The 72,089-nt window shown below is 41.9% G+C and overlaps 3 protein-coding genes and 1 gene segment (V, D, J or C); 1 reads left to right on the top strand and 3 right to left on the bottom strand.

Annotated features, from left to right (window-relative positions):
• Positions 1-19,063: 19,063 nt before the first annotated feature.
• On the bottom strand, positions 19,064-25,420 carry LOC103180171. The segment is given in 6 exon segments: positions 19,064-19,373; positions 20,756-20,817; positions 21,239-21,343; positions 23,969-24,268; positions 24,919-25,248; positions 25,363-25,420. Coding segments are annotated over 6 exon segments (1,083 nt in total).
• A 3,534-nt stretch (positions 25,421-28,954) lies between these two features.
• LOC103180169 (butyrophilin-like protein 2) lies at positions 28,955-37,924 on the bottom strand. Its single transcript, XM_042334300.1, has 7 exons — positions 37,916-37,924; positions 37,662-37,732; positions 37,102-37,167; positions 33,942-33,991; positions 33,104-33,433; positions 31,182-31,469; positions 28,955-30,290 (listed from the first exon to the last, which is right to left on the bottom strand). The coding sequence occupies exons 4-7, from the start codon at positions 33,988-33,990 to the stop codon at positions 30,247-30,249; spliced, it is 711 nt and encodes a 236-aa protein (XP_042190234.1). The 5' UTR covers position 33,991; positions 37,102-37,167; positions 37,662-37,732; positions 37,916-37,924; the 3' UTR covers positions 28,955-30,246.
• A 4,853-nt stretch (positions 37,925-42,777) lies between these two features.
• Positions 42,778-49,220, top strand: LOC121848858. The gene is made up of 6 exons (XM_042334041.1): positions 42,778-42,886; positions 43,341-43,441; positions 44,461-44,566; positions 46,513-46,740; positions 47,395-47,442; positions 49,044-49,220. Exons 1-6 carry the CDS (start codon positions 42,778-42,780, stop codon positions 49,208-49,210), a joined length of 759 nt encoding a protein of 252 aa, XP_042189975.1. The 3' UTR covers positions 49,211-49,220.
• An 8,099-nt stretch (positions 49,221-57,319) lies between these two features.
• On the bottom strand, positions 57,320-67,444 carry trim45 (tripartite motif containing 45). The gene is made up of 6 exons (XM_007895858.2): positions 66,943-67,444; positions 64,213-64,949; positions 60,737-60,866; positions 59,615-59,729; positions 58,449-58,575; positions 57,320-57,900 (listed from the first exon to the last, which is right to left on the bottom strand). The coding sequence occupies exons 1-6, from the start codon at positions 67,419-67,421 to the stop codon at positions 57,752-57,754; spliced, it is 1,737 nt and encodes a 578-aa protein (XP_007894049.1). The 5' UTR covers positions 67,422-67,444; the 3' UTR covers positions 57,320-57,751.
• Positions 67,445-72,089: the final 4,645 nt, after the last annotated feature.

Genomic DNA, 72,089 nt, shown 5'->3' with positions numbered 1-72,089 from the left:
ACTTACTATTAGGTAAACAGAGGCGAGTGGAGTAAGGAAACTTGCCCAACATTTCGCTTGCTTGAGAATCAAACCCAGAGGAAGAAACCCTTTCCTGTCAGAAAATTTCTCTCAGTGTAGTGCTGTTAAAGACATCTGGGGATAAAAGCTTTTCAAGTGTCACCCTGGCTCGGTTGGTAATACTCTTGCCTCGGAGTTAGTAGGTTATGGGTACAGGCCCCATGTCAGGACTTTGAACTTATAGTCTGCGCTGACACTCCAATACAATGGTGGGGGTGTGCTGCAGTGTTGGGAGGTGCCATCCTTCCAATGAGATGTTAACCTAAGGTCCTGTCTGCTTGTTCAGGTGGACCTGGAGATCTCATAGAACTTCAAAAAAGGGAAAGACTTGTTATCCCAATATGCAAATTGGCTGTCTCATTTGCCTCCAACACACATTATAATAATAATATTAATAATAATCCTTGCATTTGATATAGCACCTTATCACGTCTTCTAGACATCTCAAAGCCCTTCGCAGAATATACTGTAAAATGAATTGACTATATTTTATGGTTGAAACACGACAGCCAATTGCGCACAGCAGTGTCCCACAAACAGTCGTGAATTGAAGTGATCAATTTATTATTGTTTTTTTTCTTGAGGGATTATTATCAGGTGTGTGGAGTAAGGAAACCTGCCCAAGGTTTCGCCCTGCCGGGAGTCGAACCCAGGTCTCTCACTTGCGAGGCGAGTGCTCCAACAACTGAGCTACAGGACTCCACAATTTGCTTTCAGTTTGTGCTGCTCAATACCATAAATTATCATTACATTTTACAATAAATCACTTTGAAATATTGTCTTAATATGAAAATGCTATATCAAATGCAAGGATTATTGGTATTATTATTATTAACTTCAATCCTGCTAGAAATAGCAGCAAATTTCAGACTGCAAAATTGAAAGAGAAGCGTCCCATGATTTACCAGTGAAGCTTGTTCTGAGAATGGATTTGTACATAATAAATGCTTCATGGAGGCAAAGGTTCCACGATACCCTGCAGCAATTTTAAAGCTCAGTTTGCTCTCCTCTAGTGCCATTCAATAATATTGATTTGAATAGTTTTAAAGAGCGGTGAAATATTTGAAGGTATGCTGTTCAGGCAAAAAAAACTCTCTGCAAACAAATTAAACCAGAACAGAAGTGCAGTGAACCACAGGAAGCATTCCTTATAAGCTTCAAAGATAGCAGTGAGGGCTAATGGTATAGCTGAGAGGATTCAGAAAATGCTGAAATGTTGAAAGCAGCCTACTCCCTGATTTTAATGGCTCATTATTACAAAGGAAATTGGATGTTAAAATTACTATAGAGAATTAGATGTAAACCGTTAGATGTTGATACGACTATTAACTAGGAGGGACTTAAAAAGAATTTACGCTTTATGCAAATCCTCACATTGTGCTGCCTACATTTCTCAGTCGGGCACTTAAAAACAGAGCCACATTTAACTTTCCTTTTGAAACATTTTGTGCTCCTCAGTAAGAGGGATGTTTTAATAGGATCGAAAGATTACTCCTGCTGTTTGGTGAATTGGTAAGAAGCGGGGTGGTGGGTTGTAAGATTGTCACTGGAAGAGTTAAAAAGGAGGTTAAAAGGATCTTTTTCATGAGGTGTGTTATTAGAGTGTTATTATTATTATGGAAAGTATTGTCAGAAGTAGCTATTATAGTAAGGGCCATGAAGACTTTTAAAAGGAAGTTGGTTAAGTATTTAAAAAAGATACGGGTGCAGGGAAAGAGCAGGAAATTGGGATTAGATCAGTCTGCATTTAATACGCTTCTTACTCCAAGTTTCCCACAGCACATTGAATCACCACCTTCCTGCTATATGGGATAGTCTAAGTACCCACATTTAATACTCAGGCACTCTTGTTCCTAGCTTGCCACAGCACATTGATGCAGCATCACCCTACTGTATTTGGCTGTCTTAAGAGCCTACATTTAATACACTGGTCCTGTCATTCCTAGATACCCACAGCACATTTGATGCACCACCATCCTGCCATATCAAGCTGTTAAACAGTCTGCATTCAATACACTGCCTTGTTCTCCTAAAGCACATTATGCTTTTATATACAGAGGGGGAAATGTGGACATTTTTCCACTTACTGAGTTTCAGTCATTGTTAATGGGTTGAAGAAATCGGTGGCAACATTAAGACGCCAGATTCATTATGCACGGTTCGCAGCTGATTGAAATACATGGAAAGTTAACACCCTTTCTCCGTGGCCAAGTTTATGCCAGAATAAATTCAACACCGACTGCACTCTTAGATGAACTTGGCAGCATAAGCCTTGCTGAATTGAACATCATGAAGTTATACTGGCACAGAAATACTACTCTTTCAGGGAGATGATTTCTTGCCAGGCTGGGGTCAAATGCACTGCAGTTTAAACTCAAGCCAGACATGCAATCTGATCTTTGCATCTAACCATCAATTAGCCCTCGTTGATCCTATAAGAAAAACACATTAAAAATTCATGCTTGTTACAACTTCCATCAGAAATCATCAGAATCTGAACGTTTAGGCTTGTGACATTTCGTCACTCATCCCTTTCAGAAGTGTGAAGTGTTTAAATACTTAGTTAAAAATTTTATGTCAAAAGGGAGGTAGAAAGATAGATGTATAGGAATAAGGGTATTAAGGGGTGTGATCTAATAAAGTATCAGAGAAAACTCGATATCCTCCTTGAGGAGGAGGTAAGTGGGGTCCCCTTGCAGCTGAACTGGCTTCCAGGTGACATTCCTGGCAATGAAATGCTGGAATCAAGCCAGCCCTCTGTTGCTGAGTTCCTGAGCCAGGCAAGTCCGCAGTATTCCAGGGCACTGCTGATGACAGCACAGCTCAGCGTGGCTCATCGGCAGGACCTGGAAGGGCAGACCAGTCACTGGGGGCAAGGAGTCATTCCACAAAGCTCCTGTTAACCTTGCAAGCTAAAGCCCTAAGGGGTAGGGTTGTCCTAGCTGGATAAGCAGGAAAGTTTGCCAGACAGCAATGTCAGTGAGCAAGCTATGTGGTTTTAGCTGGTTAGACTCCAGCAGTACCCCTACGCACACTTTGAGGTCCCCAAGCCTTGGCTCTTGCCAAACTGCGCCTAATACTGTCCATGTGTTGGTGGGATGCATTGAAATCTCAGCTTGGTTTGGAAACTCTTAAGCATGGTGATGGGTTTCCACATGTGTCAGACACCCAGCGGACCAAAAAAACAAACCACAAAAAACAAACCCCAAAAATCTCACCTCCTTTTCCCAAAACCAAATGCATTGAACAGTTGCGTGGCTTGACATCACTGTTCAAATGAACACTAACAAAGATCCACACAGGAGGTCCAATCAGGTCTATTTTTAAAACCATTTAAAACAAATATTTCAAAAAGAATCCATTATCAAGGAAGGAACGCTGGAGGAAAGTAGCTATCAGTAGCAGTACTTAGCAGCAAAAGCAATAAAGAAGCAATTGTTTTTTTTTTAAAAAATCCACTTTCCTCTTTTCCTTTTGCCTTAGGCACTGACAGCTGTTCTAGATGTTCTGCGGGTAGCTTGCAGGCATTATCATCCCAATATCTCACTTATATGGGCATTTGTCAAGTGTGAGCGCAGATGGTGAATGTCACCATAGTGTTTGACACTATTATTATGCATCAATACATTGCATTTGAATTTTATTTATATATTTGTTGAAAAGGTTGATTCACCCTCCCTCACACAAACTCCATGTTGTTGACCTCAGTGTTTGTCATTTGATGCTCTCCATCTGTGGCTGCTCGCTGACTATCAGAGCGACTGTCATCTTACGATTGAATGCAATCTTTATTGAGCGGTTATGATAAAGTATCCAGCTTATACCTGAGCAGTGCCCTGTACTCTCTTTATTCTTCCTGCTTCTCGGGAATTGTGATTTATGCCAAGTAAGATGTGGCAACAAAATGCTCTTTTCCAATATAGAAATAAATTGCCCTCCTGCTCTGTCTGGAGTTAGTTCGCTATTCAAAACAGGAGCAGCGACAGATCCAGGAAATGAAGCAGCTGCAAAACATCTACCCAATACAAGCCTGTTGTTAACAGGACAAAGAACAATGGGGTATATCAACAGGATTTGTAGAGAATATTCTTTTAACCCTGTGTCCTAAAGAGTATTAGGCTCTCTTAGACACCATCCCGCATCAAGGAAACTATACAAATGCAAAGTATTGCTGTTGTTGTACTAGAAACAACAGAGATTTGGATAAATCGTATATTTCACCCACAAAATATACAGTCAATTCACTTTGCAGTGTGTTCTGTGAACCATTTTGAGATGTCTCAACGACATGGTAAGGCGTTATATCAAATACAACGATTATTATTATCATTATTAAGTACATGTTGTCTGAAATTCCACAACTTCATACAATACTGGGATTTATAAATTCACTCACAAAGCAACAGTTTGCTTAAAAACAAAACTTTATCCCCCAAAAATCTGAATCCTGCTCGTCTGTTTCAGGTGCTAACACAAGGTAGTTAACCTGTTTAAGGACTTTTTTTTCCAATCTTTTAAATATAATTTTTTTGTATTCCTATTTAAATGTCGTCTCGACTTTGATTTTTCTAATTGCATACATAATAGATGTCTCTAGAGCGATAGGGTTGGTTAGAAGCTAAAAGCACAGCAGATAAACACCATTTGTCTTCATTCAGTTTGCGGTAATGTGGGTTGATGCTGAGAAACTTGTAAAACCACACAACACAATCCAATGCAAATCCTACCCTCTAGTGGTGATTTGTTTTCTGGTCCTCAGAAAATAATCCGCACATAATGATAATAATAATAATCCTTGCCTTTGATATAGCACCTTATCACATCTTTGAGACATCTCAAAGAGCTTCACAGAATATACTGTAAGGTGAATTGACTGTCTATTTTGTGGGAGAAACGCAGCAGTCAATTGAACACAAACAGTCGTGGATTGAGTGAACAAATTATTTATTTCTAACCCTTAAATATTTTCCATCACTTCAAGGAACGTATGGACACAAAATCATGACATATTCCTAAGGTAATGGCAAATATCAAGTGACGACAAACAACAAAATAGTTCTTAGCAAGATAAGTGTTCTTGGCAAGATCTCCCTTATCAGCAATGCGCTGCCAAGTTGTGCACAATTGTTCACTAATTATAGCTGAGATTGCTACACATAATTAGGCTCCATAATATGAACAGTGGTTTTAAATTCCATCAGGATTCCAAGGTGTATTGAGATAAGTAGGTGTTTCACTCCAGTGAAAAATATCTTGAAAAGCCATAAGTAGAAACAAATAATGGTCAAATAAATCCCTCATTTACAAAATATGACAGAAAAAGTTATAATTCATTCTTCACTTTACAAAATAAATGAAACAATAAGTGCTCATCCACTTGTTAAACTAAATAACTCATTCACTACAAAAAAATCGTCAAGCTTTTTTCAATATTAAGAAAAATATAAGGTTTCAACAAACTGTCCCTTTGAGGTCTCTCTTATCAAAGGCTATTACACTCTCTACTTAGCTGTAAAACATCTGATTGTGGTGGAAGGCACTTGTTACACCAGGCAATAAATCCTGCAGGTCTCTCACCTCGTCTGGGACACTTGTGTTTCTCAGAGCAGTAGTATCAGAAACAAATACAGTTACCGCCTTTCCCAGAAATGCCTTTTCACTCTCTGCTGTTTCAGCACTGTTTCAATTCACTGTCACCTACAGGAAATGCCATTAGATCACTGTTGTTGAGATCCAGAAAATTTTACCCGCGTTATAAATGAGGGTAGTTACGAGTCATTCTGTGGACGTCATTTCAAGTGCAAGGAAAAATAGGCCCCAAATTCTACCTATCTTAGCACTTAGTCTATCTGATACCATTTAGTGTTAAAATTTACAATTGCACAGAATTGAAAAAAATTCTTAAATTCAATCTTAATTTCAAGCGAGCCTGTTAGTTATCATTAGACACTAGGTAGACTGGGGTGGTGGAAAAACGCACTGAAAGAGAGAGTACAATTCACGAGAGACTCAAAGACATACTGTATATACAAGAAGCAGTGAGGCTTGGAGATTATTGAAAGGAGCAGGGTAAAAGAAGACAGATTGCGATCAGAAAGATAGCAAGTTGACAGTTTGCTGCAGGGAGACAAGTAAGTTGTTGCTGTGACTGATCATTGGTGTATTTTGAAGAGTGCGTTGAGACAGGCAGTTTGTTACACAACAGTCAGTGTGTCAGTCTGGCTCAGTGATAGCATTCTCACTTCTGAGTCAGAAGGTTGTGGGTTGAAGCCTCAAGTAGGGATATGAACTAACATTGTCTCAGCTGACTCTCCAGTGCAACACTAGGGTAGGTGTTGCATTGTCAGAGGTGCTGTCCTTCGGATGGGATGTTAAACCGAGGTGCTGTCTGTCTGTTCAGGTGAATGTTAAAGATCCCATGGCATCATTTGAAAAGAGAAGGGAGCTTTGCCTGATGTCCCGGCCAACAATCCTCCAAATAAAATTGGTCACTCACACCATGGCTGTTTGTGGGACATTATTGTCCTGTAGCTCAGTGGTTAGAGCACTCGCTTTGCAGGAAGGGGGAGCGAGGAAGGGGGAGCGAGAGACCCAAGTTCAATTCCAGACAGGGCGAAACCTTGGGCAAGTTTCCTTACTCCACACGCCTAATAATAATCCCTCCAAAAAAACAAAACAATAATAAAATTGGTCATTTTCAATCTACGACTGTTTGTGGGACATTGCTGTGCGCAATTGGCTGCCACGTTCGCCCACAAATATACAGTCAATTCACTTTACAGTGTGTTCTGTGAAGTGCTTTGGGACGTCCTCCCGACGTGAAAAGTGCTATATCAAATGCAAGGATTATTATTATTATTATTATTACTGGGCACATTTGGGTACAATTTGTCGAGTTCGCCTACAAATACACAATCACTCCACTTCACAAGAAATCCTGTGAAAAGCTCTGGGATATCTTCCTGATGTGAAAGGCGGTATACTAAATGCAAGGACATAATAAGTAATATTATTATTATTAATGATGCAAGAAGTTGATAAAAGAGATGCACAGAAGAGGAGGAGAGATTGGAAACTCAAATCCACATTATAAAAGTGAAGTACAACCTCCCCTGAATAATAGGTGCCCAGCAGCACTGCTGTTGTCCACCAGTCGAGCACTGAAGCAACTCAATCAGGTATTAAAAAAAATATTTGAAAAGGCTGCAGCAGTGGAAGAATCCATTAATCCACTGAAAGAAAACTCAGCAATTTCAATTATAGCGAGCTGGAATGGAAGGTCTATTTTAAGTACCAGAATTAGAAAGGTAGGTCAGTCAATAATGTTCTGGCACAATAATATAAGCAGCTGCTAAGGCAAGGATTATTGAATACTAAGGAGATCGTGCTACTATATATGAGAGGGGAATTAGTGTTTTACCACATGTTGGTTACCTTTGGGAACATGAGGTGTACAGCAGGAGTCTCACAGGCAGGAAGGGGGAGCAGCCACATTGTTCAAGAAAGATGTTCAGTCTGCTCTGCCAAGCGAGCTCAGTGAAATCTGCAAAGATATTTAGTAAAGCCTTTGGGTGATATTTCCCAGAATTATGTCTGCTCTATAGCAAATACATGGAAAACATGTACCATCTGTGGTAAATAATAATATTCCCTGGAAAGATTACAATCGCATTCATTTATCAAATAAAGGCAATTTTAAGACCCATCAGATTCCTACTCAGTTCAGTAATCAGGCTTCGTAATCACTTTGTGATTGCCAGGGACCGAGTCAGGGGAGCGAAAGCAATACACCACCCTCCCTATGACAGGCATTGAGGATCACTGACATGTCAGCTCTCTGACACAGACTGAACCTCTCACCTGACTGATCACTCAGTGATATGGACTGGACCTCTCACCTCTCTGATCTCTCAGTGACAAGAGATGATGTGGTATTTTCTCAACATTCTTTGGCTAACATTGAATTACATAGACTGTTACAGCACAGAAATAGGCCATTCAGACCAATTAGTCTGTACCAGTATTTGTACTCCATATGAGACTCCACCCCTCCTAATCCCCCCTCCCATACCTCTCTATTACCTTCCCACTTATTTTTTTAAAATTGCACTTTTTAAGCTTAATGAATCTGAATGGTTTACTAAATTAATAAATACTTCAGTCATTTCATAGCGAGAAAATGTAAAATATCAGTATTCTGATGAAATAGTATCAGCAATTTTATCATTGGAAACACATTAATGTACATATTGAGTGCAATTTCACAGAATCTAGAGAGACATGGTTAATGAAGCCTCAGGGAAAATCTTCACCAAATTGGCTCATTAATCAAATAATTACCTTACTTACCTCTCTGCGAGCAAAAGAGCAACTTTTATTACAAAGTCAATTGCATTAGCCAGTTTTTTAGCAATTAAAATATACTAATTATTCATGAGAGAATTTGCCAATAGACCCAGTTCATTAAGCATGTTATCATTTCAATAATTGCTTATTTAGCATCTCTGTAAACACAAAATTATGCAAAAACAGATAAGAATAAAGGAACATAAGAATTAGGTGCAGGAGTAGGCCATTCGGCCCCTCGAGCCTGCCCTGCCATTCAATAAGATCATGGCTGATCTATTCTAACTCCACCTACCACCTTATCCCCATATCTCTTAATCTCTTTATCCACAAGAAATCTATCAATCTCAGTCTTGAATATGTTCACGGACTGAGCATCTACAGCCCTTTGGGGTAGAGAATTTCATAAATTCACTACCCTCTGAGTGAAGTAGTTTTTCCTCAACTCAGTGCGAAAGGGCTTACCCCGAATTTTAAGACTGTGACCCCTGGTTATAGTTTCTCCAACCAGGGGAAAAAGTCTCCCACTATCTATTCTGTTATGCCCCTTAATAATCTTATAGGTTTCTATAAGATCACCTCTCATTCTTCTATATCCTAGAGAATATAGGCCTAATTTGCTCAACCTATCCTCATTACTCATCACCCTTATCCCAGGTACCAACCTAGTGAATCTACGTTGTACCCACTCCAAGGGGAGTACATCCTTTCTTAAATAAGTAGACCAAAACTGCACACAATACTCTAGGTACTCACCAGGGCCCCATACAGTTGCAGCAAGACTTCTCTACTCTTATATTCTAACCCTTTTGTAACAAATGCCAACATACCGTTAGCCTTCCTAATTGCTTGCTGTACCTGCAATACTAACTTTTTGTGACTGGTGTACAAGGACACCCAAGTCCCTCTGAACGCTAACACTATCGAGTCTCTTCCCTTCTAAAACATAATCTGCTCTACTGTTTTTGCCACCTAGGTGGATGACTTCACACTTCCCTAAATTATACTTCATCTGCCACCTATTTGCCCACTCCCTAGCCTATCTATATCTCATTGCATTTTTTTAATGTCATCTTCGGTGTTTACTCTCCCTCCTAGTTTAGTGTCATCCGTGAATTTGGATATATTAAGTTCGATGTCCTCATCGAGATCGTTGATGTAGATTGTAGATAGTTGAGGCCCAAGCACTGATCCTTGTGGCACTCCACCAGTCACATCCCGCCAATCTGAGAAGGACCAGTTTATCCCTACTCTTTGTTTTCTTCCCGTTAGCTATTGTTCAATCCATGCTGTTGCCTACGAAGCGCTTTGAAGTGAAAAATAAAGGAAGAACAATACATTCAACATTGAGCAGAGGTGTGAAAGCATCATAGGCCCCAGACTTCCCATAGTTTTGTCCTTATGTCTTACGCTTAAGACCATTGTCTTAAAATTTTAATTTGTACAGAATTTTAGAAGACACTTAATTTCAGTCTTGATCTGGAAGCTGGCTATCCACATTTTTCAAAAAAGATTTGAGGAGATTTGTTCCTGTGCACTTTACAGCTATTGCCTATGAAGTGCTTTGAAATGCTTCTTTAAGATTCTGTCTTTAAGATCTAAAGGAACTAGATAATGTAGATCCATGACAGGCTGTTTCAACATGTCCAGATTAGTAGAACCAGAGGACACGGCCTGCGATTGAAGGGGGGTAAATTTAGAACAAATCTACACAAACACTGTTTCAGTGAGCAAATAGTGAACCTGTGGAACAGGCTCCCCAGGGAGACGGTTAAAGCAGGAAGTGTTGATTCTTTCAAACACAGATTAGATAGTTTTCTTTTAGGAAATAACATTATTGGATATAGTACATAGGTAGTACATATGTGCATGTGACTGCTAGGAAGGTGGGAGGCAAACTAGATGGACCTTGGTATTTGTTCCGTCTAGCATTTTTTATGTTCTTATGTTTCAACAGGGCTGATTAACCTTTTGTGGGCCTGGTGCCAAAGAGATTTGTGGGCCCCCATTTTCATTTCTATTTATAAGTAATGAGCCAAGTGGCAGACAGGATTGTGAGCTAAAACGAGGGGCGACGATTTTCGGGGCACTCGGCAGTCAATCGCAGGGGCACTTGTGAAATTTCCCGCAGCTAAACATGGGCCTGGCCCCCCGGGGCCATTAGCACCATTGTGAATCCTCCACTGTGCTTCAGTGTTATAGACTAGTCCAGGTTTTATTATAATGAGCCATTATTGAAATGTAAAACATTTCTGTTTTAAACAATTCGCCAGCAAAAATAGACAGTCACACCACTTTCTAGTATATCCTATGAAGTGTTTTGAGATGTCTCTACACCAGAACTGTGATAAGGCACTGTATCAACTGTAATGATTATTATTATTATTATAAATTTGGTGGAAAAATACAGGTGGGTAAGAGAAACTACAGTTACCTTGTAAAACAATAGCGGCATTAAGTGTGGGATAAAGAGAAAGCCTCCAAAATGACATCTAAAGTAGTGGAGTAAAAATTGTGCACATCATCTTTGGTAATGGTCAACCACTATTGGGATTTCGCCATCAGAATCATGCATAACTAAAAGTGCTACACGCAATGCTAAACAGAATTTTTACCCCAATAGCTGTAAGAGAAGTGATAGTTTGTAAAGGGATCATCCCAAAAAACGTGTGCACAACCCATGTGCGGTGAAGGAATGTACTGTAAACAACGGAATGATTTTTTGGTTTTGGGAGGAAGGGAAAAATTGTAACAGAAGATCTTGTGTTTGTTTCGGATTTCTGTTGTACTAAATATTATGTTTATAAATATATTTTAAAAAAACTAGAGCATTTGCCATTATCATATTGGTCATAACTATAAACATAGTAAATCACCACAGTAGGATATCAAACCAGCCAAGCAGGAATTCAGCAACTAGAAATAGTACAACATTCAGTTTGTTCAAGAAGATTCACTGGGTAATAAAGGCCACTTCCTCTGTAGTAGTACAGTCAGAGGATTGTGGGTTCAAGACACACATCAAGACACACAACACAAAGTTAGGTACGGTGGTTAACAGTGAGAAGGATAGCAGCCAACTGCAGGAAGACATAGACAGAATGGTAAAATGGGCAGACATATGGCAGATGAATTTCAATGTGGAGAAATGCGAAGTAATGCATTTTGGTAGAAAGAATGAGGGAAGGCAATACAGGCTGATAATACAATCTTAAGGGGGGTAAAAGAACAGAGAGACCTGGGGGTGCAGGTAAATGAATCCTTGAAGGATGCAGGACAGGTATATAAAGCTGTAATAAGAGCATATGGGATACTAGGCTTTATAAATAGGGGCATAGAGTACGAGAGTCAGGAGGTTATGATTAACCTATATAAAACACTGGTTAGGCCTCAGTTAGAATACTGCGCCCAGTTCTGGGCACCACACTATGTTAAGGCATTGGAAAGGTGCAGAGGAGATCTACGAGGATGGTACCAGGAATGAGGGACGATTATGAGGAAGGCTAGAGAGGCTGGGATTATTCTCATTGGAGCAGAGAAGGTTACAAGGAGACCTAATAGAGGTCTTCAAAATCATGAGGGGATTTGATAGGTTAGAAAGGGAAAAACTGTTTCCACTGGTGGGTGTGTCGGTGACTCGAGGTCACAGATTCAAAATAGTATCTAAAGGAAGCAGAGGGGAGGTGAGAAGAAATGTTTTCACTCAGCGAGTTGTTTGAATCTGGAACGCATTGCCTGAAAGGGTGGTCGAGGCCGATTCGATAACTACTTTTAAAAACGCGGTGGACGGGTATTTGAGGAGGACGGGTTTGCAGGGTTATGGGGAAAGGGCTGGGGAGTGGGATTGACATTACATTGCTCTTTTCAAAGAGCCGGCACAAACTCGATGGGCCGAATGGCCTCTTTTTGTGCTGAACAATTCTATGACATTGTGTTGACATTGAAGGCTATGCGGACACTCAGCGCAATGCTGGGGAAGCATTGCAGTGTCGTTCTTCGGATGAGTCGTTTAACGGATAAGCCGGCTCTGCCTCATAACATAACACAACACAACACAACATAACATAACATGTAGGAGCAGGAGTAGGCCATTTGGCCCTTCGAGCCTGCCCCACCATTCAATCATGGTTGATCTTCTAATCTAACTTCAGCTAATAACCTAACCCTGCCTTATCCCCATATCCCTTAATCCCTTTTGCCTCCTGTTCGTCCCTTGCCCCTTCCGCACAACCATCGGCAGCCGTGCTTTCAGCCACTACACCCCCATTTCCCCCATCAGGGTTTATGCATACAGTCGTCTACAAACTTAAGATGGTGCAGAATTGTGGAAAATTCTTAAATACAGTCTTAATCTGGAAGCCGGTTTATAAAGGACCGGCTTCTAAATTGAGACCAATTTTGCACAAATCCACAAAATAGTCTGACAGGCTAAGGACAGGTCACATTTCACACCTTTAAAGCTCTAATACTTTACTGTTAGAAAATACCATCACGACATCTGGAATGTTCAGGAGTCAACAGATACATTATTGAATTATACAGTGAAATCAAATAATATCCAATTAAATTAAGAACCCAATAATTAATTTAAATTCATGGAACCTAATAAATCTTATATTTGGGCTTGAATTAATGTTAATTGATATTTAACAGTACGCAGAAATTTTATTGTAACGATATTCCTTTCATTGAAATCCCATTGCTCAAATGGGGCATTTGATTAATAATAATAATAATAAGAGTAATAATCCTTGCATTTGATAAAGTGCCTTATCACGTCTTTGCGTCTTCTCAAAGCGCTTCACAGAATACACTGTAAAGTGAGGAATTGACTCTTATTTTGTGGGTGAAACAGTTGTCACAGTACCACACAAATCTACTGAACATATTGACCATCTTTCAGAAATTTGCAATAGCGCAATGTGAAAACAAAATCTTTCATGTGTCACACTGGTGCTGTTCAAAGATTACTTTGTGAAGGACTCGATGACAACTTACAATCATATTGGGTAGTTTCGGAAATGCAACATTGGTGTCTAGTGGTGAACAACTGGCACTACAAGAAGAATCATTGCTATTTTGCTCACTGCGACTGAGAAGTGGTACAAATTTGGAGAGGTTTAATATTAGGGAGCAAATATATAGCTAACATGAAATATTATAAATCTATATTAAAAAACTGAAAAGGAACAATCAGATCGATAATCCATCACTTGCTCCTGGATTCAGCCTGTAGCTCAGTGGTTAGAGCACTCGCTTTGCAAGTGAGAGACCTGAGTTCAATTCCAGGCAGAGGGCGAAACCTTGGGCAAGTTTCCTTACTCCACACACCTAATAATAATCCCTCCAAAAAACCAAAAACAATAATAAATTGGTCATTTTCAATCTACGACTGTTTGTGGGACATTGCTGTGCGCAATTGGCTGCCGCGTTCGCCCACAAATATACAGTCAATTCACTTTACAGTGTGTTCTGTGAAGCGCTTTGGGACGTCCTCCTGACGTGAAAAGCGCTATATCAAATGCAAGGATTATTATTATTATTATTATTCACCCTCAAGCTCACATCCCATGCTCGATCATATTGTGTTGTAGTGTTCCTCGAACAATGCAACATCCTCCCAGCAACGCACTAGTGCCAACCTAGACCATGGGCCAGCATGACTATTTTACACAGTGTAATAAGGCTGCAGGTTAGCCAGCCCTGGCCTAGATTATGAGCTCAAACTCCCAACGTGGAGCTGGAATCCCACAACCTTTTGACTCAGAGGCAAGAGAGACGACGATTGCGCCAGACTGATAGAGACCTAAAATAGGCAGACTTCCACCTCTGCTGTCAGATGAGTCACAACCTGCATAAACTGCCCTGCCCGCTCACTGTTACAGTTTCGCTTTCCTATATCCAAAATAAGCAGACGAGATTGGCCCTGCTTTTGATGCAATGCTGAAATAATCACCACAAGGTCCTGCTTCTAGAGGTGATTACTACCAGCTCACGTAGGGGTCTTCAACCAACACCAGAAACAAGAATATGATGATAGGGTCCCTCCTGCTGTCTTTGAATGCACGGGGTATTGTGCAGCCGGCCACAACATTGGTTTCAGTCTGTCGACTTGTTAAGCCACTGTGAATACATGCGTTCAAAGTGAAATAACGTACATACCTCAGTGGTTGTTTTTTTTGACTTTTTCAGAACATTTGCGAACTTTCCATCCCTCCTAAAATAGAAAAAAAATTGGGCTTCTTGTATCTTATCAGCTTGGCTTAGATGTAGCTCTCACCTCTGAGTTAGAAGGTCAAGAGTTTGTGTCACGTCAGGACATGAATTCACATTGTTTAAGCTGACAATTCAACATGGTGTTGGGGTTGTGTTGCATTGTCAGAGGTGCCATCCTTCAGATGAGACATTAACTTACATACCCATCTGCCTGTTCCAATGGATGTTAAAGATCCCATGGCACTTTTTGAAAAGAAAGTGGAGTTCCTCCTGGGTATCCTGGCCAACAATCCCCCGAATAAAGTTGATCACTCATTTCATGGCTGTTTGTGAGACATTGCTATGCACAATTGTGCTGCCATGTTTGCCTACAGATACAGTGACTCCCTTTCACAGTAACTCCTGTGAAGCACTTTGAGATGTCCTTCCGATATGATAAGGTGCTATACAAATGCACTGATTATTATTATTATTATTGTATTAATATTTTTACATTGAAACATTTCAAAGTGCCTCACAGTAATTACTGTCAAGTGTAGTGACTGGTTTAAGGTATAAGTAGCAGTCAGCGAGGTCCCACAAGCAACGTGAAGTAGGATAAAGGAACAGTAGTAAGAATAAACGAAGCCAAATTGACCCTGGATAGTAGGAATCTAAGAGGAACAAGGGGATCTAGAAATTCAGATTCACAGGACTTGGTGCGACTCACTCAGTCACTCCACTTTACATATTTCTTGTGAAGCGCTTTGAGACATCTGGACAACATGATAAGGCTCTATATCAAATGCAAAAATATTATTATTATATTATTATCGTAACTCTGTAAAGAAATGTCTTCTGGTTTCATTTCTCACTGGCCTAGCTCCAATTTTAAGGCTTTGTGCCCATGTCTTGGATCCTTCAAAGAAAAGAAAGTGACATATTTTATTAAGCTTGTAAAAACCCTGAATTAATGTAAAAACCTAGATCAGACTACCATTGGCATTCGCAGATCTAAGAAATATAATCCAAGTTTCCTCAGACAACTTGAATTATAGCTAACCCACTTCATCCCAGGTATTGCTCTGGTGAATCAATGCTAGATGCCCTCAAAGATTATATTGTATGCTTTTGAAAAAAGTTTGGCCTACGGATTTTACTTCTATAGCCAACTATTGCTCTCTCCACCAGCTTGTTGCATTACATTAGTTAGATCAACACATATCAACGCAACCTTAAACACATATTTTTTGTGGTGAGCCTTAGCACTGCCTATCTCGGTTTTTATTCAGATTGCTATTATTAGCTTCATACAGCCTCACTGCTATGTGGTATTGCCATCGGTGAGACACAGTTACACATTTAGTAAGGTCAGTCTCACTTCTTGATAAACCATAGAGTGGTGTTGGTCACGCTAACTCTGCTTCAACACTCATTGTGTGGAGTCCTGTGGCATAATAGTTAGAACACCTGCCTCGCAAGCGAGACGACCTGGATTTGATTCCCAGGCAGGGCGAACCGTTAGGTAAATTTCTTTACTTTACACGCCTCTGTTCAACTAGCAGTAAGTAGGAACCCGGTTGTTGGTCGATTGGCAGATTGCTTTTCCGGGGGTAGTAATCGCTTAAAAAAAACTAATTTGGTGGCTCAATCCACGACTGTTTGTGGGACACTACTATCCCAGTATTGGCTGCTGCATTTCGCCCACAAAATACGCAGTCAATTCACTTTACAGCCTATTCTGTGAAGCGATTTGAGACATTTCGAAGACGTGATGAGGCACTATATCGAATGCAAGGATTATTTTTATTATTATTATACATCTCAAAGCAATTCAGAGTTTTCTGTAAAGTGAAGTGACTGTAGTTGTAGGTGAAAGCAGCAGCCAATTTCTGCATAGCAATATCCTTCAAACAGCCTTGAAGTGAATAGACAATTTTATCTGGGGAATTGTTGGCCAGGACACCAGGAGAGACTCCCTTCTCTTTCCCAATAATGCCATGGGATTGTTAATGTCCCACCTCAACATGCAGACAGGACCTTGGTTTTGTCTATTCTGAAGGGCAATGTCTCATTCTCCAGCATTGACCTGGAATGTGAGCTCAAACTCTTAACGTGAGGCTCGAATCCTCTGACTCCGAAGAGTGCTAGTGTACTAATTGAGCTGGGTTTTATTCTGTAGATGTCAATCTACATCTAATAATAATAATAATAATAATCCTTGCATTTGATATAGCGCTTTTCACGTCGGGAGGACATCCCAAAGCGCTGCACAGAACACACTGTAAAGTGAATTGACTGCATATTTGTGGGCGAACGCGGCAGCCAATTGCGCACAGCAATGTCCCACAAACAGTCGTAGATTGAAAATGACCAATTTATTATTGTTTTTGTTTTTTGGAGGGATTATTGCAGCTGCAAATGGAAAATGTCACAGCTGCAAAGAAAAAACTTTTTTTTCTAAAAGCAAGTTTCACACTCTGAACAAATGTTGTGTTTTGTGAGTGAACTTGGCAGCCAATTTGCACACAGCAATGCCCCACAAGCAGCCCGGAAACTAATTAACTTTTTTTAAATCTTTTTATCCTTGAAAAATAATGTTTCAGAGTAGTGTTACAGGTATGTGAGAAGTTAATTGGGATAGAAAACATTACTTTCAGATACACTGAGACACCAGGACAATTCTCGGCGACAATAATTTAAAAAACGTAGAATGTACTTTGAAATATGGCAATTCTGGGCTGATTATTTTTAACTCACTCTCCTTCATCTTATATATCTTTATATCAACCGTCACCAACTGATAGTTTCCACTGAGTCATTACTCCCCCAGTCTTCCACTCTCATTTGTACATAGGTCATAAGCTCTTAACACCTAACCAGGTGCGTAAATCCACAGCATAGATCGGATAATATTTCATCATTAAGTTACACAAAGTTGCAAGCCTTACCCAAATACGCCACATGCTTTACTAATGCAGGAAATGGAAAATGTCACACTTATGAATTCAGTAATGCTTTCCTGAAGCTGGGCGTTTAAATGCATTATTTGGACATAGCAAAGATGCTTTGTTTTATTTTTAGCATATCCTATACGGTACCTGAAAGAAACTGATGTCACGGAAGTTCCAACACTGATATTATTCATAGGCACATCATGCACAGCAATGCTCCACAAACTACAATGCTTTCTATTACAAAGTAAGTCAAAAAACACAAACAGGAAAATTGAACAAACTTTATTAAATCACTAAACCAGCAAACAGCGTCATTTCAACTCATTTTCAGAAGCAATAAATGAAGCATAATTTACATAAGTCTAAAGAATGACTTGATGCCCGCAAAATACTTTGAACTGTCACTACAAAGGAATGTTAAAAAGTACTTTATACAGAAATACTGATTGTAAAATGGTAAAATCAGACAATATTTAAGGCATTAATAAGCTTCAAATATGTATTGTTTTAAGCCTTTCACTGTTATTTTACATCAGTGTAAATGGCCACTAGCACTGATTAGACCTAAAGCCATGGGGCTCTGGCTGCCTGATTGGAATAAAACAATTTCTGAGTCATAGAACTATAAGAAAGTTGCAGCACAGAAGGACATTCGGCCCATCCTGGTTGTGCTGGCTCCTTTCAGTCCTATTTACCTGCCTTTTTTTCTAATAACTCCTGTATTTGTTTCTTTTTTTAGGTATTTATCTAGTTCCTTCGTGAAAGCTAATATGGATTCTGCCTCAACCACTGTGCTTGGCTGGACATTCCATATCCTAACTCTGTACTCTGCATGAAAATATTATTCTCCCCCTCTCTCTATTTGCTCATTTGCTAATTATCTTAAAGCCAGGGAAAAACAGAAATCCTCCCTTCTGTAGAGCACCTCTGACAAACATATATTCATCATAAAACATCATAACTGATTACACCAGTATTATACTTTTACTTGCCTCGAGGGAGAATGAAAATATATGTGACCCAAGTCTGAAAGGAATAGACTACTTTTCTGAGAAGGATGCACTGACACCTAGTGCCTATTTACAACAATGCACAAAAGAACACAATTGTTTCTTGGTCAACCGGGCGTGTGACTCATGCGGAAACCCATCACCATGCTTAAGAGTATCCAAACCAAACTGAGATTTCCATGCATCTAACTACACATGAAAATCCCAGAGATAGATTGTTGGAAATGAATCCAGACTCTCTCCCTAGAAGGATGCAGCCTGCTTATCTAATTCCGGAAAGTATTCGGCTCAGGTTGCCAACAGTCAAGGCTTGGGGACCCTAGAGTGTGCGTTGGGGGTGCTGCTGGAGTCTAACCAGCTAAAACTACATAGCTTGCTATTGATATTGCTGTCCGGCAAGCTTTCCTGCTGTTACTCCAGCTAGGACCACCCTACCCATTAGGGCTTTGGCTTTGCAGGGTTAACAGGAGCTGAGTGGAATGACTCCCTGCCCCCAGTGACGAGTTTGCTCATCCAGGTCCTGGTGATGAAACAGCATATTAAACATGTTTTACTTGAGCACGGCAAATGTGGTTGCATTGCATTCATCAGTTTGTCTTCTGTATGTTGTGGGCTGTACCGTAACTGTGGCATAATAAACCGAATCTTCATAGAATTGTTTATTTTTATCTTTGACCTTCAAGGCAGCGTATTCTGTCGTGTGGTCAGGATCTGGCATTTGCAGTTGTTTATTGTTTCTTTTCACAGGATCTTTGAAGATAATAGAGGCATAATTCTGTGCATCCTCACTGCGAAACGTATTTTCCTGTAACATAGACTGGAGTTTTACATTCACGTCAGAGTTCTTGGGAAAAACCTTCCTTATTTCCTTTGAGTTGATCTAGCATCAGTGCTGAATTGTACTCCAGAAGTGTGTGATCGAGTACTGCTGGAATTTAACTCGCTAAAACTGCACAACTTGCCATTCAGAGCACTATCTGGTAAAGTTCCCACTACTTGCCCAGCTAGCGTAGAAAAAAATTCTACCCCTCCAAGTACTGCCAATGAGTCAGGCTTCCTGTTTTTTCATCAGCCAGTGTCCTTACATCCACTGTTATTAGAAGTGAAAACAAGTCATTTTATTTAAATTAATGAGCAAGTTCTAAGTTTTGAAAGTGCTTGTTTTCATGCGATGGTGTTAAAAATTATCTTTAACTTCACAGATCTCTGGTACAACTGGCTATTTTAAAGTATAGATATATATATGATACAGCTAGACATATAGAAAATAATAATAAAAATAATCCTTGCATTTGATCTTATCATGTCCTCGAGACGTTTCAAAGCGCTTCACAGAATATACTGTAAAGTGACTGAATATTTTGTGGACAAAACGCGGCAGTGACCAAGTTGTTGTTATTATTTTTGAAGGGATTATTACCTCCGGAAAAGCGATCCAACAATCGATTAACAACTATGTTCCTACTTGCTGCAAGTTGAATAGACGCATGTGGAGTAATGAAACTTGCCCAAAGTTTTGCCCTGCCTAGGAATCAAACCCAGACAGGTGCTCTAATCCCTAAATAAGTTGGATTCACAAGCAATATTTAACAACATTTTAAAAATAAACTAACACCTGATTTTGGAGTATTGTGCACATGGGTTCACCCACAAAATACACAGTCAATCCACTTTACAGTATTTCCTGTAAAGCGCTTTGAGACACCTCATCGACATGATCAGATGTTATATTTACTGCAAGAATTATTATTATTATTGTTGCTCTGAGAAGCTACAAACATACAGTGAATATAGACCCAAGTGGAATTTGTCCCAATAATAGAAGTAGACTGCAAACCCAAATTACATTTTTTTTACTGGACCGTGTTGTTCAGACAGAAGTCCCACCGTGAAATATCAAACCTGAAGAGAAACTTTGCAATGGTGCTGATGTGCGGCCTCAACCTCCAGACTCTGAGGCGAGAGTGCTACCAATTGAGCTCGGCTGACACACCGAGGTAAATCAATTGCATTTTCTTTCTGAGTTGAAACGAGTTGTTCTAATCTTGTACGGCTGCACCACTCGTCAAACCACATTTAGAATATTGCGTAGAATTTAATCTATACACGGTAGATATCAATTAACTTCATAAAATAGAACCAAATTCTAACAGGAACATTTCAAAAAATATCAAAAAATATACTTACTTCATGACCTGATTCATTTCCTCTTTGGCCTATTTTTCTATCATCTTTGCAGATTGATACATCTGTACAAATATTTCAGACAACACGTCGTGGTTTATTCAACAAGATGCAGTAATAACAAGGATAATTGTGGAAATTATACATCTATTGTGTATTTATATTTGCATTCACTGTGTTATCATAGTTACATATTAAAATTATGTTACTTGTCAAGCTGTTTTGTTAAGCTTGTAACTAAGTTACTTGTTAGGCTATTTGTATTTTGGCAACATTGAGACATTTGCATATCACGACATTTTTATTTTTGCAGCTATGTTAAACTACCTTACATATCCGTGTTACATTGTTATATACAGTATATGGAAAATTAAGTTCATATTGTTCACATTTTTCCTGTTAAAATGGTTTCTCCATAACTTCTGAGATGTTCAGTTAAATATTAAATCACATTGGATTGTAATTCAACAACTTGTAATTGATTACCTTCATTCTTCCCTTTAGCCCGCTGATTCCTTATGATCCAGACACAAAATGGCAAGATGACAATGATGATGAGACTCAACAGGCTGAAGTGATACTTAGAAAAACCTTGACATTACAATTGAAAAATGAATGATAAACCATATGGATGGATTGCAAGCAATGTACCACAAGTGCTAACGTTTTAAATGAAGTTACATTCAATTCTTTTCACGCAATATTACTCACACGATATAATAATAATAATAATCCTTGCATTTGATATAGCACTTTTTGCACGTCTTCTAGACGTCTCAAAGCACTTCAAAGAACATACTGTAAAGTGAATTGACTGTATATTTGTGAGCGAAATGCAGCATGCAGATATAGATGACATGCATTATTTGTGTAACATTATGGAATAATAAATACAATATTAATATAATAATAATCCTTGCATTTGAGATAGCGCCTGATTACATCTTCAAGACGTCTCAAAGCACTTCACAGAATATACTGTAAAGTGAATCGATTGTATATTTTGTGAGCAAAACACAGCAGCCAATTGCACACAGCAGTGTCCCACAAACAGTCGTGGATTCAGTGATCAAATTAATATTTTTTTGAAGGGATTATTACCCCGGAAAAGCAATCCACCAATCGACTAACAACTGGGCTCCTACTTACTGCTAGGTAAACAGAGGTGTGTGGAGTAAGGAAACTTGCCCAACATTTTGCCCTGACGGGGAATCGAACCCAAGTCCTCTCGCTTGCGAAGCGAGTGCTCTAATCACTAAGCTACAGGACTCCACAATTTTATCACTTTAACATTGTCACTTCTGAATTTTTACAGTGGAATATTTTTATTGTATCTCCTTCCAGTTTTATCCTCGTTTCTTGTGAAGGCACTGAAACACACTAACCACAAACAGTTAATATAACTGCATCACATTAATGTCAACTATTAGTTATTGTAAACTTACATTCTTACTGTGCCACTCCATCCAGCAACTTGTTACAAGCAGTCCAACACAACTCTAAATACCAAATATTATAGGTTAAGGCTCTTGGCACCTTTGCTAATCTAAGTTAGAGTGTTTCTATCTCTCTCCTCTTCATCTCGCTTCTCATCTAGAGAGTTCACTATACACTGACGAGAAAGCATAACTTGAAAATTGTGGAACTTAAGACTTAAATGTGCAATTGTGCCCCTTTGGGTGTCAACCCCAAGGTCCCAGTGACCTACTAATAAATCCCCAAAACCATAGGCACTAATGTCGATGATGTACAGAACACACTGTTAAGACGGTGTTGTCATGTCTATTGATGCAGCAGGACTGACTAACAATAAAATAATAATCCTTGCATTTGATATAGCGCTTTTCACGTCGGGAGGACGTCCCAAAGCGCTTCACAGAACGCACTGTAAAGTGAATTGACTGTATATTTGTGGGCGAACGCGGCGGCCAATTGCGCGCAGCAATGTCCCGCAAACAGTCGCGGATTGAAAATGACCAATTTAATTATTGTTTTGGGTTTTTGGAGGGATTATTATTAGGCTCTGTGTGGAGTAAGGAAACTTGCCCAAGGTTTCGCCCTCTGCCTGGAATTAAACCCAGGTCTCTCGCTTGCAAAGTCGAGTGCTCTCACCACTGAGCTCCAGGACACGATTGCAAAAGGCACATCCACTGCTCCTTTTTAAAGCGTCAATGAGACCTCTCTACGGGAACACATCGAAAAAGGCGAATATTGGGAAATGAAGTTGCAAAGCACGTTCACAACTTACACTAAATACATCACAGCAAACGCACGCTGCGATCTCTCGCCTTCGGTGTCTTTTTTTCTCTCTCTCTCTCTCTCTCTCTCTCTCTCTCTGCTGCTGACGACTGAGCCGACGATAAGCTCTTCGCCTTCCCCACACGGTCGAGGCTTATTTTACTCAACGAAAAGCGCAAAACCCTTAGATCGCGATCAGAGGAAAGCAATGCACTTTGTCGTTGAGACTTCACCTCCAAATCCATCGCTTCCAGAGACGAAACCCCCCACTTCACTGTTGAAATTGCTGTCATTTGGGCTCTGAGAATGACAAGAAGGACTTTCCCAGTCCCTGCAGAGAGAGAGGCTGTTGGGGGGCTATGAGTTGGTTTTACTGTGCGTCGTGTGCAACACTGAGAATTATTATCATCACCGGTTCTGATATCACGAGGGGATGGATGAGAGGCTGAAATCCGCAGCAATTTCGTGTGGACACGTTCCTCGGGAAAATTTCTCGCACCGAGAGAGAGAGAGAGAGAGAGAAAGAGAGAGAGAAAGAGAGAGAGAGAGAGAGAGAGGACCCCCCCGTTTTGCAACGTCGCCCGTTGTTGGGGGGGGACTTGGTTGCAATTTGCTGGAAAAGAGGTTATTGACGGTGAGTTGCAAACGTGTGATAACCGGTGATGCAAAGAGTATCTGTATCAGGAGGACGACAACAACAACAACAACAACAACAACAACAACAACAACAAAACAGCTCCACTGCAAAACCGTGAACATAAAGTCGGGGGTTTGATTTTAATTTTGATTTTGATTTTAATTTTAATTTTAATTTTAATTTTAATTTTAATTTTAATTTTAATTTTAATTTTAATTTTAATTTTGATTTTGATTTTGATTTTTATTTTGATTTTGATTTTTATTTTTATGTGACTATCGTTTCCAGTCGCACCCGATAGAACGCGATCCCTTTTTGACGCAAAGCGAAACGTGACTCACCCGCAGTGAAGCTGATCCTCTCTGTACCCGGTGGGATGAGGGTGATGTGCTGAACCTGACAGGTGACAGCAGAGCCCAGGCGCCAGTCAGGGGTTTGGAGGCTCAGCCGTGAGCTCAGAGTGAAGGTCCCGTCGTCGTTCACTGTGAGAGATGCGGACTCTGTCTCGTGCGGTACATCTCCCGCAACCGTCCAGGAAACATTCAGATCTCTCGGGAAAAATCCCGCAGCCACACAGGTCAGAGTCTGAACTCCAGAGGTCCCACTCTCCGGATCAGCTGAGACACTGATTTGGGGTTTCGCTTAAAATAAATCATACATTTGGAAATCATTCGCGCACCAACTGCGCGTTGAAAGTTTATATTTGCGCAAATGTGAGAGATGGAATGAAGAAGAAAAAAAATGCAGAATCCAGAAACCTCCAAAAAGCACAAACAAATACTAACTGATGTTATGTCTTTTTTTTATATTTTGAAAGAAAAGCTAAAGCTCGTCTGTGTTCCATCTTTGCACCCACGTCTACAAAGAAATTGAAATAAAACAAGGATTCGTTCCTGCAAAAAAAAACCACAACACAAAATCCTCACTGTTGAGTTTTGTGCAGTTTTTCGTGTTTCTCGCCTCCTATTCTGGTGCCAGAACTTCTGCAGTTTTACATTTTGTCTATTTTTCCGCTGTCTGCAAACACGTTTTACCAAATATAAGCATTGGCTCTTTAATGGTTATTGTTAGTAAAACTTGGTGGTCTCAATAGCTAACAAATAACATATCTATCTACAAGCGTTGGTCCTTGGCTTCAAATATACAAGGATTTCAGCTCTGGTCAGTGTGAATTTCGCCCACAAATATACGGTCAATTCACTTTACAATATATTCTGTGAAGCGCTTTGAGATGTCGAGAAGACATGAAAAGCACTATATCAAATGCAAGGATTATTATTATTATAATTACCTTGGATCCTCAGGTCTGTTCCATTCCCGGTGAAGTTTCTACGGGGCAAAGGTTCCTCTACAAGTATCCAGCAGTAATATGTGTCTGAATCATTCACTATCACCTCGCTAAACACAAGCGAACTCCCAGATTTAGATATACGAGAGGTTTCATCGATGAACGTTGGAAATCTATTATTCTGAACAGCAATATTGTCTCTTGTTCTATACCAATAGTATCTGACAAATGTCAGCTCCTCTCTGGATTCCACAGTGCAGTTGAGCTGAGCTGGCTGCCCCCTGAGAAGGGTCAATGAGGGGACCTGAAGCACTTTGACACCGACAGCACTCCCTGTAAATCAAAATAACAATGCAGAAATAACAAAGGTAACCTGTATTTAATCAAAAATGGTCCGAGTCTTGTTATAATAAATGTTAACGGTTTGGAGTGAACGTTGATGCTTACCTAGGACGAAGAACCAGAAATTGTGAAACATCTTTTCGTTAAGAAAAGTCAACAGAAATCTTCAAGATCTGAAGCTGTGAGGTTTAAGATCTCCAGGAGATTGCTGGTGTGACAACCAACCCGTAGGGTGTCACTCTGCTCTGGTGGTGTCTTGCAGAGTCAGTGAGCAACTGAAGAAACTGCACGTTGCTCTCCTATTTACTTCATCAGAAATGCAAGGCATGATCTTTCTCTATGACATCTGGTAAAATAACTGCATGGATTGAAGGGAGTTAATTTCAAAAACCATCTGCAGATTTATTTTAGGAATTAATATCTTGGGATGCCATATATAGTTTGGGACATGACATGTGTATGGGACTGCCAGGATGGTGGAAGTTCCTTGGGGTTCCTTGGTCTTCTTTTGTCCAGCTTTTCCTACGTTATTTATCATTGCAGTTACATCAGGTCTTCTGATTACATTTCCTCAAATTATAGGATTCCTTTGGAAGAATCTGCCATTCATTGTTTTCCACAAAAATGGGAGGAAAGCTCCACAAAACAAACTCAAAAAGGAAATTCCAAATTAGTGGGTTACTTAACACAATGTAATTTGATCCAATGCTGTCCTGTATTACTATATAAAAAAATTGGAAGAGACATTCCAGTGTAAAATTATAGTTTAATCCCACTTCATTTGATGTAGAATCATAGAAATTTATATAAGGACGCTATTGCACACATCATGTTGCTGCTACTAGTTCTCCAACCAGAGCTATTTATTCTCCCTGTCCTCTGGGACCGTTTGCACCCCATTAAAAACCGCTGTCATCAATCCTATCCTTAAAAAACCCTCCCTGGACCCTTCTATACTCCTTAACTACTGCCCCATCTCAACCTCCCCTTCCTCTCCAAGGTCCTGGAATGAGTTGTTGCTGCTCAGCTTTGCTCCTTCCTCTCCCACTATTCCCTTCTCGAACCCCTCCAATTGGGTTTCCGTGCTGCTCACAGAACAGAAATAGCCCTGGTCAAAGTGACAAATGACATTCTGTCCACCTGCGACCAGGGCTCCCTCTGCCTCCTCGTCGTTCTTGACCTCTCTGCTGCTTTTGACACCATCGACCACTCTATCCTCATCCACCGCCTCTCCTCTCATCTCAACCTACATGGTGCTGTCCTTGATTGGTTCTGATCGTACCTCTCACACCGCCTGCACTTCATCTCCTCAAACAGCTTCTCATCTAGCCCCCGGACCATCGTGTATGGCATTCCTCAGGGCTCTGTCCTTGGTCCCCTTCTCTTCAATAATTATATGCTCCCTCTTGGTGACATCATCCACAGAAATGGGGTTAACTTCCATATGTATGAGGAAGATACCCAACTCTACCGCTCTGCCTCCACCCTTGACTCAAGGACCACAGCTGTGCTGACAGAATGTCTGTCAGACCAAGTCCTGGATGAGAGCTAATTTTCTTCAGTTGAACGTCAACAAGACCGAGGCTCTCCTGATTGGCTCCGGTCAGATAATCCAGAGCTCTGCAGCCCATGTCCTCTCCCCCACCAATCTCCGTGACCCCATCTCCCCCATTCTCGCCCGACTCCATTGGCTCCCTATTCTTCAGAGGATCCAGTTCAAGATCCTGGTCCTCACCTAAAAAGCCCTCCATGGCTTCACCCCACCCTATCTCTGTGACCTCCTAAACCCCTATCAACCCATCCGCTCCCTCCAATCAACCGGCTCCGGCCTGCTCCACATCCCCCGACCCACCCACCCCATCATTGGTGGGAGAGCCTTCAGCCACTCTGCCCCTAACCTCTGGAATTCCATTCCCCAGTCACTCCGCCTCGCCCCCTCCTTAGCCTCCTTCAAGTCCCGCCTCAAGACTCTCCTCTTCGACCATGCCATCAGTCACCCCCCTTCCCCTCCCCTCCCTTCTCCCCCCCTGACCCCACTCGGGTCTGAAATGCTGTACTCTGTCCATCACCTTGGGACGTCCTCCCGACGTGAAAGGCGCTATACAAATGTAATCTTGTTGTTGTTGTCAGCATCTCTTCACCTCAGGCACTGACAGCATCACCATCCATGGTTGCACATGCTAAGCCAATCCGGAAACTTGGGGTCTTATTTGACCCTCAACTATCCTTTCTACCCCACATCTGTGCCATGACCCGCTCTGCCTTCCCCAACCTCCGCAATGACACTGTCTCACACCGCAGGCCGGCGAAACCCTCATACATGCTTTCATTACATCGAGGCTCGACTATGCAAATTCACTGCTTGTCGGCCTCCACAACTCCTCTCTCTGTTGGGAGGCAGAGGCTTTTAAGAGCTAACAGAGGAGGCAGGGCAAGGAAGACAAAAGAGAAAATGGGGCCGAAGACAGGGGATGGTGGGTTAAAAAGGTGTTAATGATGCAAAACAAAGGAGGATTGCAACAAAACAGGGGAATGGAGGTGTTAATAATACAAACCAAAGGGGGGGGAAATTGCAACAAAATAGGCAGACCAGAGAGAGAAAAGGTGTGTTTGGGACTTAGATGATGTGGTAATGGTCACAGAAGAGGGAGAGGGGGAGATGAGCTGTTATGGTCTGAAATTGTTGAAATCTATATTGAGGCCAGTGGGCTGTAAGGTGAGGTGCTGTTCCTCGAGCTTGCGTTATGACTCATTGGAACAGCGTAGGAGACCATGGATGGACAGGTCAGAGTGTGAGTGGGAGGAAGAGTTGAACTGGCAAGAAACCGGAAGCTCAGGGTTGTGCTTGCGGACAGAATGGAGGTGCTCGGCAAATTGATCACCCAATCTGTGTTTCATCTCCCCAATGTAGAGGAGACACATCGTGAGCAGCGAATGCAGTAAACTACATTGGTGGTAGTACACGTAAATCACTGTCTCACTTGAACTCTGTGTTTGGGGCCCGGGACAGTGGTATGGGAGGAGGTGAAAGGGCAGGTATTGCATCTCTTGCGCTGACATGGGAAGGTGCCTGGGGGAGGAGAGTAACTGTTGGTGGTGATGGAGGAATGAACCAGGGGGTATTGGAGGGAATGGTCCCTTTGGAATGCTGAGTGGGGAGGGGAGGGAAAGATATGTTTAGTGGTTGGATCATGCTGGAGGTGCCGGAAATGACAGAGAATTATTTTTTGGATGTTGAGGCTGGTGGGGTGGATAGTGAGGACCAGGGGGACCCTATCACAGTTCTGGGAAGAGGGGGAAGGGGTGAGGGCAGAATTGCAGGAAATAGGGTGGACACAGTCAAGGGCCCTGTCCACCACAGTAGATGGGAATCCTCGGCTGAGGAAAAAGGAAGACATTTCAGCTGCTCTGGTGTGAAAGGTGGCATTGTACATAAACACATAAACACATGACTGACCATGAAAGACATATTTTCTAGTGAAATTTGCAAAATGACACGTGCAGATAATTTAGGTACAATTGGCGATAATGTGACATAATATCAAATAGTAATAATAACAGTCCTTATATTTGATACAGCAGCTTTCATGTCAGGAGGTTGTCCCAAAGTGCTTCACAGGATAATCTGTAAAGTGGAATGACTGTGTGTGGTTTCTGGGCGAACATTCACCAAATTAAACAGTTTGGTCACACTGTATAACCAAAAAACATTTATTTTATTCAGCAAATATGAATCAGGATGATAGACCACAAGCTTTAAGCTATTTCATAGAATTGATCCACAATTTAAAGGTGAATTTAACATTTTGTGAAGTTACATTTTATATTAAGTTCAAGCACAAGGATAAAAATATTGAGGACAAGGTTAAAAATATTGTTGAATGAATGTTTAGCTGAGCTAAATTTGGGGCTTTTAGGACTGAACTAGAAAAGAATCAATACAAGGTTATGCAAGGAAATAATAATGTAAAGAATTACATATACTGGCTGTTCATAAGCAACACAAGCCACTCCACTAGTACTATCAAGAAAATTGATTATAACCTGTTTTAGTTAATGCAGAATGGAAGTGATACTAATGAGTAAAAGAAGCACAGCAAGGCAGCACCTTTCACGTCAGAACCAGGTCCCTAGAGCAGAGGGAGTGTTAAATCCAGATTTCGATGTGCGATTGCTCTTAAAGACCTGAAAAACTCAACACAGAGTCAGTGCTGAGTCCTGTAGCTCAGTGGTTAGAGCACTCGCTTTGCAAGTGAGAGACCTGAGTTCAATTCCAGGCAGAGGGCGAAACCTTGGGCAAGTTTCCTTACTCCACACAGAGCCTAATAATAATCCCTCCAAAAAACCAAAAACAATAATTAAATTGGTCATTTTCAATCTACGACTGTTTGTGGGACATTGCTGTGCGCAATTGGCTGCCGCGTTTGCCCACAAATATACAGTCAATTCACTTTACAGTGTGTGCTGTAAAGCGCTTTGGGACGTCCTCCTGACGTGAAAAGCGCTATATCAAATGCAAGGATTATTATTATTATTATTATTATTATAGTGCGGTATACATCCAAAAACGCTTTATTTCATATATGAGGTGCAGAGCGGTAGCAACAACTCTCTCAAGATACTGCTCCCCACACTGCACACCAGATAAAAACAACATCTGACTTTTATATATGTTCCATTTTCCCATAATTGGATGTCTGTTTCTTTCATAAAAAGAGATATGGGTCCCGGGTTCCTTATCACAATAACATATATACATTGATAGTTGCAAACCAAAACAAAGCTGAGCTTACACCAAATGCGAAAACATGTTTTGTCTCATTGCCTTTGCTTATTCTGTAACTTTTGCGATTGCCCAAAGATGAACAACATTCCCACACTTTCCACAGGAGCATGTAGATGAGGAAAAGAAGAGGGCTGAGATCAGCCGTACAAAAAACTTTTAACACACAAAGTGGCTGTAAGAGATTGAGCAGTACAGCTTCTGGTTTACAAATCTGCCCTTTTGTCTTCAAGGAAAATGGTCCTTCCATCTGAAAACATAGAAAGCAATTGATCAGTGTATCACTCTATCAGAAAAATCTATCAGTGTCTTCTGTATAACATCAAAAAATAAAGAGTAAACATGTAGAAACAAAAACAAATATCATAACAACATTGTAGCCCCACAATTGTTTAAGATAGGTTGCTCTAAAGAGATTCAGGTAAGATTTCATATGTTATAAACATAACTATGCGGTCGTTATTGTGCCTGAACCCATTCACTCTCATGCTAACAGAAACAACAAAGTCTAGAACTAGAAAAGACTGTCCAGACCTTCAAACCTGCTCTAATTGTATAGATCAAGTTAAACATGTGTATCGTGGACATAACATCCTTTCAACATCTTGAGAGAAGCAAAGTATACCATAGGTAACACCTCCAATGTCGCTTTCTGAAATTTCCTCCCAATTCCCATCGGTAAGTTAGGGAAGCAAATGTCCAGGATATTATTGGAAGCTTAAACCCAGGCTGTTCAGTTTGGAATAGCTGGCCTATTTCTTTCCCTCAAATCCTTCAATGTGGGGTGGATGGGATAATATGATATGTGACCTGATAATTATCACCAGTATTCAGATCCATATCATACAAACTTCTCAGCAGTTTAGACCACTAAATTGTGTTCCCTTTCATTCAATTTTTTTTCAAGCAAGACATTCAGTTGTACAAATCTCTTCTCACATTGTACATCACTAAATTAGTTTCACTTGTCACTCTTCTCTGAACTCTCTTCGTCCCATCACTTCCCATTAATCTAGAAATTGTCCATACTATTTTAAACGTGACTTCATTAATGAGTCTGTCAGAGAATTATTCGGTGTAAGGTTCCTTTAGTAATTTACGTTGCCTTTAAGGTATGCATAACACTTGCAGTTAAACTCACCTGAGATCACTCCACTCATAGAAACACGCCTTTTCATCACTTCAGATTTAAAGTGGCAGATATAGTGAACCTTGTAGTCAGGAACTGTTTTCACATTATGTTCCACTCTATAGAGGCCTTCGCTGTCTTGTTCCAGGGTCTTGATTTCAGAATCTTTCAGGTCATTACCAAATTTGTCTTCCCAAAAAACAATGGGTTCTGGATACCACCCTTGAGAGCTGCAAGTAAGCTTCAAACCATCACTTTTATCGGGGTTCAGTGTGATCACAAGATCTTTGGTTGGGATGGCTGTAAAGCAAAATAAGAAACTATAATCAGAACTCTTTACCATGAGATGTATTTGTACAGTGAGTGCTCCCTATGGCTAAGAATGTTTTTAGAAATCCAATTGAGTAAGCAAAACACAACACGTTGTTAGAAACGTTGTAATAAAACTACAATGAATAATAATAATCCTTCCATTTGATATAGGGCCTTGTCATTGTCTTTGAGACGTCTCAAAGTGCTTCACAGAATATACTGTAAAGTGAATTGACTATATTTTGTGGGCGAAATGCGGCAGCCAATTGCACACAGCAGTGTCCCACAAACAGTCGTGGATTGAGTGACCAACTTAGTATTTTTTTTTTGGAAGGAGTTATTCCCCCCCAGAAAAGCGATCCGCCAATCGACTAACAACAGGGATCTTACTTACTGCTAGGTAAACAGAAGCGTGTGGAGTAATGAAACTTGCTGAATGTTTCGCCCTCCTGGGAATAAAACCCACATTTCTCATTTGCAAGGCAAGTGCTCTAACCACTGAAGTACAGAACACCACACTCTATAAAATAGATTAATCTAACAATGTATACTTTACAATGTAATTAAACTAACTGTATCAAAAGGAGAAAGATGAAGTCTTTACTCTGTGCAAGATCCTTATAACACTTATTACATCATGATATTAATACCTGGCTCTGGATAAAGAATTTCATTCTGGTTCATGGAGTTATTATTTTTCTGCTTTTCTTGTTTTGAACATTTTCAATTTATATTTAGATTATTATAAATCTCTTGGTATTTTTCTGTTGACAGGGGGATGTTAGGAAATATCTAGATAGATTTTATTCTTTTATTTACTATTTAGGACTTCAGGGTAACACTTGGAACGTTTGATAACTTGGTAACTATGATGCGGAACATGTTATTGAACGCCACAAATTTTGTTGGTTAAGATCAGAAGACCTGACAACAACAACTTGTATTTATATGGCACCAGTCACACAGGGTAGCGTCCCATCATCGCAGCTTGCCTGAGGTCACCCGAGGTCAGTGGCCACCATCTATCATTAGGGCAGATAAACATTCAAATAAAAAAAACTGACTTTATTCAGTCGGTTTTCTGATCTGCGCATTTGAAATGCTGCTCTTAGGAGATTTCCTTGGATAATGATGGTGATAATAATAATCCTTGCACTGGTATAGAGCCTTTAACATCAGGAGCACATCTCAAAGAGCTTCACAGGTTATATTGTAAAGTGGAGTGATGGTGTGTGTTTTATGGGCAAACGTGGTAAAACCTAACCGATGTTCTGTTTAATGATTCCCGTTTTAACGTCAGTGATTGATGTCGGTGTTATACGTTGGCTTCTCTGCCACATTTTCAAGAGGCAATAAACGGAATGGCAGCATTGAAACTGATTTAAAAAACAATGTGGGTGACATTCACATCATTGAAAGACTGTGCTGCACCTCCAAATAGATTCTTATTCTATGTGAGAAGCCTCTGGCTGTAACTGGTCAACTTTGTTGTGCTATGAAAGTTATATGACATTAAAACTACTGTCTTCTAATACCACAGAAAATGTATGCAGCAATTTGCAAAATGAAGATCAGCAACAGTTATCCCTCAATTCAGATAAAAAGCAGGATAATTTTCATACCCCAAACAAGCAGTGTCACACTCGTGTCTCCGAGACCTTTGTCAGTGCTAATGCTGAGCTTGTAGATTCCATCATCCCAAACACGAACTTTCTTCAGTGTAAGAGTGATACCTTCTTTGTTGATTGAAATTTCAGTTCTCTCGGTGTAGTTGGCATGTTGATCATTGATTTGGTCTTTACCATGCTTGATCTTGTGTACTATTAAATCATCACTTCTTTGCCAGATCACGAAATGATCACCTCCAATATCTCCGCCAAATTCACACGTGATCAAAACATCTTTGCCAACCTCGGCTTTGATTTCTTGTTCACAGTGAAGGTTGAATCCATCTAAATAAGAGAAACACAATAGGACGCCTTATAAGTATTTTTTCAGTATTTTGCTCAATATTTATCAGCCATTTTACACAATTACTGCATTTCACAGGTATGAAAAGAAAAAAAATATTTTAAAAAATTGGAATTTTTTGCTGTGACCTATTCCAAAGATCAATTTTGGATGGAGCTTAAGTGGTGTGGTTTTACATTTGGAAGTGGATTGTTGCTCTCTTATTTAATGGAGCTGTGCTGAAAAAGGCTAAAACAGTTGTTAGAAAATTCTTGGGCTCTATTAGTCACATAAATTTTATATATCATGCAGTATTCCCCCAGCCTAGGACAAAGATAGACATGTAAATTTCTGAATATTAATTTAACTTTGGAGATGTGACACCACATTTCCCATTACTTGACAATCTATTGTTCTTCATATTGATAACTGCTTTTCATCTTAAATCTGCTCATTTATTAAAGGAATAAAAGCACAACTTCTATCCTGTGAAAGAAAACAAATCCTTACCAGCAATCAGAATAATCAGTGAAAGTACAACACAGCTGAGGAAAGCCATCCTGAAAAATAAAATTGTACATTTACATTTCAAACTCTTTATATTATTCTATTAATAGTTAACAAGATGTTCCTGTTAAGTTACAATATTTTCCTCCTCCTCTTTCACAAAGCTGTTTAGGAGGGGGGAAAGGGTTCCCAACTGAGCCTGATCCTGTTCTCATCTGACAGCCACACACTTTGCAACTCTTGTTGATATCAATGAACAGTGATGAAGAGCAAAATCCCAGGCATATTTTCAGATTCTTAGCAATAGTAATCCTTGCATTTGATATAGCGTCTGATTCATGTTGTTTGATATGTCTCAAACTGCTTCACCGAACATACTGGATTGAGTGACTAANTTTTTTTCAAGGTATTTGGGTGTGTGGAGTCAGCAACTTGCCTCAGGTTTCGCCCTGCTGGGGAATCGAACCCGGTCTTCACTTTCTGTGGTTTAATAATTTGTTTTTTAGTGTGTTCTGGTCGCTGACTTTGTATGAAAGGGGACGTAGGTTTTAAGACTGTTACTGTAATAATAATAATAATCCTTGCATTTGATAAAGTGCCCTATCATGTCTTCGAGACATTTCAAAGCGCTTCAAGGAATATACTGTGAAGTGAATTGACTTTTTTTTTGTGGGCGAAATGCCAATTGCGCACAGCAGTGTCCTACAAACAGTTGTGGATTGAGTGACCAAATTATTATTTTTTTGAAAGGATTACTACCCCCAGAAAACGACCCGCCAATCGACTAACAACCCGGGTTCCTACTCACTGCTTGTTAACAGAATAACAACAACAACAAGATTCCATTTATAGAGCGCCTTTCACGTCGGGAGGACGTCCCAAGGCGCTGTACAGTTGGGTCAGGACCCGAGCAGGGGGGGAAATGGTCAGGGGAGGGGAGGGAAGGGAGGGAGCGAGGAGGGGGTAGAGAGTCGAGAGGGGAGCTGAAGGCGCGGTCAAAGAGAAAGGTCTTGAGACCGGCCTTGAAGGAGGAAAGGGAGGAGGCGGCGAAGGCACTGGGGGATAGAGTTCCAGAGCCTCGGGGCTGAGAGGCTGAAGGCCCGGCCACCGATGGTAGGGCGGTTGGGGCGGGGGATGTGGAGCAGACCGGAGCCAGAGGAACGGAAGGTACGGACAGGTACGTAGGGAAGAGTGTAGAGGCAGGAAACTTGCCTAACGTTTCGCCCTGCCTGGGAATCAAACCCAAGTCCTCTCGCTTGTGAGGTGAATGCTCTAACCAATATGCTACTTTTTTTTAAAGGCCTCCATGACGTGATAAGGCATGATTTCAAACACAAGCTCTACTATTATTATTATTATTATTGTAAACTTTTCAACACTTTAGAAATCACAGAATGAGGAATAAAAGCAGTTAATGCTGAACGTTTTCTCGTGTCAGGTTTTTTGCCATAAATAGAACTCTGTCTGATCTGCCAATGCAAAAGCCTGTTCTACATTGGTCACAAGTATCCAGGAGAGACAAGTTGTGGCAGGTTTAGAAATATCACCCCGAAAGTCCTTCCATTACAAGGCAATCTTTTACAGTGATGAAAAACCTATCCTTAATAGCTAGTAACTATGGCTCAGATTTATAATAATAATTCTTCCAGTTGATATAGCACCTGATCACGTTATTGAGATGTATCAAAGCACTTCACAGAATATACTGTGAAGTGAATCGATTGTATATTTTGTGGGTGAAACGCAGCAGCCAAGTATCCCACAAACAGTCTTGGATTGAGTGACCAAGTTATAATTTTTTAAAGGATTATTATCCCTGAAAAATGAACTGCCAATCGAATAACATCCGCGTTCCTACTTACTATAAGTAAACAGAGATATGTGGAGCAAGCAAATTTGCCTAAGATTTCGTCCTGCTCGGGAGTCAAACCCGGATCCTCTCGCTAGTGGGGCCTGTGCTCTAACCAAAACGCTATAGGACTCCATCAATATAGGTTCGTAAACTAATATAACTTCCAGTTAGACTAGTGCTAAAGTTAGCACCAACACCACTAAAATAACCTGCACCCTTTGATACTACACATTATCCATTAATATAAAAATATTTGCACATTCTGGCATCTGTACACAGAGTACACTTTCACATTTCAACACGTCAAGTACACAGACTTGAATATACAGCACTCAGCACCGTATACCCACTCAGCTTCTCCGTACATTATAGATCAATCGTTTGATTTTGGTATCAAGTAACAATAATAGCCCTTCCATTTGATACAGCTCCTTGTCACGTCTTCGAGATGACTTAAAGCCAATTGCGCACAGTAGCCTCCCACAAACAGTCATGGATCGAGTGACTAAATTATTATTCTTTTGAAGGGATCATTACCCCTGGAAAAGCGATCCGCCAATCAACTAACAACCGGGTTCCTACTTACTGCTAGGTAAACAGAGGCGTGCGGATTAAAGAAACTTGCCTAAAATTTCATCAGGTTTCCAACGCGATTGTCCTCTTGCGAGGTGAGTTCTCTAACCACTGAGCTACAGGACAAAGTAATGCCAAACCCTGAGTTACTTCCTTGTTTACTGAGCCTATTGCACATCTCCTTCTGACCTCATCACTGGTATCCCGGCAGATCAAAATTTTTAAGGTTACAAATGAGTATCATACACATGTCTCAATGCATTTGTTATAAATTATACAGTGTAACTTTCAAATATTGTAAATAATTCAATGGTAACAATATCCATAAGGGCATAGTCCTGTGATATTAACCAATATATATATAAAACAAAGATTAAGTGTATAAAAAGGGTCAAAGCACCAAAGCAAACTGTGTTCCTATCATTCAGATTCTAAGTGTTGGAATGATCAAACACACATGTCTGTTAAATGCAGGGATACAAGTAAAGATTTGTAGATGTAAAATGCAAAACACAATACGATACACACACAGACACACACACAGACTGATGGACCAAGCTTGTGACTGAGAGCTGCCTTTTGAGGACATTGACCTATATGTGCCCTATTGCGCCATTCTGCTGATCTCTCCACCCCACCCCCACCTCAGTTGTGGTCAGCGTTGTCTCCCTGAACCTTGTCTCTCCCTGAAAACAGCCCAAACACAGGCGAGAGTGCAGTTGACTGCTTGACTGTTGCCTTCTCGAAGAGGTTTTCTGGCTGTTCTTTCTCTGAATAGTCGAGCGGCCAAGGCAGACACCTAGACTAGAGCACAACATAAGGCAAGTGATCATTTAACACAATCTGGAGTCCTGTAGCTCAGTGGTTAGAGCACTCGCTTTGTAAGTGAGAGACCTGAGTTCAATTCCAGGCAGAGGGCGAAACCTTGGGCAAGTTTCCTTACCCCACACAGAGCCTAATAATAATCCCTCCAAAAACCAAAAACAATAATAAATTGGTCATTTTCAATCTACGACTGTTTGTGGGACATTGCTGTGCGCAATTGGCTGCCACATTCGCCCACAAATACACAGTCAATTCACTTTACAGTGTGTTCTGTGAAGCGCTTTGGGACGTCCTCCCGACGTGAAAAGTGCTATATCAAATGTAAGGATTATTATTATTATTATTTTTATCTGTCCCTGGCAACTCACAGGATAGTGTCAATAAGCCATTACTCAAGACACAAGCAGTAGATTTAATATTAAATGAAATTGGTCCATTCTCATTTACAAGAACTGAGGGAGAAATAAACATACCTACTTTTCTCGCTGCAGTTTCGAGTTAACTTCCAACCTGTTTTCACATAAGAAGGAATAGAGAAACGAAACTGAAAGCAAAATACAATTCATGAAACAGAGTGAAACTGAGTATTGCACTGGAGGCAGATTTTACGAAGAGTCCGATCAGCTATTTTTAAAAAAATAATTAACGTTAACTTTTGTTTTTTTTAAAAAAACGTTAATTAGGGTGAATTTAGCTGTACATCCAATATTTATCACATGAATTATACTTGTTTTCCACCACAACCCGACTCCTCCGTCCCCCCCGCCACCCCACGCAGGTCATCTCCTCCAACCTTCACTGCGAGGAGATGCTGGATTTCCTTGAATCCAAGATCAAGGGAATTCGCTCCGCGGTCACTTCCCCTCCAACATCCACCAACCCCCCACCCCCTCACTCCCACACTCCGACTGCTACCCATCCTCCCCTACTCACTTTTGTACCCGTTTCCCCACCCTCTGTCACAAACTCATCCTATCCCTAAAACCAACCACCTGCTCCCTTGACCCCATCCCCACTCCACTCCTTATCTCCCAGCTCCACTTTCTTGCCCCACATATCACCGACATCATCAACCTGTCCCTCTCCTCTGGCTCTGTCCCATTCCCTTAAAAACTGCCACCATCACGCCCACCCTGAAAAAACCCTCCCTTGATGCGTCGCAGCTATCAAGCTACCGGCCCATCTCCAACCTCCCCTTTCTCTCCAAGGTCCTGGAAAGAGTTGTCGCCTCCCAACTGCGCTCTTTCCTTTCCACCCATTCTCTTTTCGAACCCCTTCAGTCAGGTTTCCGTGCTGCCCATAGCACAGAAACTGCCCTGGTCAAGGTCACCAATGATATCCTGACCATCTGTGACCAGGGCTCCCTCTGCCTCCTCGTCCTCCTCGACCTATCGGCAGCATTCGATACGGTCGACCACGCTATCCTACTCCACCGCTTGTCCTCCCACCTCAACCTTCAAGGCACTGTCCTTGAGTGGTTTAGGTCGTACCTTTCTCACCGTCTTCACTTTGTCTCGACGAATGGCTTCTCCTCCACCCCCCGTACTGTCTCATGTGGTGTCCCTCAGGGCTCTGTCCTCGGTCCCCTCCTCTTCACCCTCTATATGCTCCCCCTTGGTGACATCATCCGCAGACATGGGGTTAACTTCCACATGTATGCGGATGACACCCAACTCTACCTTTCCTCCTCTACTCTCAACTCCACGACCACCGATGTCCTGACAGCCTGCCTGTCCGACATCGAGTCCTGGACGAGAGACAACTTTCTTCAGCTCAACGTGCGAAAAACCGAGGCCCTCCTGATTGGCTCACGTCAGCGCCTCCGCACCTCAGGCGCCGACACCATCAGCATCCAAGGCTGCACTCTCCACCTCTCAAAGCCAGTCAGGAACCTCGGCGTTTTGTTCGACCCTGAGCTGTCCTTTCTCCCTCACATCCGCACCACAACTGGCACCGCCTTCCATCACCTCCGGAACATCGCCAGACTACGGCACTACCTCACCCCTCACGCTGCTGAAACCCTGGTTCACGCCTTTGTCACCTCAAGGCTGGACTATGGGAACTCTCTCCTCGCCGGCCTTCCCGCCACCTCCCTCCACAAGCTGCAGGTCATTCAGAACTCTGCAGCTCGTGTACTGTCCCGCACCAGGCTTCGGGACCACATCACTCCCACCCTCGCTCGCCTCCACTGGCTCCCCATCCCCCAGAGGATTGATTTCAAGATCCTCATCCTCACCTACAAGGCCATTCACGGCCTTGCTCCCTCCTACCTCTCCAACCTACTATCCCCCAACCTACCTGCCCGTACCCTCCGTTCCTCCGGCCTGCTCCACGTCCCCCGCCCCAATCGCCCTACCATCGGTGGTCGGGCCTTCAGCCTCTCAGCCCCGAGGCTCTGGAACTCTATCCCCCAGTGCCTTCGCCGCTTCCTCCCTTTCCTCCTTCAAGGCCGGTCTCAAAACCTTTCTCTTTGACCGTGCCTTCAGCTCCCCTCTCGACTCTCTTCCCCCTTCTCGCTCCTCCTTTCCCTCCTCTCACCCTGACCATTTCCCCCCTCCTCTCTCCCTCCCTTCCCTCCCCTCACCCTGACCATTTCCCCCCTGCTCGGGTCATGACCCAACTGTGCAGCGCCTTGGGACGTCCTCCTGACGTGAAAGGTGCTTTATAAATGGAATCTTGTTGTTGTTGTAAGTGTGGGAGGTGACCCAGGGCACTGATGATAATAATAATAATAATCCTTGTATTTAATATAGTGCCTTATCATATCTTCGAGACGTCTCAAAGCGATTCTGAGAATATACTGTGCATTGAATTGACTGTATGTTTTGTGGGCAAAACGTGGCAGCCAATTGCGCACAGCAGTGTCCCACAAACAGTGTTGGATCGAGTGACCAAATTATTATTACATTTTTTGAAGGAATGATTACCCCCGGAGAAGCGATCCGCCGATCGACTAACAACCGGGTTCCTGCTTTCTGCTAGATAAACAGAGGCATGTGGAGTAAGGAAATTTGCCCAGCGTTTCGCCCTGCCAGGAATCGCACCCAGGTCCTGTCACTTGCGAGGGGAATGCTCTAACCACTGAGCTACAGACCTCCGCATGGCTCTAGCCTTGCTCAGTAGTTCTAGTTGGAAAGCTTGCCAGACAGCTGATTAGACTCCAGCAGTACCCCAATGCACATGTTGGGGTCCCCAAGCCTTGGCTCTTGCCAACCTGCACCTAATACTTTCCGGAATTAGATAAGCAGGATGCATTCCTTTCCATTGCATAATAATAAACCTCGTATCTGATATAACACCTTATCACATTGTTGAAATGTCTCAAAAGATTTTACTGGATAGTGACTGCATAGGCGCCACCCCAATGGTTGAATACCATCTTGATGCTCAATGCCTCGGGTCACATATAACAACTGGCAGGTTAGGTAACAGAGGTCAGACAATCTCTGGGAACACTCAGCAGGTCAGGCAGCATCTTTGGAGAAAGGAAAGTGAGTCAACTTTGAGCTGCTGAGTGTTCCCAGCGACTTCTGTTTTTGTTTCAGATTTCCAGCAACTGCAGTATTTTGCATTTTGTCAGACAATCTCTGTAGGACTGTAAAGCAGCAGTGGTCACCGCAACTGTGCAATGAGACATTCTGTCCTAATCACTAATCATTAACACCGATTAATCCACTGTTAAAATGTATTAGTATTGATGATGTTTTAATGGGTCGTAGGAGAAGAAACGGGTTAATCAAACATGAGGAATTCATCTATTAATCTGAATTAGTGGGGAGCAGGCCAAGAAGAAGAATATTTTTTGATTGTACCAATTATCACTGATCTGATGTTAAATATCCTGAAATGCAGTGGTCAGCTGTGTCACGGTGGGTAGTCATGAAATCTTGCTGAGTGAGATATGAAAGAAGGGCTGGACAAGTGCAGTCAGTGCTCCAGTCATTCAATAAAACTCAACTCTATTGAGCAGATCGCTGCTCTGTGACATTTCTGCACAGTTATCTCTAAAAGGTAGCCTCACATTTAATACATAAATGGCTGACTGGCGAGAAGTGCTTCTTATTTTATGCAGCTCAGGTAAGTCTGCGTAAGTTTAGACGTTATCTCTATTTTTATTTGATCAAGCAGATGTCTAACACATGTGGAAACCCATTACCATGCTTAAGGATAGCCAAACCAAACTGAGAATTCCATGCCATCCCACTTATACATAGAAATTCCAGATGCCATCTATAAAGTACCTTTTTGTATAGTCGTTTATCCGGTTCATTTTATTGTCCATTTCTATGATTTCATTTGCATTCTTTTTTTAAATGATTGATACAATTATTAGTTATCTAATAAGGCGTCCGTTTAGAAATATGTTTCCTCTGGATTTCAAACCTACAGATCTGATAATCTTAAGACCCGTTCTACCTTTGGATACATCACTATAGAGTTTTCTGCCACGTTGTTTTTCTTATCTGCATTTGATGACATTCGATCCAATAAATCAGCTTTTTTTGCTGTTAAACATGGTTCCACAATCTAGAGTATTTCAGCCCTTTATGGATCAATTCATTTTGACTAACGTCTGTGATGTTATGAGCATTTATGGATTGTTGTTTTGGACATTTTTGGAAGGTTGCGCTAAGAACTTTTATCGAGCATGAAATGAAAATTCAACTTACTGTAACACACTTCGACCAATCGATGCATAACAGACACAAATGCAATAGCTAATTTTATATAAGTTTGCAAAGTAAAAATCATCAATTGCTGATTTCTTTGAGAATCCTTCAATGCTCGTTTAAAGACGTATCGTGCGATGGCAACTCTCTCACCACATGGAGATATTAGATTATAGCAGTAATTTTAATAACTGGAATAGGTTTAGGGCTTAACCATAATACTATGCAATATAGTATGTAACCGCAAATGTAACGGCTACACCAAGTCTCTCATTTACAGCTGTGATTACCAGTCTTCAAGTCCACCAGTCTCCGTCCTCTGTCACTGAAACCTGGAGACACAGCTCGGTTCAACTGCTCTGCGCATACCAGGGGAGAGATCAAATACTTCATTTATTACTGGTATCGAAGAGACCGAAGCCGCAATCCGACACAAGGCATGAAAGCAATTCAGTCTAACCATCGTACAGCCGTGTCTAAAGGCTTAAACTTGCCTTTCAGCCTGCTTGTGATCGATGTCATTGCTGCGATTGACATCGGCGAGTATTATAACTACCGCCAATAACTACTGATTGTAGTGGAGGACCCTCTGCTCAGAAGAGAATTCACAGGGAATGAAACCAGTTTGACATTCCGAGGCACAGTATCTTGTCTATCTGTTTAAATGAAACCTAATATCTTCCAGCTATGATCCCTGGTCTGTGCAGAGTTTGCTGGAGCCGCATTAGGAATAAGAGGGTATTTTACTATTTAGTGAGGGAGGAAATTAGCCTCGGGCTGGGATCTTTATCCAGGGAGGGAGGGAGTGGCGGGGGGGGCACATGTTCAAAGACACAAAGTGGCATCAAATGTGAGCCTCCTTTACGCCCAGGTCCAGCCGTGTGGCACATTGCCTCGGCAATGCCAACAACAGTTACCGATGCTGGTGGGGTATGGCAAAGGCACACATATATCAGTCACAGATTCAGTGCTGTTACTGTGGTTCACTCGTTCCTCTCAAGTGGCGCTGCATGTGCTGGAGCGGGAGTGTTGGTTCGGTTGATGTTGAGATTTCTGGGGTCTCTTTCGTGCGCCATTTTTTTAACGCAATTTTTTTTTTTAACAAGTGTTGGAACCAACCACTCACTGCCTTTGCAATCTGGCTTTCGATGCAAGTAGGTGTGTGGAAATTAGGGATTGAAATGGGCCAGTGTCACTGCTTGATAAGTGCAGGTAGTTATAAACACTGTCCTTTTTGCGTCCAATGTTAATTATGTATCTTAAGATAATTATTTATCTTACAGTCAAACCCCAAGTCCAGCTCTCAGCTGAACCAGAGAGTGGGACCTCTGGAATTCAGACTCTGACCTGTGTGGCTGCGGGATTTCTCCCAAGAGATCTGAATGTTTCCTGGATGGTAACGGGAGATGTACCGCATGAGACAGAGTCCGCATCTCTCACAGTGAACAGCGACGGGACCTTCACCCTGAGCTCACGGCTGAGCCTCCAAACCCCTGACTGGCACCTGGGCTCTGCTGTCACCTGTCAGGTTCAGCACATCACCCTCATCCCACCGGGTACAGAGAGGATCAGCTTCACCCCGAGTAAGTCATTTTGTAATAAAGAAGCGGCTAAATTCTACGACTTGTTGCCTCTGATTATCCAACACAAATCAAACAGATTTTTCTTAAACAATAACTGCAATATTAGTATTACTAATTATTCGTGTTAAATAATAATAATCCTTGCATTTGATTCAGCGCCTCATCACGTCATTGAGATGTCTCAAAGCGCTTCACAGAATATATTGTAAAATGAATTGGCTATATTTGGTGAGCAAAAGGTGGCAGGCAATTGCGCTAGGTCAGCGGATCTATAACAATATAATACAATTTACATTCTAAATTGTACATCGACGGATCTATAAAATGCAAAGTGGGATATTCGGATTGAAAAAGGTGCGAATTGTAGCAAACGTGTAAAATAATAAATATGCAGTCTCTGATTCCAAGCATAACATCAAACGCGCTCAGCATCTATAGTAATAAATAATCTTTGCATTTTATATAGCTGCTTTTATGTCAGATAAAATAATGTATTTTCTTTCATATTTTGTAAAACATAAAATATATTTTCTTTTATATTTATGGGATATACTGTCAAGTGTATTGACTATTGTTTAGGCTCCTCTGTAACATTTGGGCAATACAAGAAATATTATATTGCAGATACTTTATATAAAACGTTATATAGAAATATGACCCTTTCTTAGCCTATCAGACCTTTCTGCCATCAAATTGAAGCTATGGCAGAATGGTGAAAAATAAAAACAGTTAAGTCATTATTTGGAAATTGTTTTTCCACAATACTTGAAAACAAATGGCTTCCAAATTATAACTGACCACCACCCCCACCCCCAGCACACACCATTGTACAATTAAACATTTTAAGACAAACAGACTGAGAATAAATAGGTGGGTGGAATTTCGAGAGCCAAAGCCCTAACAGGGGGAAGGAAGGTGGTCCTGAGTTGTGTGAAGCGCTTGTGGGAGACAGACAGCCTCCCGAAGTTGAAAGGGCGTTGTATGATGAGAGCATGTTGTTGTTGTCCTTCACTCAATAGCAAACGGATGCCTTTGCAATCTTTCTTCTTCGCTGCCTGGCTGTGGTTTCTCTGTGGCTTGTGCTGTTGCTGGGGGAGATCAAACACGCCATCGAGCAAAGGAAAGGTACGTTGCATCCTGCAGCTCAGTGGTTAGAGCGCTTGCTTTGCAAGTGAGACACCCGAGTTCAATTCCAGGCAGAGGGCGAAACCTTGGGCAAGTTTCCTTACTCCACACAGAGCCTAATAATAATCGCTCCAAAACAAAACAATAATAAATTGGTCATTTTCAATCCATGACTGTTTGTGGGACATTGCTGTGCGCAATTGGCTGCCGCGTTTGCCCACAAATATACCTGCAATTCACTTTACAGTCTATTCTGTGAAGTGCATTGGGACGACTAGAAGACGTGAAAAGCGCTATATCAAATGCAAGGATTATTATTATTATTATTGTTACTGACACCTCCTGTTTACCCCTTCTCTCCTGCAAAATAAAAAGACTGAGCGAGAGAGAGAGAAAAAAATACACCCAAATCCCCTGCAAATCAAAACACACCACAGGCGACAGACAACGTCTCCTCCTCCGCCCCCCGAACGAGCAAACGCGACCCAGATCCTCTGTGGTTTGGAAGTCAGCGTCGCTGAGGTTTCCAGCGAGAAAGAAAGTGGAAACATCAGTCAGTGTCGAAAGTAACCCTCTGAGAATCAGCACTCAATTTCTTCGCGGTTGGCACTTGAGTGGGGGTGGGGGGGTTGGGGTGGAGGTGGCAGAGACCTTATGGAGGGCAGGGGCAGGAGGTGTTAGTAGTCAACCCCCAGAGTTCGTTCCAGGGTCCCATCGGCGCAGAGAGAGACCTGGGGTTCTCTGAGCTGGACAAACATCTATCCCTGCCAAGGAATGGGGGAAAAAAAGCCAGACGATCAAATAAATACCTTCGTTGCATTGGTTTTTTTTTGTTGTTGTGAGGTGTGAGGTGAAGATTATAAGGAGTAAAACTTGTTAGCTTTCTCTTCCTAACCTGGAGATCCTGAAGCCAATAACAGCGCCTCCTAGTGGTGCTCAACTAAAATAAGTAGAGACCGGGTAGGGATTGAATCTTGAATATTTGTGTCTCTGTGGCTCAGCTAATGTCAGCTAACAGTAATCCTCACATAAGTCGTATCATTTGCAACAATACATTTAATATGACTTATGCAAAGTATGAGTTATGTGAAACCTGCATAACCTATACCAACTACAACAGCACATGTATAAGAAATACACCTAAGTATGACTTAGGTGATCAACCTCCCCGGGCGCTCCCTCAGAACCCATACCTATCTGACCTGCTTGCCCCCCACTCCACCACCCGCTGCCTCCCCCCAGTTGGCTCCAGCCTCCTGTTTGTCCCTCATGTTCTCTGGGCCCTCTACTCTACTTTCACCCTCAATCCCTCCACCTCGCTCCCTCCATACCCACCTTCAAACCCCACCTAAAGACCTTCCCTTTTGATCGTGCTTACGACCACCTCCCCCCCACCCCTTCCCCTGGCTCGGAGTCAGACTCTGCCACTGTCAAGTGCTCCGGTATGCGACCCTGCGTGAGGGACACCATATAAATGCAAGTTGTTGTTTATATGATTTAGACAGATCAGACTTATGAGTGTTACTGTACCGTATTCACTAGTAGAACCCCTCGGTTGATTTTGCTGAGATGCGTCTCTCCACTAGTGATCTCTACAACTGATATTTTATGGACAATAAAAGAAACAAGCACCGTTTTCCTAACAAGGGGTTAATGTGGCATCAAAAAGACTGTACAATATAATAGACTGTAACAAGCCATCTGGTGAAACATTCAATCTTAATTCTATGATTCTATAAATTTGCAGTGCTATAGGGTAAGAGCGAGGGAGTGTGACCGGTTGGTAGCTCTTCAGCCACGGTGGGGATGAATAGCTTCCTTCTGTGCTGTAAAATTCTATGATTCTTAGTATTATGAGGAATAATGTAATATTCTATTGTTGTAGACATTATTAAAAGATAATTCATTGTTTCAAACTGTAATTCTGTATTTTATTTTATTTCTAGATGTAAGCAATGATCCTCGGATTATTTCTATTAAAGCAACTATTGGGGAAGATATTACGTTGAACGGTAGCTTTACCATCGATGACAACCCAGAACACCTTACGATTACATGGAACAAAATGGGATCCAAAGGTTTTGTGTATCGTATCAGAAATAATAAACATCTACAAGAAGAGCAGGATCCAACCTATGCAAACAGAACTGAGGTTTCGCCAAGTATAAATAATGGTACACTGCAAGCATCCCTTAACCTGCAGAATGCATTTTTCCATGATGAAGGAATCTACATATGTAGCTTTTCCACTTTAGAACGTCAAGCGAAAGTTATAACTAATCTCTCTGTCAAAGTACATTTTGTAATTACTAGAGGATGAAGGAAGAAAAGTAATGTTGAATGCATCCCACTCTGTGCTTTTTATAATAATAATCCTTGCATTTGATATAGCGCTTTTCATGTCTTTTAGACATCTCAAAGTGCTTTACAGAACATACTGTAAAGTGAATTGACTGCATATCTTGTGGGCAAAATGCAGCAGCCAATTGCGCACAGCAGTGTCCCACAAAGAGTTGTGGATTGAAAATGACCAACTTATTATGTTATTTTATATGCCTCAATATTATGAATTGCGCACAATAGAATACAGCATAACATATATAACATCAGTACTTAGTTAACTTACCACATTTTATATTTCATAGAGGCTCTCATAATCAGGGATGAATCTGTAACTTGATTAACTTGATTTCGCCAGTTCATAATTTGTTAATAGGAGGCTTGCCTTACATTATATGTTTTCTCTCTAAATGTACATTTGTGCATTAAATTTAATTTGCCATTATTCTGCTCAATCCACCAATCTAATCTACGTGTCTCTTTTATAGATTCTGGGACCAATCTCGATTCATTGCTGAAACCCAGCAATGAAAATGGTAAGTCCATACTAATTTACCGCTCCTCAGGATGGTACCCAAATCCCATCCTTTTGTGGAAAAACTGTTCGAAAAAACGGTGAAGAATTCAAGTACCAACAATAACAACTTGCATTTATATAGCGCCCTTCATACGAGGTAGCATTCCAGAGCACTTCACAGTGGCGGAGTCTAGACAAGCCAAGGGGAAGAGGAAGGGGCGAGGTGAGCGTAAGAACTATCAAAAAGGAAGGCCTTTACAACAATAATAACATTTGAAGGTAGGGAGAGTACAAGGCAGGGGGATTGAGGGAGAGAGTTCCAGAATAGTGGGCACAGAGGGCACGAGGGACAAACAGGAGGCCGGAGGCAGCCGGTCAGGTAGGTAGGGAGGTGCGAGGGCATGAAGGGATTTGAAAACGAGTGAAAGGATCTTGAAATCGATCTCTTCGGTGATTGGGAGCCAGGCTAAGACTGGTGTGATGGGGGTATAGAGTTTCATGCGGGTGAGTATTCAGACGGCAGTTTTGCGAGTTTTGAATTAACTGGATTTTGTGTATGGTGGAGCTGGGGAGGCATTAGAATAGTCCAGCCGGGAAGTGATAAAGGCTTGGACGAGGGTTCCAGCTGCGTCGCTTGTGAGGTAAAGCCAGAGGCGGGCAATGTTGCAGTGGTGGAAAAAAGCGGTCCTGGTCAGGGAATGGATGTGTGGTAGAAAGGAAAGCTGGGGATTGAACCTGATACCTAAATTGCGCATGGGTTCGGAGAGTCTGAGGAACAGTCCAGGGAGGTTGAGGAGTTCAGAGGGGGAGGAGTTCAAAGGGGCATTATTATTTCAAAACTTACAATCAATCTTGATGACTACAATAATTATATCTACCTTGTAATAATAATAATCCTTGCATTTGATATAGCACCTATCACGTCTTCGAGATGTCTTAAAGGACTTTACAGAATATACTGTAAAGTGAATTTACTGTATATTTTGTGGGCGAAAAGTGGCAGCCAATTGCCCACAGCAGTGCCCCACAAACAGTCATGGATTGAGTGACCAAATTATTAATTTTTTTGAAAGTATTAGTACTCCGGGAAAAGCGATCCACCAACTGACTAGCAACCAGGTTCTGATTTACTGCAAGGTGAACAGAGGCGTGTGGAGTAAGGAAACTGAGATAGAGGATTCCACAGTCTATAAATTATTCACTTTCAGTGAGGCATCACAAACAAACAGATAGGATATTGTTGAAAGGACAAGTATCTGATAAAGTACCTGATTCTCAACATGGTTTATGGGTGTACTATATATTGAATGCGACGATGATCTGCAATGAGTTTAAGTTACTTTCTAATCCAGTGAAATCATACAATATATTGGGGTTCACTTGATAGCCATCTTAAAATGTAATTTATTCCACAAACAGGGCGGAGTACATACCTGCATTTATCACTCAAATACGATGATATCTGCATTCACTGTTCTGTTTATACTACAAGTGCAGTGTTCAGTACCAGTGGAAGAAAATAACTAACATCTCATCTTATTTTCTCAGTATGTGATTTTTAGTTTAATTTGGACTGCTATCGTTTTATTTTTCAATTTTAACAAAAGTCTTCTTTACTAGGATCTTTTTCTGCGGAACAACAGGGGACTTCTACTTTTGTTTGCAATTATATTTGTATCATCATTATCTGTGTTGGTGTAATGGGCGTCATCTTTGTCATTGGTCTGCTGTGCAAGTCAATGATCCTTCAACAATTGAGAAGATACAGAAGAGGGGAACCAAAATGATTGAGGGGATGAAGACCTGGACTATGAGGAGCGATTAAATAAACTGAGCATGTGCACACTGGAGAAGAGAAGTCTGAGGGGCCATGTGATTATGGTTTTTAAGATTCGGAAGGGAATAGATAATGTAAACCATGATAAGCTGCTTTATCTTGTACTGAACAGTAGAACCAGAGAACACGGCCTCCGATTGAAGATGGAGGTAAATTCAGAACAAATCTGCGGAAACACTACCTTTAATAAGCGAGAAGTAAACTTATGGAACAGGCTCCCTGGAGAGATGGTGGAAGCAGCAAGTGTCATTTGTTTCAAGAATAAATTAGATAGATTTCTGCTAGAAAATAATATCTTGGGATACAGTTCATACTTTGGGACACGACATATCAAGCGACTGCCAGGATGGTGAAAGACGAACTAGATGGACCTTGGTCTTCCTTCACCAAGTTAATTCTTATGTTCTTAACGTCTGTCATTGTGTTTGGTTTCTGCAAGATAAAAAACAATCTGCAAAATAAAAACAAATGAAACATATATGAAAATGTATTATAAAAGTACTCAATTGTTTCAAATAATTCTACAGAGTGCATTTTATTGAGGGAACAATTGAATTCTATGGTTATGATGTGTGGTGGAGATTATGTGTATGAATGACCCATGTAAAATCAAGGTCACAGATTCTGTGAAACGCAGTCAGGGATTACACTAGTGAGCTGCTAAGTGACTAAAGTAATAGACAGCAGTAAAAAAAATCCAAGCATAGTATTGCAATTTTTTTTGCCAGCTGGGTGTCTAACACATGTGGTAAGCCATCACCATGCTTAAGAGTATCCAAACCAAACTGAGAATTATAATAATAATCCTTGCATTTGAGATAGTGCCTTATCATGTCTTTGAGACGTCTCAAAGCGCAAAATATACTGTAAAGTGAACTGACCGTGTGTTTTGTAGGCAAAACACGGCAGCCAATTGCGCACAGCAGTGTCTCACAAACAGTTGGGGAATGAGTGACCACATTTTGTTGAGGAACTGTTATCCCCAGAAAGTGACCGGCCAATTGACTAACAACCAGATTCCTACTTACTACTAGGTGAACAGAGGTGTGCGAAGTAAGGAAACTTGCCCAACGTTTCGCCCTAACTGGGAATTGAATCACTTGCAAGGCGAGTGCTCTAACCACTAAGCTACAGGACTCCAATTCCATGCATTTCACCTACACATGGAAATTCCTGAGATAGATTGCTGGAATGGAATGCACCCTCACTTGATCAAGGGATGCATCCTGCTTACCTAATTCTGGACAGTGTTACAACAACAACAACTTGGATTTATATAGCGCCCTCCACGCCGGACGGCGTCTCAGAGCGCTTCACAGTAACGGATCCCGGCGCCGAGCCAGGGGGAGGGGGAGGAAGGTGACCCAAGGTGCGCTCGAAAAGAAAGGTCTTCGCCTGAGACCTGAAAATAGGAAGAGAGGGCACGAGGCAAAGGGAGCGAGGAAGGGAGTTCCAGAGCCTCAGGGTATAGTGGCTGAAAGCACGGCATACCTCAATTCCAAATTTAATAGAACTTCAGGACCAAGGTGAAGTAGCACAGTAGCAGAAAAAACAGAAAATAACGTAAAACTGATAGGAAACTGTAGAAATTTTTGACAAAATCTGCAGAAGAAAAAGAGCAAATTAGATATCAGATTTATCAATTCAGGTGCAACATTTTCCTCCTCATTACTCTCTCTCCCACAATCGCACTGACACCCATATGCGCACACTCTGCACCACCACCCCCCCCCTCACAGACACTCGCTACCCCACAAGCACACACGTCCCCCATTCCACCCCCCCCCACACACAAACACTTCCCACTCCCCACTCCCCACCCTCACACAGTCCCCACTCTCACACGCACACGGTCCCCACCTACACACACTCTCCTCCCCCTCCCCCCCACACACACACGCTCCCCACCCCACACACACATACACACTCTCCCCACCCCCTACACATACACATGCTCCCCATTTCCCCACCCTCACACTCGCTCTCCTCCCCACCCCTAGCCACTCCTCACCACACACACACATGCTCCCCCCACCCTACACACACACATACACACACATTACCCAGCACACAATCTCTCTTATACACATTCTCTCCAACAACTCCATTGCACAATCACAGGCATATTCCCTATCACAATGAAACACACACCAATCTGCCTCCTTCTCTTACACATATATGCATACAATCTTCATCAGACCTGCATGCACACAGCACATGCACTCCATTAATTAAACTATTAAATACAAATCTAAATAAGAAACGTAATGAAAGGGCTTACAGAGTGAAGTTTTGTCCCATTGTGGTTTGTTCATTGCTGTATGTAAACAGACTTAATAGTAAGTTATTCATATACAATATTTCAGCAGCAATATCATGACAATCAGATTAGTAAACCAATCCCATCTCTAAGTGTGTGATGTTAGCTTCATAAGCAGGTGAAATTTTATACTTCCAATAAATCTACAACATGAGAAGACAAACTGGTTTGTTCAGAGTTTTTCCTTTTCAAATACTGTTGTTGCTTAAATAAGCTAGACTCAGTTGGCAGCATTCTCAACTCTAGCTCAGAAGGATTCGAGTCTCACATCAGGACTTGAACTCAAAGGTAAGACTGATACTCCAGTATAAATATAAAGGCAAGTTATTGTTGAAGTAAGCGCTCTAATATTTAACTCACAAAGGCGGAAAATAGTCATAAATAAAATGTACAAGAAAAAGTCATTCTATATGATTGTAAACAGTTTTGTTCTGCAGGAATTAGGCGTTTTCCATCACAAAAGACACTAAAAGAAAAAATGGGTGATGAAAATGCTTGTTTTTAAAGATGAAAATACTTAATAATAATCCTTGCATTTGACACAGTACCTTCTCACGTCATCAAAATGTTTCAAAGCCCTTCAACTGGTTTACTGCAAATTGTCATGACCGCTTATTTGTCGGCAAACGTAACAACCAATTTGTGCACAACAATGTCTCGCAAACAGCCATGAAGTGAATGCCCAATTTTATCTGGGGGATCATTTCGGCCAATGTCATTGAAATACGCACTGATGCCTTCTTTACATTTAGACTTCAAAGCACTCCTTGCTCCTTGGTTCACCATTCAAAAGCTCAGCATTCAACCTTCTAAATTTAAAACCTACATAAATTTAAGTTGAGAAGCTCCCTTCTCTTTCCAAATAGTGCCATGGTTCTTTAATGTTCACCTGAACAGGCAGGTAGGACCTCAATTTAATACAACTCAACATCCTGTTTGCGTCATTCATTGCTGCCTCACACATTGTTTTGATGTGTTGAGCAATGGGTCAACTAACATTCCTAGAACTCTTTCAACTTCTGTCCCATCCACAAAGTACACCCGTGCTATCCAGCCCAGTGGATGATTTCATCCAGGCCACGAACACAGTTGCACTGTGTGTCCATAGCCCAGGCTTGGCCTAATCCAGCGGGAAAATTATGGCGCGAGGTGCTAGTTAGCAGTAGGACCTGTCAATCACTTTCAAACTGCTAACATGAGAGAGAGACACACAGTCAGAGAGAGACGGATAGAAACAAACACATTCAGACAAAAAGAGAGACACAGACAGAAGGAGATGCAGAGACACAGAGAGGGCACAAACAAAAAGACACAGAGAGATACTCACACATACACACACACACAGACAGACAGACAGAGTGAAGCACACATACAGAGAGAGAGATTCAGAGACATGCAAAGGGAGAGAGAAAGATACACACACATACACATGCACAGATACAGAGAGAGAAATACAGAGTCACTGAAAGATAGAGATACGGAGACACACAGACAGAGAAAGTTACACTCAGACAGAGAGACAGATCCACACACAGGCAGAGACAGTTACACTCAGACAGAGACAGATTATAATAATAATCTAATGGCGCACATTATTATCTGTCCCACAAACCGTTGTGGATTGAGTAACCAATTTTTTTAAAAAACATCTGGAAGGATCATTAACCCCGGGAAGCGATCCACCAATCGACGAACGACCAGGTTCCTACTTACTGCTAGGTAAACAGCGGCCCATATAAAATAATGCATATATATTTTACAATATAGATACAGAAACAAACAGAAGCAGACAGACAAATACAGCGGCACACTCAGACAGAGAGAGGGGGATACAGAGACACATGCAGACATGTCAGTGCATTTCACAGGCATAGAGTGTAGGGAAATACACATGCAGAGGCAGCAACATACGCACACACACACACACACACACACAGACAGATTCAGAGACGCACAGAAACAGATACCTCGTCACTGGCTGTAGTTTTGAAAAAAAATGGTATGAACATTTACATCGACCATTTAAAGTTTGCACTGTAACTAAAATATAGTGAAATTAAGTGATACAATTACACAATTTAAAACAGGATTTGTATACGATTCTTAATGATTGATTGTTTTTTGAAAGGGAAACACAAATATGGCCCGCGGGCGATTCTCAAATCCGGCATCCAGCCCTCAGCAGCCAAAAAGGTTGGATCATCCTGAAATAGACTCGATCCTAAATCGTGGGAAATGCAATGACACGAAAAGCCTGTTTCCGTGCTGTAATACGCTATGTAATACCGCAACTTGTTTGTTGGAAAGCTTTTTAAAATCTGGTTTTGTTTTGCAAAATGTACATCTGCATTCCAAAAACCTTACCTGTAACAAAAAGTCGAGTTCCACGGCTTTTGACCTCTGTAAGTGAAGGATGGTAGATAACACCGCAGTGATACACTCCCATGTCAGTAACTTCAAGGTCTTGGATCTTTAACAAGCTGTGGAAATCGGATCCATTGCTACTAAACACAGAGAATCGACCCCCTGGTGTTTCAGTAATATTAATTCATTTCTGTAGTACAGCATCTTCATCTTTAATAATGTACCAATAAAAACTGGGCTTTTCTATTATTTTGGAACCATCGAGTTGGAGATTGCAGTTAAGCTCAATCGTCAGGTGGCTGTGTGCATAAACCTCGGAGGGAAATTGCAGAAGCCTTAATCCAGCTGCACCACCTACTAGAAAAGAGTTCCATTCAGACACAGATCTTTGATCAAATTGTAAATCTTGCATACATTTCAAGTGTATTAACATACAGGACTATGGTTATTAATATATATTATTATAATAATAATCCTTGAAACATAATCGTTGTCAAAACATCTCACAATTTAATCTGGAGTACAGTGACTATTTATAGCAAACGTTTGAAATGTAATAATAATGTTGTTAAATGCTCCATATCTGTACTGGTGAAAAGTTGAATTCTGCACGATTTGTAACTGAGTGAAAACATTATCAACATAGAAATCATCATTAGGATTCCTCAACTGCACCAAACAACGCCCTAGATGTCCAACATTGGGGCCAAACTGGTGGTGAGAGTTCCTGTAGAATATTTTTACTTGCACCACTTCCTTCCTTTTAACCAATACAAAAAAAAAGTTGACTTCATCCGATTTTCTCTTTTTGTGCCTTCAGCAAAAAAATAATTGCTCATTTACTGCAGGACACAATTACTTAAAACTATATGGAATGAGATTTAATTCTCTGAATTACCCCTTTCATTCTCCCTTCTGTTTCCCACAACGCATTCACTTCCCTTTACCTCCTTTTCTCGATGTGCGACACCATCTTTGTTTAGTGCTTTGAGATGTTATCTTGTGTAAAGGGCACTCTTCAAATGCAAGTAGTTATTAATGTTGAAATAACGAAGAAAAACACAATTTCACAAACTTTCCACTGTGCTGTTCAATCTCATTTAATTTGACTGCTTATAGGGTTAACAATGTGAAACCTGATTCCCCATCAACTGAACAGAGAAGGTTAAAGCGTTGACCTGACAGAGGTCTTTATTATGAAGGCTTCATTGACCAGTGGGAATCTAATCAGTACCAAGCGACTACAAAATTACGATAAGCACAAAAAATATTAAACACAAAGTAGAAAAAAAATCAGCTTTACCTCCCAATACCAGTATCCTTAAGCAGTAAATACTCTGACATGTGGGATCGGAGTTTTGTTGTGAATCTCCCCTCAGATCCACTAAAATGCAACGTCTGCACAAGAGTTGAAGTCAAAGTTTCTTGAGGTGCAATCTTATTCGGGTAAGTATTCACTCCCAATACAACAATAATATTACATTTGTATAGCGCTTTTCACGTTGGGAGGATGTCCCAAGGTGCTGGAAAGACAGAGTTACGGACCCAAGCTGAGGGTCAGGGTGGAGGAAGGGGGAGGGCAGGGGGGGAAGCAGGAAGATCGTAAGCACGGTTGAAGAGGAGGGTTTTGAGGTGGGTCTTCAAGGTGGCGAGTGAGGGGGCGGAGGGAGCGAACAGGGTGGTAGGGGTTTAGGAGGTCGGCGAGGTAGGGGGGGAGCAAGACCATGGAGGGTTTTGAAGGTGAGGACCAGGATCTTGAACTGTACCCTCTGTGTGATGGGAAGCCAGTGGAGTTGGGCAAGGATGGGGTTGATAGGGTCGCGGAGCCTGGTGCGGGAGAGGACATGAGCTGCAGAGTTCTGGATGATCTGCAGCCTGTGGAGGGAGGAGTTGGGGAGGCCGACAAGCAGTGAGTTTGCACAGTCGAGCCTCGGTATAATGAAGGCGTATAAGGGTATCAGCGGCCTGCAGTGTGAGACAATGTCAGAGCCGGGCGACCCCACAGAGACCTTCAAGTTACAGTATTAATTCAACAGATTGTCTCAATTTATAATTCTGTGGAGTCCTGTAGCTCAGTGGTTAGAGCACTCGCTTTGCGAGCGAGAGACCTGAGTTCAATTCCAGGCAGAGGGCGAAACCTTGGGCAAGTTTCCTTACTCCACACAGAGCCTAATAATAATCCCTCCAAAAACCAAAAACAATGATAAAAATTGGTCATTTTCAATCTCCAACTGTTTGTGGGACATTGCTGTGCGCAATTGGCTGCTGCGTTCACCCACAAATATACAGTCAATTCACTTTACAGTGTGTTCTGTGAAGCGCTTTGGGACGTCCTCCCGACGTGAAAAGCGCTATTTCAAATGCAAGGATTATTATTACTACAAGGCACTAATATTAACAGTGATTCTTGTATCTGGGAAATTTTTGAAACAACAACTCGTTCCAGGACCTTGGAGAGGAAAGGGAGGTTGGAGATGCGGTGGTAGTTAGGGATAAGAGAAGGGCCCAGGGAGAGTTTTTTTTAAGGATAGGAGTGATGACTGCGGTTTTTAAATTGGTGGGAACAGTACCAGAGGACGGGGAGAGGTTAACAACATCAGTGAGTAGAGGGGCAAGGAGGTGGAGCTGGGAGGTAAGGAGAGGGTTAGGGATGGGGTCGAGGGAGCAGGTGGTGGTGATGAGAGCGGAGGAGATGGGTTCAAAGGTGTAGAGGGAGGGGTGGGTAGGGGCTGAGGTGGGGGAGGACATGGGGCCAGATTAGCAGATACAGTGGCAGAGGCAGCTGAACGGATTCCCTCGACTTTGGATGCGAGGAAGTCCAGCATTGCCTCGCAGTTGGCATTTGAGGTGAGGATGGGTGAGGTGTGAGAGGTTGGGCAGAGGAGTCAGTTTGTGATGGAGAAGAGGAGCCAGGGGTCGTCCTTAGCCTCCAAGATTGTCTTGGGAGTAGAATGACGATTTGGCGAAGGTGAGGGCAGAATGGTAGGATTTGACATGGTCCAGCCAAATCTGCCGGTGGACAGTTAGGTTTGATTTAAGCCAGGTGCACTCAGCGGAACTGCCTGGGCTTTAGGGGAGCAGAGCTGGCTGGTGTACCAAGGTGATTTGCATGAGTAGAAGACGGTTCGGGAAGAGAGGGGAGCGAGGGAATCGAGATTGGAGAAGGGTGACCAAGGAGGTTAGGTCATTGCGGGAGGACGTCCAGAGGGGAAGGCGTTCAGATGACTCCAAGACAGCCGAGGTGGGGGGGGGTGGGATTTTTTTATTCCAGGGGCAGTATGAGATGTAGGTGGGTTGGGTGGCGGAGGGGGGAGGGATTGAGGAGTTAAGGGAGATGAAGTGATGGTCCGAGATCACTTTGTCGATGATGGTGAGGTCCGAGACGGTGAGGCCCCGAGCGATCATCAGGTCGAGGGGGTGACCGGGGACGTGGGTGGCGGAGTGGATGCGGAGGGAGAGATTGAGGGAGGAGATAAGGGAGGAAAAGTCACAGAAGTAGAGCAGGATACAATCCTCCTGTTCTTTTTCTTCACCTCCCAGTACAAAGAGTCCCTTGGAACACGTTCTCAAAATAATCAGCATTGACCGACTCAAGAAATTTTCCGGCTTCTCCAATTCCAATGTCATATAATTAAAAGGAAGTTCACAACAGCATCAGCCTGTGTAAAGTTCCACTATCCACGCTGACTGAACAACCAGTTACTGCAAATTACAATTACCATTTTGCAGCAAGGCTGACTTTTCAGAAACAATGTGAGGCTTGCAGTTACTTCCCCCCACCACGCCACCCGCAGCTTTTTCAAATTGTTAGAGAGCCACAGTCGTGACCAGGCTACGGTATAAACTGCCATTTACGGGTCCAGCACATTCTGAATTTTCAGACAGCTTCCCGCAGCAGGACCAGTGTGGCCGTCCAGGGTGACCTTTGTGACCATGTCCGCAGCCTTGATACCCACCTGACAATAAAAAAATAAGAGAGAATTTCACAGTGTGCTAGAGATGAAGCATTGGAGTCCTGTAGCTCAGTGGTTAGAGCACTCGCTTTGCAAGCGAGAGACCCGAGTTCAATTCCAGGCAGAGGGCGAAACCTTGGGCAAGTTTCCTTCCTCCACATAGAGCCTAATAATAATCCCTCCAAAACAAAACAATAATAAATTGGTCATTTTCAATCTACGCCTGTTTGTGGGACACTGCTGTGCGCAATTGGCTGCCGAGTTCGCCCACAAATGTACAGTCAATTCACTTTACAGTATATTCTGTGAAGCGCTTTGAGACGTCTAGAAGACTTGAAAAGCGCTATATCAAATGCAAGGGTTATTATTATTATGCTCATCTACCTTTTTTGAATGTGGTTACGGTCACCTCCCCCCTCCCTCTCCCCCTGGCTCAGGGTCAGACTCCACGACTGTCAAGCGCTCCGGGACAGTACCTCGCTTGAAGGGAGCTCCATAAATGCAAGTTGTTGTTGAGTTTCTAACAAAATAAATCCTTCTGTTCTGCTCACCTAACATTGTGCCCCCACAGCCACAACGAACATCCTTTTGCCCACCGCTGGAACAGAATGTGCAGCAGTGAAAGGCCCCAGTGTGCTTACGGAATTTACTTTTTACTGTCAGGTTGAATGGAGATCCCTGGAAAACAACAGTGAGCTATTAACATTATTTTGGTTTAATTCAGCTGGGAGTCCAACACATGCAGAAAACCATCACCATGCTTCAGAGTATCCAAACCAAATTGAGAGTTCCATATATGTCACCCACACACGAGAATTCCCATGTCTGAAATGGAAGGAACACCATCCCCTCTTACCTAATTCCAGAGAGTATTGGGCCCAGGTTGGCAAGAGCCAAAGTTTGTGGATGCCAGAGTGTGCGCTGGAGCACTGCTAGGATTAAATCCGTTAAAGCAAAGCTTACCATTGAAAGTCATGTAAGGGAAGTATCCCACTGCTTGTCCAGCTAGGACTACCCTATCCATTAGGGTTTGGGCTTGCGGGTTTAACAAGAGCTGAGTAGGAACAATCCTCCGGGCTCCAGTGACCGATCTGCTCTGAAGAAGGCTTATTATAAGTCAGCTAGGTGGTCTGTCATCAGCCTTGCCCTGGAGTACTGCATACCCAGCTGATTCATGAACTGGACTACTGAGACCGCCACAAAGGACTGGCTTGGTTTTGACATCTGTCGTCAAGCACACCTACTTGAGTCAGCTCAGTTCCGAGAAGACAATGCCTCAAATAAAACAAATTAGTCATTGACTCCTTGGCTCTATTTCAACAAAATACACAATTTATAAACTTCCTCTTGATTTCTCAGTACTAAAGAACTGAGGGTGAAAGCACAAAACATAGTGGAGAAGTGAAAATAGCAGACAAACACTGATTGGGAGGGATAAATGTCTATGCTGGTTGTCTGCATCGTCAGCAATACTTTTCACGTGTCGATGATACTAATTCACTCTCGGCACATCCATGCAAAATGGTCAAAATACAAATTACATTTTAGGTTAAATACAGAGACAAGGCTTTTTAATCTTATCTCATCAGAAATGACCATGTACCCTTGATCGCATGTGGTTTAATAATTTATGCCGTGAAACTTCAAGCAACAAACTGGTTCACCCTTTTGAGCCCCTTTTTTTTTCACAAACCAAACACTTGTCTGCCAGACTCACCTCCACATGCTGCCCTTTTACATGGACCCACACCGTGTGTGGTCCTGGCTCCTGGGGAGTGTAAGTGATGCAGTAAGTCCCATCATGATTATCTTCCACCGTTGGCTTGACAACACTGTGGGAAATAATAAGCCTTTACAAATTGCAATAGCTCATGGCAGCAAAACCAAACTAACTAAGAACTGAACACATTTATATGAACCAAAAGTTTCTATAGTTCTACAGGATATTAGGCTAGATGAGTAACCAATGGTGAGAAGTCAGTAGGAACTGTGAATTTTGGATAGAATGTCAAAGATAAAAGTACAGTTTTAGCCTCAACAAAACCAGAGAAACAATGAAAATGCTCAATAAGTCAGTTTTATTCCCAATCAAAAAAACTGGTACTTTTAATACAACAGCGGCATTAAAGGGAATCAATTCTCTATGTTTACAAACACCCTCTAATAACAAGATGTAGGTTTACTTTTTCATATTGACTGTACTTGGCACCCCATTCAAAGTATTTGTTTGAATGGCAAAGATCAAAACACATGAACAAAACAGGCTGCATGGATTCAAAAGAACAGAGAATTCTCACAACCAAATATTTGCTAACTGGCTGTTCCATTCTTTGCAGCTTTGTGAAAAACTGAACTTCAAAAAAATAAAATTTCTGAGAGTGACTAAAAACTTGGGTTTGTAACAATGAGATCCTACAATAGTATACCGGTAATTTACATCACAAGTAAGGATGAGACGTTAAACCAAGATCCTGACTGGCTATTTGTGGGACATTGCTATGCTCAATTGTGCTTTTGCATTCGCTTACAAATACAGTCGCTTCATTTCACAGTAAATCCTGTGAGGCACTTTGAGACCTTTTGACATATGGCCCTACATCATATGTAAGGATTATTATTTATAATTAAGGGTCGTCTTTCCACTCCTGACTCTCTCAGGTCCCAATCTTCCCTTGCCACCCAGTTCGGGTACCCTGTCAGCGGGGTAAAATTATATATGAGCTTTGAGAGGTCCTCCTGAAGTGAAAGGGTTGTACGATAATAAATTTTTCATAGCTAATAATGCAGCTAGCAATTGTCAAGAGCAATCGTTCCATTAACTCTTACACAAGTAACCCACCGGTCTTTGCTGCTCTTGTTGAAGATGCTAACCCGAACAGATTCTCCTCCTCTGCCCATCTGCTGTCCTGATTGATCATTACAGACCAGTGTGAACGCAGTCAGCCTGTCTTGTCGGCCAACATGGAGGCCTGGATGTTAACAAATGAAAGTAGCATAATATTAAACTATATATAAGGCAAGGTGGTGTTTCGAGAAATACTCCACAAACACTGTAAAATAATAATAATTTAAAATTTATAATTATTATTTTATTTAATATAGCAACTATAATGTCAAAACATTTCACAAATATAACTGTAGTGCTGCGACTGTGCATTTGTAGACAAATCTGGCAGCTAATTTGGATACAATAATGTCCCACAAACAGCCAGGAGGTGAATGACCAATTTATATACTCCAATGCATCATTGCCTATCCTCTCCTCCAATTCCAAATATGAGATGATGGACATCTTCAAGTCCAAAAATGAGGGGATCCACTCTGCTGCCTCAGCCCTTTGAACCACCAACCCCTCCCTAGGTCCCCTCCGGTTCCCACCTATCCCTTCCTCCACCCTTTTGACCCAGTCACCCAATGTTCTCTCACCTCCATCAATTACCAAATGAAACCCACCACCTGCTCCCTTGATCCATCCCTACTCCGCTAATATCTCCCAGCTCCACCTCCTTTCCTCATCATTTACAGACATCGTGAACCTCTTTGTGTTTACTGGCACCATTCCAATCTCCTTAAAGACAGAAGACAAGTCTCTCTTCTCAAACTACTGACCGATCTCCAACCTTTCCTTTCCAAGATCTACGAACGAGTTGTTGCTTCTCAGCTTCTCTCTTTCCTCTCCCACCACTTCCTGTTTGAACCTCTCTAATCTGGTTTCTGCCCATAGAACAGACACAAGAACAACGAGTATTTATATAGCACCCTTCACGCCAGACGGTGTCTCGGAGACAGCCTTAGTCAGTTACAAATGACATTCTGTCTATCTATGACTGGGGCTCTCTCTGTTTCCTTGTCCTTCTTTATCGCTCTGTTGCCTTTGACACTGTTGACCACTTTATTCATCCAGTCTGTCACTAGTGTGAGAAATAAAACCAGGCAGTTTGACATAAGTGTGAAGTAAAACCATAGTGGTCACTCTCGGCTGACATCAAAAAGACTGATGCTCTCTTGCTTGGCTCCCATCAGCATCTCCCCACCTCAGGCGCTGACAACATAACTGTTCATGAATGCATTCTCCGCCTTGCTGAACCAGTACGAACCTTGGTGTCTTGTTTAACATTTTTTTAGGGTCAGGCCTTCAGTCTTTCTGCCCCCAGCCTCTGGAATTGTGTCTCAGAGTCCCTCCTTCAAGGCCCATCTAAAGATATTCCGTTTCAACCATGCCTTTGGTCATCTTCCCTCTTCCACTCCATGCCCTCCACCCTTCTCTGATCCCAACCTATAGCTTGGGTGCAAAACCCTCATTGTCTCATGCCTTGGGACATGAAAGACACAATATAATTGCAATTTTGTTGTTGTTCGGCCAGGTTAATAATTCACAGGCAACAGATGAAGGTTGGAATGTAAACAACAATCTGAGCAGTAATATTCTTGCTGGGCTGTCTTGTCCGGCTAGCCGGTGTTTTAGTATATCAATTTTCCCTAGCTGAAAAGAATACAGCATAAAGAAGTATAATTTTACACCACGAGATGAATTTCCAGCTAAGTATAAGGCTCAATAAGGAACCACAAAATAGACTAATGAATACAACAACAACAAGATTACATTTGTATAGCGCCTTTCATGTCGGGAGGGCATCCCAAGGCGCTGTTAAGGAAAGAGCATGTGGAAAAATAACAGAATGGATAGGAAACTGGCTGCAAAACTGAAAACAGAGAGCAGGGGTAAAGGGTAGGGTACAAGGATCGGTATTGGGACCACTGTTGTTCATAATATACATTAATGATTTGGATTCGGGAATCAGCAGTACAATTTCAAAATTTGCGGATGACACCAAATTGGGTGGAATAGTTAATACCAGAGGAGGAATGCAACAAATTACAGCAAGACATTAATAAACTTGCTGAGTGGGCATTTAAATGGCAAATGCATTTCCATGTAGAAAAGTGTGAAGTTACATTTTGGTAGAAGGAATACGGAAGTCACATACATCCTGGAAAATAAAAACCTAAATGAGGAGCAAAGGGATCTAGGGGTACACATACACAATTCACTAAAAGTAGCAACGCAGCTTAATAAGGCCATAAAAAAAGCAAACCAGATATTTGTGGAGTCCTGTAGCTCAGTGGTTAGAGCACTCACTTTACAAGCGAGAGACCTGAGTTCAATTCCAGGCAGAGGGCGAAACCTTGGGCAAGTTTCCTTACTCCACACAGAGCCTAATAATAATCCCTCCAAAACCAAAAACAATAATAAATTGGTCATTTTCAATCTACGACTGTTCGTGGGACATTGCTGTGCGCAATTGGCTGCCGGGTTCGCTACAAATATACAGTCAATTCACTTTACAGTGTGTTCTGTGAAGCGCTTTGGGACGTCCTCCCGACGTGAAAAACGCTATATCAAATGCAAGGATTATTATTATTATTGGGGCTCATTTCTGGAGGGATAGAAATGAAAACCAGGGAAGTTACAATAAACCTCTATAGAACCTCGGTTAGACCACACTTAGGATATTGTGTGCAGTTCTGGTCCCCACATTATAGAAGGGTTGTAGAGGTACTGGAGAGGGTGCAAAGGAGATTTGCAAGGATGATCCCAGAACTGAGAAGTTATACCTATCAGGAAAGGCTGAACATACTTGGACTCTTGAAAAGAGGGTAAGGGGTGACCTGATAGAGGTCTTTAAAATGATGAAAGGTTTTGATAGGGTAGACATAGGGAAGATGCTCCCACTTGTGAGGGATACCAAACCCCGGGGCTATCAATATAAAATAGTCACAAATAGATCAAATAGGGAAGTTAGAAGAAATTTCTTCAAAACAAGTGTGGGAATGTGGAACATGCTACAAGGAATTGTTGAGGCAAATAGCATAGATGTAATTAAGAGAAAGCTGTATAGGTACATGAGGGAGAAAGGAATAGAAGGTTATGCTTGAAGGCTTAGTTGAGGAAGGGCAGGAGGAGGCTCATGTGGAGCATAAACACCGGCATAGACCAGTTGGGCCGAACGACCCGTTTCTGTGCTGTATATTCCAATGTATATTAAACCAGATGGACTTTAAAGATCCCTTGGCACTCTTTGAAAAGAGAAGGGAGTTGCTCCCAGTGCCCTGGCCAACAATGCTCCAGATAAATGTATTTTTCACCTCATGGTTGTTTGTGGGACATTGCTGTGCACAAATCGGCTCCCATATCTGCCTACAAATACACAGTCATTACACTTTCTAGCTAACTTTGAAAGAGCTTAGAGACCTTCTCAGCACGTTATCAAACTATTCTGCACTTGAAGACTCATTCTGGTCTTTTTAGCTCACCTTCCCCCTGAAGAACACACTTGTTTGGATCAACTGCCTTTGTGACAATAACTCCAAACACTTCAAGCCCGTTGCACTGTGCTGCCCTCTCCTGAGGTTCGAATCGTATTGCATCGTCCTCTCCTGGGCGAGTACTGTAACTGATCTGGTGTAGCTGCTTCAGCCGTTTCACCACCACATGCTTGGTCAGTAGGATCTCCACGTGGGAGCCACTGGTCAGCAGGTGCTCTGTGAAATCCACACCAGTCTTCACATCCGAGAACATCTGCTCCAACTGGATCTGCTGCAAATGCAGGGAATTCTCCTTGTGAATTTTCAGCTCTTCCAACTCTTTCAAAAGTCTACCTTGATGCGCCTCCAAAGCCTTGATGTAATACTCTGTGAACGTTTTAATTTCTTCGGCTATTACTTTGGTCCGCTCTCGCACTTGCAGCTTGGCTCTGCCGATGTCACGTAACGTCTCCTGCAGTTGCCTGACGTGCGGTTGTGTTTGTTTGAGCAACTCTCGAATAAAATCGCCATGCTTGTTGATAACGTTAGCAATGAAATCACAGCGGTGGTCACGATGTTCCACCATACAACAATCCCGGCACACCAGACGATCGCACGTCTCGCAAAACAGCCGTAGTTCCTCTGCTGGGTGAAATGGGCAAAGCACGGGCTTAGAAATCCTTCCCTTGCCACATTTCAGATCCCTCAGGGCCACTGTAACATGGGAAGCAGTTTTTCTCTGCCTTCTGGAGGAGGAATACATAACAAGAAAAGGTTAATATATTCATAATCATGGCAGTACAAGACAAGCATAGTTCCTATAATTATTGGTGCAACTGGGACCGTTAATAAGACAATTCAGAAATAGCTTGACAGATACCCAGTGCACAAAATGTGCACTTCCTGCAGAAAGTTCAATTACTAAGAAAAGTAACAGTTATTCAAGTGTAACATGGCAGTATTTTTGTTCTGGCTGACCCTCACAACAACATAATAATAATATTCACTGGACAATTTGTAAACATCAACTAGCAAAAGTTACATCGAGAAACAACATCACAATAATCTGGGATTCAGATTACAGAACAGGACAATCTGCTAGAACAGATCATACACTATCATAAAAAAAATCAAATAGATTGTACATGTAGTTAGCGAATGTGTTAGCGTCCAGAGGGACTTGGGTGTCCTTGTACACCAATCACAGAAAGTTAGTCTGCAGGTGCAGCAAGGAATTAGGAAGGCGAACGGTATGTTAGCATTCATTATGAAAGGATTAGAGTATAAGAGTAGGGAAGTCTTGCTGCAACTGTATAGGGCCCTGGTGAGACCACACCTGGAATACTGTGTCCAGTTTTGGTCTCCTCATTTAAGGAAGGACGTACTTGCTTTGGAGGGGGTGCAGCGTAGATTTACTAGGTTAGTACCAAGGACGAAGGGGTTGAGTTGCGAGGATAGGCTGACCAACTTGGTCCTATATTCTCTAGAATATAGAAGAATTAGAGGGGATCTTATAGAAACCTATAAGATCATCAAAGGGTGTGATAGAGTAGATAGTGGGAGATTGTTTCCCCTGGTTGGAGAAACTAAAACCAGAGGTCACAACCTTAAAATCAGAGGCCAGCACTTTCGCACTGAGTTGAGGAAGAACTTCTTCACTCAAAGGGCGGTGAATGTATGGAACTCACTGCCCCAAAGGGCTGTTGATGCTTAGTCCTTGAACAAATCCAAGACTGAGATAGATAAGATTTCTTATTGCAAAAGGAATTAAGGGATATGGGGATAAGGCAGGGTCAGGTTATTAGCTGGAGTTAGATTAGAAGATCAGCCATGATTGAATAGCGGGGCAGGCTTGAAGGGCCCAATGACCTACTCCTGCTCCTACATGTTATGTTATGTAGTACTATCGATTTGGCTATCCCAAGTGATAATGCAAAATGCAAGGAACTAGAGAAAATCAGGAAACATATCAATCTATAAATTGAATGTGCACTTATGTGGCAATGTAAAACAAACATAGTTCCTATAGTCATCAGTGCAATTGGGATTAAGACTATTCAAAAATGGCTTGACAAAATACTCGGTGAACAAAATATCAATCTCCTTTAAACTATAACATAATGAGAATATTAACAATAAAATCGCAAAGTTGACCATAGTAGTGCTGATTTCAAAGTGGTGCACAAGGTATGTCAGCCTGACTATTATTGGCCGTTCCCTCTCCCGCGCTCTCCATGGTCATGTTGTTGAAATCAAAACTTAATTCACTGTCTCGTCTCAAATTTATTCAACTTCACCACTGTGAAATGCCTCTCAGCTCCCTCACCTTTCACTTTTTTATATAATTTACAGATTACTAAATTCCAAACGTGACAAAAACCAACTACTTCACTCACTGAGTTTCTGCTTTCTATATTGCTGGTTGTTGTGTTAATGGACCTTGACCCTTCATCCAGCCTCTGAACCTAAAGATGTGCAGTACCAGCAGCACAGGTGATGACAACATGGATGAGATCACTTTCCTAATACGTATACTACACTACAATCATTAATCTGTGTGTAAATCAAACAAACACCATAAAAACCAATTAGAGAAAGTTATTGAGCAAAAGTATAAAGACAGGCTAAAAGTATTAGTCCAATCATCGTGTTTCACTGCCCGTCACGACTTAATTTACTTTGCAGTTGCAAAAAAAAAGGGGAAATGCAATCTGATGCCCCTTCCAAACAGTACCTTACCTGTGTGCTTTGGAACAGAAGTCACAGAGATTTACACAACACATGTCACATCTTCTTTCAGCATCCCCATCATTACACAGATCACAGACCAGCCCAGAATCAGCTCTCTGTATGCGTTCCAGTAAGACCTCATTGAGAATCAACTGGTTGCTGGTCAATGCTTCCACTCCAGCAACTGGTAAATCCACTTCACAATCACAGACTGGGCACAGGATGACAGCTTCAGGTCCACAATGGTCCACTGAGACACCAGGTCCACGATCATCCTCCCTCTGAGCCCTGGGAATAGAGAACTGCTTCAAGCCCCTGACACACTCCAGGCACAGTGTGTGAAGACAGGGTAAGATCCTCGGATCTCTGTAGAGATGATTACAAACTGAACACTTGGTCCCACAGCTGCCTGAAGCTTCTTCAACATTGGAAGAGAGTGGAAATGTCTTACCAGAGGCAGTTTGTGACTTGTCCTCAGTTCCTGACATTTTGGAAACCTCCACCTCACAATGCCACTAACAACAACAACAACAACAACAAGATTCCATTGAGAGAGCCTTTCACGTCGGGAGGACGTCCCAAGGCGCTGGACAGTTGGGTCAGGACCCGAGCATTGGGGGGGAAATGGTCAGGGTGAGGGGAGGGAAGGGAGGGAGCGAGGAGGGGGTAGAGAGTCGAGAGGGGAGCCGAAGGCACGGTCAAAAACTTAAGTTTGAGCAGATTCAGTTTGCTCAATTGTAACCGTTTACAAATTCCCTTAATACGTGTTTTTTTTTCCCCCTTCCAGACGCGTTCCTTCAGTCTGCTTCGTCCCTCTTAAAAAAAAATTAAAGATGTTGCATCTGAATCCTTCTTCATTTCATTTTTTTTAAAAAAAAAATCCCCTACCCCCGGACTCCAAAAATGCGTGGAATTTGCAACCCAAATCGCCTTTGAAGATATCTTTCAACTCCCCTGAAATCTCACACAACAGAGACATGAGAGAGACTTTCAAACCACACCCCAGTCAATTGTTTTCCCAAAATATTCACAGCAAAAAATGTCCCACTCGCCTCTCCCTGAGGGAGTGATTGCTCCAGAGTTCAGCTGCAGAAACATATTTTAGCCTCATTTTTTGAGTGTGAGTGAGTGAGTGTGTGTGTGTGAGTGAGTGAGTGAGTGTGTGTGTGTGTGAGTGTGTGTGTGTGAGAGTCAGTGAGTGTGTGTGTGAGTGAGTGAGTGAGTGAGTGAGTGTGTGTGTGTGAGTGAGTGAGTGAGTGTGAGAGTCAGTGAGTGTGTGTGTGTGAGAGTCAGTGAGTGTGTGTGTGTGTGTGAGTGAGTGAGTGTGAATGTGCATCAGAGACTGCAGACCCTCAGTGCCCCTGTGAACAGCTGCAGAGACCAAACCACTTGTAACACTCCCCACTGCCACTCCCAGTCCTGGCCACAATGTAGCCGCTCCCCTGATGGACGGCCCGGCCGCCCAATCGGCGGCCGCGCACTCACACCGCTCCAACCAATCGGGCGCCGGTAGGCGGGACCATGGGGGGAGGGCACGTGGGTGGGTGGGGGGGGGGGGGGGGGGGAGGAAAGCCGAGCGGAGCCGAGAGGATCCGAACTGAGCCCGAAGAGCAGTGCGGCGCGGGGGAGCACCTGCTGCCCCCAGAGCCCTGGAGGACCGGTGGCATTAATAGTAATAATAATAATAATAATAATCCTTGCATTTGATATAGCGCTTTTCACGTCGGGAGGACGTCCCAAAGCGCTTCACGGAACACACTGTAAAGTGAATTGACTGTATATTTGTGGGCGAACGCGGCGGCCAATTGTGCACAGCAATGTCCCACAAACAGTCGTAGATTGAAAATGACCAATTTATTATTGTTTTGGGTTTTGGAGGGATTATTATTAGGCTCTGTGTGGAGTAAGGAAACTTGCCCAAGGTTTCACCCTCTGCCTGGAATTGAACTCAGGTCTCTCGCTTCAAAGCGAGTGCTCTAACCACTGAGCTACAGGACTCCACCAATGATGCCCACTCCACTCCACTGTTCTTTTCTCTTCTTCAACCCACACCCGAGGCAGGGACTCGCGCCCAGACAGCTTTGTGAAGCTCTTTGAGATATTCCTCTCGCGTTAGAACGAACGATTCCGCTTTCGCCCGCAAACATGCAGTCGACTCGCTTTACCCATATAATAATAATAATAATCCTTGCATTTGATATAGCGCTTTTCACGTCGGGAGGACGTCCCAAAGCGCTTCACAGAACACACTGTAAAGTGAATTGACTGTATATTTGTGGGCGAACGCGGCGGCCAATTGCACACAGCAATGTCCCACAAACAGTCGTAGATTGAAAATGACCAATTTACTATTGTTTTGGGTTTTGGAGGGATTATTATTAGGCTCTGTGTGGAGTAAGGAAACTTGCCCAAGGTATCGCCCTCTGCCTGGAATTGAACTCAGGACTCTCACTTGCAAAGCGAGTGCTCTAACCACTGAGCTGCAGGACTCAACAAGTGGTATGTCAGCGCAGGAGATGCAATGCCTGCCCTTTCACCTCCTCCCATACAACAACAACAAAATTACATTTATAGAGCAGCTTCCAGGTCGGGAGGACGTCCCAAAGCGCTGACGTACCACTGTCCAGGACCCCAAACACAGAGTTCAAGTGAGACAGTGATTTACTACCACCAATGTAGTTTACTGCATTCGCTGCTCACGATGTGTCTCCTCTACAATGGGGAGATGAAACACAGATTGGGTGACCGATTTGCCGAACTCCTCCGTTCTGTCCGCAAGCACAACCCTGAGCTTCCGGTTTCTTGCCATTTCAACTTTCCCTCCCACTTGCACTCTGACCTTTCCATCCACCGTCTTCTACGTTGTTTCAAAAAGCCACAGCGCAAGTTTGAGTAACAGCACCTCATTTATCTGCTAGGGACCTTACAGCCCTCTGGCCTCAATATTGATTTCAACAATTTCAGACCATAACAGCTCACCTTCCCACTCCCCCTCTTCTGTGACCATTACCACATCATCTAAGTCCCAAACACACCTTTTCTCGCCCTCACCTGCCTGTTTTGTTGCAAGTTCTTTTTTCCCCCCACTTCTGTCCTGCAGTATTCACACCTCTATTCCCCCTCTTTGTTGCAATCCCCCCTTTGTTCAGCATCATTAACACCTCTTTAACCCATCATCCCCTGTCCTCTACCCCATTTTCTCCTTTGTCTTCCTTGCCCTGCCTCCCCCCTCCCCTCACTGTTAGCTCTTAAAAGCCTCTCCCTCCCAACTTGCCCAATGATTGTAGGGAGCAGGAAGGTTGGTAAGGTGGTAGTAGATCGAACTCCCTGTATAGAGGAGCAAGACCTCGGAGGTCTTTGAGAGGACGAGGATCTTAAACCCAATCTTCTGGAGGTTGGGGAGCCAGTGAACCCGGGTGAAACTCACAGAGCTTGGTGTGGGAGAGGACATGAGATGCACAGTTCTGAATAATCTGTATAAATGATATACATAACATTGTTTAATATAGGAATCAATCAAATCATTTTAATGTTGTGAAAATAATAATAAAAGATAATAATAATCCTTCCATTTGATGTAGCGTTTTTCACGTCTTCTAGACATCTCAAAGCGCTTCACAGAATATACTGTAAAGTGAATTGACTGTATAGTTGTGGGCAAAACGCGGCAGCCAATTGCGCACAGCAGTCTTCCACAGCAGTCGTGGATTGAAAATGACCAATTTATTATTGTTATTTATTATTGAAAAATAATTCAGAAACACTGAATGTTTGTAAATTTTCCTTATTTCTCCAACCAACACTATTCCCCTTCCACACAAGCCATCTTCCTCCTTTGAAAGATTGGTGACATGAGGAACAACTTTTCCATTCGTGCAGATAATTTTGTTTTAAAACAGGTTAAGTGATCTTGTAAGACACTTTACTAGATGACAATGTCTTTCAGAAAAGTACAGATTGCTAATATCACATCATATGCCTACTATGCACAAATGCTATCATCGATGCACTTTATAACTTTGTTTAATGGTGGTATAATCACACCTCTTAGAAGTGAAACATTGCAGTTACCATTTAGAAAAGTAGTTGTATATATTCGCAAAACATTGCAGTTACCATTTAGAAAAATAGTTGTATATATTCGCATTCTTGCAAATTGTTAAATTCGACAATAGCAAAGATCATAAGCCACCAGCCATAGTTAGTTCTGAAAGCTTATGCCACACTGGCAGACTTCTAAATGGTTAAAATCAGCATGAAGATCTTGTGGATCATATTTTGTTGCGCGTCTAAGCTTTTAAAAACATCATTAAAGAAAAGCAACCACAATTCAAAACAGCTACTCGTCTTTATTTCTATACAATGACTTCCTGTTTTTCAGCCTTTTTTTATGTTTTACATTATTGCTGCAGACATATCTTGAATTATGGCTTCACAGAAAACATGTAAATTACCAACAAATATGAGAACTGGTGTGCTGCAATACTACAGTAATACAGCACATTATTATTAAATGCTAATTGACAAAATGTTCTCATGAAAAATATCTTTTTTTGCATATTCTCAATTTGTCTATGTAACAACAACATTTCTCAACAGTTCTATTTTGTAAAGTACCACAAGATGTTTATTTTCAAAAGGAAGGCGTTATAACAATTCAAATCGCTATTAGTTTCACTCACTAAAGATTGCCATAAATATAACAATAATAAACAATCACTGAAATTACACTTTTGGCATAAAAATCTACCAAAATGTTACAGTGAGATAAACAAGTTAAAATTTCTAAATTGTGCAGTCAAGCTGCGCATTGTATAATATTCATAATAGTATTCTGCTCCAAGACATTGATGAAAAGTGATCAGATACCCTCCTCATCTTAGCAACCAGACAATAATGCTTACTATTTCTATTGTGAGATTTTGACTAGATCTCAATCTAGACCATAACCCAAAATTTCCCAGATATAAGAATCACTGTTAATATTCGTGCCTTGTGAATTACATGTTGAAACAATCAGTTGAATACTGTAACTCTGGTGGGTATACTGTAATAACACATTGCAGGCACATTAGCAATACAGATATAAGCATAGACAACATAGAGAGTAATACCAGGGTTACTAATAATACTAGCTTTCTTATACAGAGATTAAC

The sequence above is a fragment of the Callorhinchus milii genome, unplaced genomic scaffold (genome assembly GCF_018977255.1).
Source record: "Callorhinchus milii isolate IMCB2004 unplaced genomic scaffold, IMCB_Cmil_1.0 Scaffold4, whole genome shotgun sequence".
In the NCBI taxonomy this organism is placed as follows: Eukaryota; Metazoa; Chordata; class Chondrichthyes; order Chimaeriformes; family Callorhinchidae; genus Callorhinchus; species Callorhinchus milii.
This window is presented reverse-complemented; position numbering and strand designations above follow the sequence as displayed.

Bases quoted from the DNA above. Each gene is read 5' to 3' on its own strand.
- LOC103180169 (XM_042334300.1), bottom strand. From the start codon at position 33,990: ATGGCTTTCCTCAGCTGTGTTGTACTTTCACTGATTATTCTGATTGCT. The intron at 33,434-33,941 runs GTAAGGATTTGT...TCTCTTATTTAG, and splicing joins ACTGATTATTCTGATTGCTG to ATGGATTCAACCTTCACTGT. The intron at 31,470-33,103 runs GTATGAAAATTA...TTTGCTTTACAG, and splicing joins TGTGACACTGCTTGTTTGGG to CCATCCCAACCAAAGATCTT.
- trim45 (XM_007895858.2), bottom strand. From the start codon at position 67,421: ATGTCAGGAACTGAGGACAAGTCACAAACTGCCTCTGGTAAGACATTT. The intron at 58,576-59,614 runs GTGAGTCTGGCA...GTTGTTTTCCAG, and splicing joins TAAAAGGGCAGCATGTGGAG to GGATCTCCATTCAACCTGAC. The intron at 57,901-58,448 runs GTGAGCAGAACA...TTTTATTGTCAG, and splicing joins CTGTGGGGGCACAATGTTAG to GTGGGTATCAAGGCTGCGGA.
- LOC121848858 (XM_042334041.1), top strand. From the start codon at position 42,778: ATGCTGGTGGGGTATGGCAAAGGCACACATATATCAGTCACAGATTCA. The intron at 42,887-43,340 runs GTTGGTTCGGTT...CTCACGGCTGAG, and splicing joins GCATGTGCTGGAGCGGGAGT to CCTCCAAACCCCTGACTGGC. The intron at 47,443-49,043 runs GTAAGTCCATAC...CTTCTTTACTAG, and splicing joins GAAACCCAGCAATGAAAATG to GATCTTTTTCTGCGGAACAA.